Genomic DNA, 72,089 nt, shown 5'->3' on the forward strand with positions numbered 1-72,089 from the left:
TGAAAGAGGTCACAAAGCATTATTAAATAAGTGAAAAAATAACTAAACTGGGGTTAGATAAACCACTTAATTTAAAAAATCAGGATGAATATTAACTCATAAAGATTATGAATTGTTGTCATTATGTTAAAACTCAGAGCAGAGGTGGTATTCAGCAGGTTCTTACCAGTTCTGGAGAACCAGTAGTGGACATTTTGAGTAGTAGAAGAACCATTAAATACCACCTCTGACTGACCCAGCCTCCATATATTCTCTGCCTCTCGAGTCCCATCTGATCGGGAGCAAATGGGGATTTTGCAGTAACCTTCCCCTGGAGTGGGAAGGAAATGGAGATTTTACAGTATTCTTGCCCTGAGGTGGGGAAGAAATGGAGATTTTACAGTAACCTTCCCCTGGTGTGGGGTGGGAATGGAGATTTTACAGTATCCTTCCCCTGCCACGCCCAACAAGCCATGCCATCCACACCAAGCCATGCCCACAGAACTGGTAGTAAAAAAATTTGAATCCCACCACTGACTCAGAAGAAGGAAAATAAGAAAGCTGAGCTTGAATTCATATTATAGGAAAGTAAATACGATGTCATAGATATAACTGAGATCTGGTGGGATTATTCATATGATTGGAATAAGTGAACCTAAGGATATAATATTTTCAAAACAAAACCACAACCAAAAGGACTAAAAAAAATAGGACTGATATTATATGCTTCGAAGTATCCACATAAGCACAGAAATGCAAGAGAAATCATTCAGCCATTATTCTTGAAAGCCTCTGAGGTAAACATGGTTTAAGAAGAAATAAACTTTCACCATCTGCTGCTGACCATTAATAAAGAAGAAAGCAAATTGTTGGTTTTGCAAAAAAAAAATTATAATTAAGTAGTAACAGTGATTATGTTGACATCTTTGTGGGAAAAATCTCTGTCAAAAAATGGAAATCTCAATAAATTCCTGACCTTTTATGCTGACAACTTCATCTTTCCATGTGCCAGAAAGATGGGCTACTGACAGGACAGTGGTACATTTTTAAAATATCTCTTTTTCAGAATTTAACAACTGGATAATTTCATAAAGAGAAGCAGTTCTGCTTGCACTAGGTGGCAGCTAAATTCCCACAGTATTAATAATACAGAAAACTACTCTTTAACTATGAAGAAGTTATCTGCAAATGTCAGGTGAAATCCAGCCCTGTGTTGTAAGTGAAAATATAGCATATAGAAATGGACGTAGCTATTTTTTTCCTCACTTCACTTTTGATGCTGTCTCCTCCAAACACAGATTTCCTATTGGTATTATGAAGGACACTCCGCAGAGCATTGTCATGTGAGCTAATTTTTGCATGCCGATAGTCGTGAGCAATTAAGGCATAGGGGCTCAGGCAAACAGTGAAAAGTAAGCTTGTGACAAAAGCCAAGGGAAAAAAGGAGAACTTGGGTGAAACAGTTGACTCTCCCTCAATTCCTGATGCTAGTCTAGGTATTATAGTATCAATAACAAGAGAAGATGTGTTTGAAATGCATGAGCAAAGTGCATTGAGAAACAAAGCCATAATGGGAATTTTATTATTAGCAATATCTAGCCAGCCTTTCTGTGAACATGTCAGAAATCCGCTTCCAGAATGTTAGTATGTACACAGGGACACCCTACCATGTGTCCTCTACTAAAGTTAGCTGTTTTGTTCAATATGATGTGGTAATGCTACTGAATGTGTTCTATGTTTTGCCTATAGCCCCTCAGGCTACCAGTCTTGCCATCTTAGTTTCAAACCATGTTATCCTAGATCAGGGTTGTCAAACTCGTGGCATCACGCCATCACATGATGTATCGTGATGTTCCCCTTCTGGTGGTTGGGGTGGCCAGCGCATGACACATCTTGCCAAAGGGCCGTGAGTTTGACACTCCTGTCCTAGATAGTCCACCATAATAGTCCCTTCCTGAATGATGCAGTGAAGATCTATCAACTTCGTTACCACATAATCACTTTCTCCTGTTGTGACGAGATGTGTGGTGAATAGTTTTATGCAGAGTTTACTATGCATTAGCTACAGGAATCAACTATCCCAGAGGTTTTGTAAAAGACAAAGGAAACTTGCTAACATAAATCAGAGATAGCAACCATACCAGATGAGGACTAATATAAGCAGAACTGTATTTGTAAGAAATATCTCTCTTTTATTCATATAATCTTTGCTTTTCTTATATAAGACATAGTTATTATGTACAGCTAGCTTATGTTAACCATTTTCTTCATCTGATGTTCATTTTTTGTATTTATTCTAGTTTGTTTTTTATAACTGAATAATGAAAAAAACCCTGTGGGAATAGGAGTCAATAGTTAGGCTCAGTTGTTTCATCTTCTCAAATTGGCCTTTATTGATTCTCACTTAGAAAGTCAGAAAAGATCACAGGTAGGTGTTTAGTGAGCTTTTCATCATCAAATCCATTAGCACTAAACTTTGACTACTAGTAATGAATCACTAGCATGGCATAACCAGTCAGAAGAAGCTATACTTCAAAGTCATGGGGAAGATTTCCAACTCAAGTTGCACTGAAAAAGAGAAATCCCAGCCAGTTGTGTGGAACTTCACCAGGAGCTGTTCAAGGAGATTGTGCTCCAGCACTTACGGCATGACCAATATGTACCAAGTGAATTAAATTCTTTCCCCTTCCTTTTATAAAAGGCCTTTGAACTCATTTTAAATACGTGAAAAGCCTACATTTCCCACTAAATGTCATACCTTGAATAGTAGCAATTTTAGTTTAAGCACATTCTAAAGATTTTGCTCTGCTTGAATAATGAAAAAAGGTGATATAAAAATGGTATGAAACTAGTATGCCCCAAGACAGGTTGTGTTGAATGTAATTACATGTGCTTCAGCAGCTGAAGTAATGTGCTATGAGAAAAACTTTTAAGGTGACATAAGTTAATTACACCAGTTCTAGAGAGAAGAAAACAGAATGGGTTGGAGAAGGAAGGAAGGAAGGAAGGAAGGAAGGAAGGAAGGAAGGAAGGAAGGAAGGAAGTAAGTTAATTCTTGATTTTTCAAGCTGCGGAAAGTACAAATCCTGTAGAAGTGATAAATAGGAAACACATTTTAAAATCAAGAAGGAATTGAGACCATTATATTTCCCTAGACATCAAGCAACTTCATTGCCATGAGACAAAACACCTTATGCACGGCAGTCTTATGATGTATCAGCATATAAAATAGGGCAACCATCTGTAAAACAGATCATGGTATTTCTTTAGTGATATTGATCAACATGGTATTGCTCAGAGGGAGGGAGAAGGGAAAAGTGATCTTCAGGCTCTAGCAGTAATGACAGCATCATAGATTTATAATCTGTGGGCTCCAGAAGGAATCTCAGATTCTGTTATCTTTTCCCTGTGGAATATGCAAAACTGTGGAAAAAGACTTTTGCACTGACATTTCTTTAATGAATACAATGCTTTCTGCCTCAAGCAATGTGAGCACTATAAGAAGAGAAGACAGCTTGTCTAGAGCTACTCTCCCTATAGCTGAGTGTTTAGGAGGTATATTCTTATAACAAAAACTTGGAAAAGAATAATTAAACTCTCAAAAACTGTCTCCACAACACATGCACATACAAGCACATTTTTAGAAAAAGGGAACATGACACGGACATATTGGTTTTAAGAAAGACAAATAACAGTATATTTCTTTTTAAACAACTTAAATTTAGTTTATCTGAAGAGAAATCTTCCTTATTTGTAAGCAGATTAATTTTCTAAAAGACAACACTAGTGCACCTGCAAATGTTATACTTTTTTGAATGTATGTGGCTTGCTGAAAAAAATGTTTTAAAAAACATTAATGATGTTCATATGCAATATCTAATTGTATATAGCACCAACATAATTAATATGACATATGTGTGAAGACATTGTCAAATATATATATATATATATTGATGTCTAGGATAAGATATGTTTGTGGCTGCCCTGGTAATTCTGTAGAAGAGCTTCAGAAAACACAGCATGGAAGTATATGTATATAGGGATGCACCAGATAAAACATAGTCCCAAATCAGGAAGCATAACAGATGCTTACTACTTTGTCTTAAACTTTGAAGATTTAATAAATAAGATAATGAAATTATAAACATAATGACTTGAACCAGCATGAAATCTAGAGAAAGTATCTCCTGAAATCTATCTTCGATATATTTCATGAAAAGCAGAAATATTTCCTTCTTTCCTGAGGGTCATCTCTGGGAAGCCATCACTGAAGTCTTGGTTACTATCAACCACATTTTCCTTTTTTAGGAGGAGGAAGCTTCATTCAGTGATTCAAAGTGAACTCCCATACGTAACAAAATATGTGCTTTTTTTAACCTTTTTCCCAACTTTGGGAAGGAAGAGAATTGTAGTTTCCTGTGTTTTCCTAACTTAAAAAAATATTCTACAATGTTGATCTCTTTCCCACGGCATTGCCAATGTTTGTGTTGGCCTAACAGGTTAATAGGTTAACAGAATGTGTATATCCAAGAATCTACAAGATCCTGAATTTCATCCAGCTGTCCTTTTCTCATGATCAGGACTTTATTTCCATATACATTGTCCTTCTTTGTAGACATTGATTTTACTGATTTTTATTAGGGCTGTTTAGTCAAACACACAGTAAGTATGCATGGGCATGCATACACAAAGAAAGGGAGTTTTGACAGAAATCACTTTCATCCATCTTTCATTGGGTCAAAAGCTCTGTTGAGCATGAAAAACTACCTTCTAAATGTAATCTGTTGTCAACTTTTTATGAATATGTTACTCACACCATATTATTAATTCTTTCCAGAAAATTAATAATAATGTAGCAGAAAATTTCCTTGCAGGCATTCAGGATGAGGGGAATACAAAATGATTCTGAAAATTCATTTCAGAATTCTCCTTTTATTGCTTATCAAGGGACAGTTTAGAAGCTTGCTACCTCAATAGAAAAGAACAATATTTTATAACAAGAAAATGGAAATATTGCTTTGTTGGTTCATTCAGAAAAATCTACTGACTGCATTCATATATTTACATATCTTTTTGTGGGAAATTCTTAATAATCTATCGTTCTCAATAGGATGTACTGGTTACTTCTTCTCTAACACTGATTCAGTCTCTGCTCTGATTCTAGCTTTAATTTAATCCTGGTTTCTCATTACAAAATATATTTATAGTAACATGGATAATCTGATTTCTTGATTAGTGTACACAGAAGCTAGTAAACACAGCTGTTCATGAAGGTACAATTCATTTCATTTCATCTTAATTGATTTTCCAAGTCCCCTTTTATTTGCATAGCTCAGCAAAGTCTTTAATTTCAAACGTTTCAGTGTGGCAGATCAGAGGATATTTGTTTCTAGTTTATTGCTCAGTCATTCGATTTTTACAAGTGAAATACTAGAAATGTTAAATAAAATAAAGCATATGGCTTGGAGGATATTATAAAACAATACAGAATAATCATGTAAATAGGTCCTATGCTTTTTGCTTCATGTCATTCACTGTGATTTAGAGACAACTAAGACTATCCTGGAAGATATCTGTAATTCCTTTATCTAATTTCATACTGAAAAAAGTAATGTGTAGCCATTCAGTGCAGCTCTACACATGTGTTCTGGCTTCTAACATGAAGGAAGAGAGGGAGCCAATTAAAAAGATGTTGGCTGTAACAAAGCCCCATCCCTTTTTACATGTGTTGCATAATACATGTAACTAGGGATGGGCTTTACTAATATGATCATGGCCACCATCTTGATTTTTTTTTAATCCCATTCATTCCACAAACCCTTCTAAAACATAACTAGTTAGTTTTGATTATTTTTTTATGTGATCACAAAATATTACTTATACTCATCGCTACTGAAATATCCTGAGCCTGTTTATCTCTAAGGAATACAACACTGATATTAAAATGTGACATAATGACAAACAGGTAGACAAGACTGTAAAAATATTACGATATTTTTACTAAGATGAGAAGCCAAAGTGTTAATAACTAGAGTGAATACAGATCATCAAATAATGACTTGGTTCATCTTTGTCAGTGCTTCTTGTAGGGTATACTTTCATCTATTTCTAAGTAGTGAAGAATTTTATATGGTTATCAAATTGAGTTTTTCCAAGCTCCATGAACCAACTATTTTGTTTAAAAATTGCATCTGCATTCTGCAACCATATATAAACTACAGCCACAAACACAAAAACTGCCAATAATATGTTAAAGAAAATATGATTGTGATTGTTTATCTCAACTGGGTAATATTCTCGTTTCCCAGAATAGGATTTATTCAGTCACATCACAATCCCCTAGCACACAACTTTTGAGGCAAATATTCACCATTGCTGCCTTAGAAGAAGTTCTAGATTGTTTCACAGTGTAAATGTACACAATTTGCTTTAGGTTTAAAACAATTTTTAAAATCATCTCAATTTATTCTACCCTCCAGAGCAAACCCCATCCCTACGTTTGCTGTGGCTAATGAAAACTTGTCTGTCTCATAATTCCTGACCCTTTCTAATGTACTAAAATTTTGCTTGCAATGTTTTTTCCAAATTTAAGACATCTACCAAATGGGGGGGAGGGAGGCAGGGAGGGAGGGGGGGAGAGAGAGAGAGACAGAGATTCTTGCCATATTTAAAGGATGCTGATGTTTTAATCAGTGGTGAAATACAGCCGGTTCTATCCAGTTCAGGCAAACCAGTAGCGGCGGCGGTAGGAGCATCCGCCTACCCACCCGGACATCATCATGTCCTGTTTTTGATGCTCTGTGCGTGTGTGGAATGCATGAGCGAAGCGAGCGACCGCGCACCCTTACATTTGCAAACCAGTAGCCAAGGTAAGTTGATTCCCCTGGTTTTAGTCAAAATAATTATGAAAAGATTGCTGGTAGAATTGTTAACACAGACGTAATGATTTTTTAACAAAGACTCAACTTTTCAGTAAAACTGTCTGCCATGAAAATATTGGCCTTTAACAGAGACAACTGTTTTTAGTAAATGCTTCCATTGCTTTTTTTTAATGCCCCATTTATTACCATTGAACATCTATAAAAACTCCCACAATTTTTAACCAATCTTTGTCCCTAAATATTGGTCAACTTATTTCCTTTTTTTAATTTAGCAAATTGTACTCCACAAAAAAATGTGGCACTGCCACATATGATTCAAAACTTTAATTTATTTCAGATCTCAGCAATTTGGTATCTTTGGTGGGCAATACTCACTGGGAATTCTGGAAGGATTTTATTTTGTTTGGTTTTCACAAAAAAATACCCTTACACCATAGTTATAACTCCAAAAATAGCTGGCTCAGAATTATGTAAAGCTTAATAAACCAATAATAAACCAATAAATTTAAAGTTGATAGAACAGTTTAAATTGTAAAACGGAATTTAAAAAAGAAAAAAAGGTAAATATATTTGATAAATATTTTCAATCTGATCATTTACAAAAAAGTTCTGGGAATTCTGGTACTTGTACTCCTAACACATCTGGAATGGATCAGATAACTTAGGTATAAGTTACTAAAATAAAGTTTAGCAATTATAACAGTATTATTGTTTAGGGCTGCTTAATGAACTTTGGAGGACCTTTGCCAAGAAATAGATTCCTTTGTGACTTATGTCACGCATTTAAAAGGAATGGTTTATATGAGATAACATGATTCTAATGACCCATAATATTTGGAGAAAAAGAAAAAGAATCTCACAGGCTAGACTGAGGCAGGGAAAAATGACATGAGGGTATGTTTATAGATCTAAAAAGAAATCTCAGGAAAATAGCATTTCTCAGTTCTCTTATTACTGACATAATAAATATAGACCAAAGTCACTTTGTTTGTACAAAAATGGCAGCATGTATGTCCTTCTAAATATAGCCTGCTTTGTAACCCATCTAAAGAGTTATCTTAACATGTTACAGGAAAGAGAAAGGGGACAGAGGGTGGATAGTGAAAAAGTAGAGGCAAAGAGCTAAATTCTTCTCATTGACTGTTTAATAGGTTTTGGAAGCAAAGTGAACATGTGAATGTAGAATCGAAGGTTAACTATTAGAAAGAACATTGCCTATCCTTTCTTCTCTTTAACAACCACAATAGAATCAAGACTGGCATAAGAAGATGGAAACAAATATGCCTCATTCAGTTTGCTGAAAGAGAACTCAAGATACATTTTGATGGCCTTATTGAACCGCCTATGAATATTGAAGTGTGCTATCAACCTTTGCCTTTTGTTTCTATCATTGTTCTGTTGTTGTGTGTACTAACAATAACAGTATAATGGGGACCTTGGAGGTTTTCTAGTCCAACCCCTTGTCCAAACAGAAGACCATATATCATTTTGCACCAATTGCTGTCCAATCTTCTCTTAAAACCTCCAGTGATGGAGTTCCCACCTCCAGTGATGGAGTTCCCACAACTTCTGGAGCAAACAGTTACACTGATTAATTGTTCTCACTGTCAGGAAATTTTCTTCTAAATTCTAGGTTACATTTTTCTTTGATAAGTTTCTAACCATTACTTCTTGTTCTGCCCTCAGGTGCTTAGTCCACCCCTTCTTCTCTATGGCATCTGTCTGCCAAAATTAATGTAAATCCTTTCATTACTCAGTAAAGAAATTGATATATAATTATTATAAGAAATTAATTTAGGGGTACTATTCCTCTGTCTCCAAGTATCTATTAAGGCCAGATTATCCAACAAATGAAAAAAAAAGAGTTTGATAATTTCCTTAATTTAATTTTCTTTTCAAGTTCTGCCTACTATCTCATGTAGAGATCTGTGAAAGTATCTTCAGTGTAGATTGCTTTTAATTGTGTTATCTGTGTCAATATTCCATTTATTTTATTTGACACAATTTTGGCATATTTTGTTTGGTTTGTGTTTGTCTTTGCGTGTTTGACTGTTCTTGTTTTTTCTACATATTCCATATTTGAGAAACTGAATGGCTTTGAACATTTATTTATAAAAATCAAGTTGGAATCTTACATTTGCCATAATTGTCATAGAACTACTGCTGTCTTTCCATCATGCCATAAATGGAGGTCTGATTCCGGGTTACAGAGGTCAAAGTAGCAAGAATTAATGGGAAGAAATTAACTTGGTATAATGGTGTTTACTCACACCAGCCACATAGATCAAATGATAAACAATAATGCAAGATACAAAATAGAAGGATACAAATTGAAGGTATCTTCAGCAGCATTATTTATTTTTGCTATAATTATTAGAAATCTGCCAATATCCTTCTAACCAACAAATTACAATTCAGTAATTATGGATATGGCAATCATTCCTAGTTATTATGAAGGCTATTATTGTTGTTGTTATTAAATTGATTTGAAGACCAATCAACTCCTCTGAGATTCTGGGTGGCTTACAATTACAAATTCAATTTGCTTCCATAGTATGGAGCTCTAAATCAACTATTAGAATTAATATGGCTCAAAACTACAATTCTATTGCCTGATTGCAAAACAGTTTTCAACAGTAGTTCCTCTATCCCTGTAGCTATAGTAGAAATGGCACCCACCATCACAATATATTGATTTTCTTCCTTGTCAACACAAACATACACATATTCTTTTGGAATGAAAGACCAAAGGGCATAATGTGGAATGGTGTATTAGATGGCAGGAGTTCAATTTTAAATAGAACTAAAACATGATTTACGGTGGTTTTATGTTTCCCTAAAGTTTATAAATGAAAGATCTGGGAACTAGCTTTACATATTAATGCTTGTGTTATAGCTTTGAGACACTGGGTAACATAGATCCATGCTGGACTTTGTTCTTGTTGCTGTTAATCTCACTCTGCAGTTGCCAAAGGGTAAGTATAGCATATGTATCATAGAAGTAATATTGAAGGCTTCTTGGTACAATTTGTAATTTTTAAAGAAAAGAAGCTTCCAAAGAGGAAAAACAGTGTTCATTCAAAAGCCTTGTGGGTGTGCACCATTCAGATAAGGGAGTCAGTGTAGGAATGAAATATAACGAGGTCTCACTGGTGCAGGAGAGCATAACCAATGTGCACGTTGATTGACAGAGAAAATCTGTTTTTCCTTTCATACAAATTTTAAAAAGATAGATAATCCATTTTGTGCCTGAACTTTAATCTGAGTGTTGTATCTGTGTTTATCCAGTGAAATATAATTGCTTACACTAAATATACAACTTATTGTTCCTGGGCCATACGTGCTCCCACTCTAAAATTTAGGTGTGTAATTGTAATAATGCAATAGAATATTAAATATATGCAGAGCAACAGTACAGATCAGATCATATAATATTATAATTTACGTAACTGTCATTACAATTAATTCATTTATTCTTTATCTTCATAATGCCAACAACTCTATGCTAGTTTACTCCTTTATGAGTGAGCCTTTAGCATGCCGTTGAAATGTCAAGTGAGGCCTTCAGTCCAAAACAGAGTACTCTCCCATTTAACTTTCAGAAAGTTAAAATACAAGGTTGGAAACATTTTAAAATATGCATTAGAAAAAACAAAAACACATACATGCGTATATCATCCATCCATCGTCAATCCCCCATATATACTGCAACAATAATAGTTTCCACCCTTGCAATGCAGACCTACAATACAGAATGGAAACTAACCTTTGTTAAAAAAAATATGTGTTAAGGGGGTACAAGAAATCTCTTAATTGTATTGTGTTAGTAGTATATCTTATATTATTTATTAATTAATTAATTAATTAATGTATACAATACCTGTTTCCCAACAACTGAGGGTGGTTCACAAAGTAAAAACACAGAAAAGGTATCAATAAAACAATATAACAATAAAGATAAAGGAGCAAAAAGATGACAAAACTGGACATTCCATTATTTCAAGCTAAAGCCAATTGATTATCAATTTTGTCTTCCCTGTTTCCAATAAATATACTTTATAAATATCAATGCATACTATATCTTCAGAGCATATTATTTATGAAGTTCTGACAAAGTTAAAAGATAACATTTCAAAATGTGATAAAACCCACATTAGTTTTTCTTCGTTTTCTCAATTTCTATACTTTGATCTCATTCTTTTCTCTTTTAGGGGCAAAGGCTATTGTGTTACCAAATAATTTTATTTCAAGGCATCCCAAACCGTTCACATATTGGTCATTTTTTTTAATTTGGAAAAAAGCCTATATATGTCAGTTGTTTGTTGATGATAAATAAACTAATGATATTTTAGTAATGATTTATTAGAAAATCACTTCCCACTAAGTGCAGCATTTCCATAAAACCCGTGACTTTAAATGATACACGATCAGAGATTACAACAGAGCTAAACCAATAATTTGTCAAAATATTAAAAATTAATCGCAGCCAGTAGACAGTATGCACATATGGGGTTGATTAAAAAGCATGTTCCTGCTTATTTGGACTTAACTGTCTCCATATATTCATGAAATTAAGTTGTTGATGATTAGATTCTTATTTTTGCCTGAATTCAATCGATCCATAAAATTTATTTCACAAATGCAGTGATTTACAATAAAATACAAATAAAATAATCCATACAAAAATTAAGAACTAAGAAGATTGAATTGTTTCTTAAATAAAATAAAAGGCATAATATGATAATAAAATGCTGGTAAAAGTTGAACTTAATTAAACAATTAAAATTAAATTAATAAACTAATAAAACATTAATATATTAAGACAAAAATAATTTTAAAACTTCCAAATTATTTTAAGAACAATAGAACCTTCATAGGATCAAGATTTCTTTGATGAATAAAAAGAAATAAGCTGTAATAAGTCCAAATTGAGAAGGCTGACCTCAGCTTGAGGTCTATCAGTAATTGTAAAATGATTACAAGGAAAGGACTGTCAATGTTTCTACCCATATCCTGTCCCTGTAATTATCTGTGGAGAATTTTAATTGCTACAATGCAAGACCTGGCAACATTATATGTGATAAATGTTTTTTGTCTAAAAGAAGAAAATCAATGAGAAAACCTTTGATTTGACCTCTAAACTGTGTTGGGAAAGAAAAATCAACGTAATAGAAGCAATATAAAAGCACATACAGTAGGTAATTTTTTCTATGCCCCTTATGCCGCAAAGACAAGTTATTTCATACAACAGGACTTAATGGAATAAACGTTCCATTAAGAACTAAAAATAAAGAGACATCAAGACTAATTTTGAAAAAAGTTCTTTGAAAAGCAAACTACAGTAAAGAATAGACTAAAATCATTAAGTACCTGCTTATATCCATCTAAAATAAGCCATGTGAGCTCTTTTGTGCATTTGAATACAGCTAACCTCATTCTGAGGTATGCCGTGGCTCAGTGGCTAAGACGCTGAGCTTGTCAATCAGAAAGGTCGGCAGGTGGTTCAAATCCCTAATGCCGCTTAACGGAGTGAGCTCCCGTTACTTGTCCCAGCTTCTGCCAACCTAGCAGTTCGAAATCATGTAAAAATGCAAATAGAAAAATAGGGACCACCTTTGATGGGAAGGTAACAGCATTCCAAGCGCCTTTGGCATTTAGTCATGCCAGACATATGACCATGGAGACGTCTTATGACAGTGCTGGCTCTTTGGCTTTGAAACGGAGATGAGCACCACTCCCTAGAATCAGGAACAACTAGCACATATGTGCAAGGGGAACCTTTACCTTTACCTAGCCTCATTCTGAACTTCTCCTTCTAGGCCCCTTTCTCTGATTATTCTTTTATCCTGACTAATATTCCAAAGGGATAGGTTGCTGAGTTGGCAAAACAAGTAAGTTTTTTGCAAACTGCTCAATTCCTTGAAATCTAATACTGACACAAAGTTGGATCCCAAATTAACACACCAGTTATAAGTATTTTATTCACTTACAAACAAGAATGTTTTGCAATATTTCAATTTTCTCTTTAATGAGAGCATAAAATATATCTAAGCTTCCCAAACAGTTCCATACTTAAATGTCCCAAATTATGTAATACTTCTAAATTTCCAAAATGTGTTCCCTGACTATATAATTAGAATATTTATATTCCTCTATCAAATTTCCCCTAATATGGAATTGGCCAACCTGCTTCAGCAAGATCTAGCTAACACTTAGATGGAAACATGTAGGAAATGCCAGGTCTGTATCTCAAATTGAAACTGAAAATGAACCCCAAAAAAAGAGGAAAGCAAACTTTGTATTCCTTTGTATTTATTAATTAATTTGTTTATGTAATTTATGTAATTGTTTAATTGCACTAATAAGCTAATTTTCTTAGCTTTTTTTCAGTTTCTCTGGAATTTTGTCATGTTCATAATAACTTTGTGGTGTAGTGGTTAGAATACAGTATTGCAGGCAAACTCTGCCCACAGCCAGGAGTTTGATCCTGACTGGCTCAAGGTCGGGTCAGCCTTCTATCCTTCCAAGGTCAGTAAAATGAGGACCCAGACTGTTGGGGCCAAATATGCTGACTCTATAAACCACATAAAGAGTGCTGTTAAGCACTATAAAGCTGTATATAAGTGCTTAACAAGAATAAGAAGATATTTTATCTGTTTCCAAATTATTAGCTCTCTCTCTCTCTCGTTTTATTTACAACTTGTTTGTAAATTACTACCTGATTCAGTTCTATTGTAGTTTAGTAATAAACTGTTAATTTCCAAATAAAGTATTTTTTGCCTTTTATGCTGATAAATCGTGTTCATCGGATTTATATCCCAACCATTTAGAACTGGGTTCATAGCATCCCAACTTGTTCTTAAGGATATTTCATTTGTATTGTTTTCTTGAAAAAAATTCTCCAACTTAGTCATTGCTTTGCTGCTACATTCTTGCAGAGTATATAATTAAACCACCAATTCTAAGTAAGTGGAAAAATCTCTTCTAATTTAAATGCAATAATCACTGGAGTGTGATGCAATATAAAAATGGCTACAACTTGTTGCAGATTCTAAAATTCTTAGATATCTACATAAAGCAGTGATGTGCGGTGAGGTTTATGGCTGGTGAGGCTGGTGATGTCATCAGCGCGAACTGCAGTCCCCTTCATGTTGACTCAGGAATGCGGGGAATGGGACCACGTGTGCAGGAGAGGGGCTGAGGCTAGAGGAGCCTCCTGCACATGTGGTCCCATTCCCGGACCATGTGTGCAGAAGGCTCCTCAGCGCCTTTTCCCTTTTTTTTATTTTCATGATGAGAGCGGTGAGGCTCTGCCTCCCCTGCCTCCCCTGACTGCACGTCCCTAACATAAAGTCTATCCTAGTATGAGATTTATGTATACACCAGTGGTAGTCAACCTGGTCCCTACCACCCACTAGTGGGTGTTCCAGCTTTCATGGTGGGCGGTAGGGGTTTTGTCCGATACTGAAGCACTTTCCTTTTTTTTTAATTTAATTGACTTTTTAAAAAAATTTCATAGCATTTTTTAAAAACATTTTCATTAGGTTTCCATAAAATCACCATTACTGTGGAACTGGTGGCGGTTAGAAAATTTTACTACTAACAGAGATACAAAAGTGAGCGGTAGGTATAAAAAGGTTGACTACCCCTGGTATACACAGATAAAATGAATATGCTTTTATTGCAGGGTTCATAATAGTCCATGTGTCCAACCTACCCCAGGAACATTGGCCCCTTAGGAAAGAAAGACCCTTGACTCCATTTGCTTTGAAGTGATAGGTTCTTTTAGTAAAGAGTGCTAGTTGCAGTAAGTCAGGCTAGAACTAAATTTCCTGCACGAAAGTATACAAGTTTCTCCCCTCAATCTGTCCCAGCCCCTATGACCACTCCAATTCCAGTCTAAGTGTTTTAGGAACATTCAATATTTGGAGCAATCGAGAAGTGGTATTCAGCTGGTTTTATGATTAGGAGCATATATAGATCCTGGAGTTAATGTTTTATTATCAAGTTACCCTTCTGCAAATATATATAATATTACTACTCCCTCCCCCATCTTTTAAAAAAATTTCAACCTTGAAATTTATGCCAGTTTTAAAAAGAATGGCTATTCCTCTTGACTTATTAAATCCTTGTGCAAAATTTGCATTTCATATCTGTCTTTAAACCTATTGTTATTGTATATGTTTCTTGTAACAGCAACATGGGTTTTAAATGTTTTAACATAGTTAAGAATTGTTTTCCTCTTAATATGATTTCTAACAGTTAGAGAAATAGTTTTACATTGTTCACCTTTATGCATTTTATCTTTATTTTCATTATTCATTATTTTAAAGCATCTCTGCATAATTTTTCTATACAATAACAATAATCACATCTCCAGAAAATGTTTGAAAGCTGAGTACCCATAAAATCTATCAATATGTCATCTGATAGTAACACAAGAATGCAAAACATTAGTACTCTATTCATTATATAGATGCTTTCCTCCCATTCTCTCTTCATCCTTTGCTGATCACTCTCCTTATTACCCCTTCTCCCACCCCCATCCAATCTAAACCTTACTACCATATCCAATGAATGTCCTTGCAATACTTAGACAAGCAGCAAACATTCTGCAGAGGTCCTTTAAAGATTTTCTATATGGTCTGTGGGAAGGGGTCACTTCCTGAGATTCCTTCTTTCCTTGACCATCTAATAAGCACCCTATTTTAATTACAATAATTATTTAGCCCAGTGGTGGGTCTCTATTATTTTTACTACTGTTTCCATCATGGGCGCGTGTGCGCGCTCACTTGCGCAGAAGCATCTGGGTGGGTGGACGGAGTCTCCTGCTACCGCTACTAACAGTTTGCCTGATCCAGGCCCAACCAGCAGCAACCCAGCTCTGCTTTAGCCATAGTTTTACCCACATTATTGTTTCATATACTGTAATTCTTTTCTTTTTCCCTTTCCTCTAAACCTGAAGATTAAAAAAGAGTAAAACAGTCAATATAATTTCTGTTACTCCAGAGTTCAATGCTGCATTCTTATCTAATATTCTACTTGTATTGTGTTTACTTTGCATAGTTTCAAGGGCAAATCATAGATCCCCTTCATTTCTTGTTAAACAGATCTGCCAACAGGCTCTGCATTTCAGTCAAACTGGAAACAATTTTTTATCCTTGTGGCATAGAAACAATTAAAGAACGAAAGGAAATTTGTATCGAATCTCATTCTGCCTAAGTTTTTCTGACAATGGTTTGAATGCCTTTCTTCGCAGCAATGGAACTACACTGATACCATGGAAAAACAATATTTTCTCATGGTCTCATTTAATCTCCTGTAATTCATTTGTTTTTCTTAGAAAAACTGTTATATTTTAGTTCACAAATATAACTAAGATGTCTCTAGATTTCAATCTGTTCCTAGGAGAGTAAACTCAATGAGAATGTTCAATATCTTTATCCATTAAGTTCATATCACAGTGCACTTTGTTAATTTTGGAGATAAGTAGTCAAATTTTTTGCTCCACTTTTCTCTGCCGCTCCTTTAGTCCTTAAATTATTTCTCCTACTACGATCCTGCAAATCTGCCAACTCAATCTTTATTTCAGAAATACTCTTCTGAGCCTTGTTGATCTCAAGAGTCTTATTTATAGCCATTTTGTAAGCATTGCTGTCCATCTGAGCAATATCTGCTATTGCCATGAAATTTCTTAGATTGTTTATTCATTTACTCTGACATACTTGCCAAGTCTTTAGGTAATCCCACAGCAAATTTGTCCCATTCTGTTTTCATTTCTTTTCAAATCTGTTTTGTTAATTGTTCAATTGCTTCCATATCAGATCCCTGTAGCAATGCCTCCATTGCTTCTTCTTTGTTGTGGGGAGGCTCTTCAACCGAGTCTTCCAAATAGGCTTTAATCCCCTTTGCTTTGCACAGTTTCTTCCCTGAACATCCTGCTTTACTTGTCTCACTATTTGATAAAATATTGACTAAAGAGAACCATATTAAAGAAAAAAGCTGGATCAGGAGAAGAGTGGAAACTCAGCATTCCATCCTCATGTCTACACCCCATAATAGTATTGTAATAGTGTAATAACCTGTGTTCTATTTTTATTAGCTTATCTTTGTGAATATCACAACTTGACCAGGGTAAAGCAATAGACACAATTTATATCGACTTCGGTAAAGTCTTTGATTTAGTAGTACACGACAAACTACTTCTAAAATTAAAATCTTATGGCATCTCTGGTTCCTTGCATAAGTGGATAGATGCATTCCTATCAAACAGAAAACAAGTAGTCAAAATAGGAAATGCCCTAACAAACCCTATACCTGTTAACAGTGGTGTTCCCCAAGATAGCGTTTTAGGACCCACACTCTTTATACTTTACATAAATTGACCTTTGGGATCATATTATAAGTAACTATGTTCTCTTCACTGATGATGTAAAACTATTCAGCACCACTGACAATGCTGCTACCCTACAAAAAGACCTTGACTATGTATCAGAATGGTCAAACAATTAGCAACAAGAACACACAAGCTCACAATAGATACCAACTTATGGTAAACCACTCCAAACTTGATTACAGAAAATATGACTTCAGTAATAGGGTTGTCAATGCCTGGAATGCACTACCTGACACTGTGGTTTCTTCCTCGACCCCCCAAAACTTTAACCTTAGACTGTCTACTGTCGATCACACCTCATTCTTAAGAGGTCTTTAAGGGGCGTGCACCAGTGTGCCTACTATTCCTGTCCTAATGTTTCTTTTTATTTGTATCCATTTCATGTATTCATAATCTTATCTTTACTTATATCTGTTATCTAATTAATGCTTGATGAAATAAAATGAATAAATATCCCTTACTTCCAGAAATAAGGGGAAATGGCATTGAAGATCCATTAAAACCTTGTAGAACAATGGCGCTTGGCCCCTCTGCATCGTGATAAACATTGCTGGAAAATTCTAACCAGTAAGAGTTTTCACAAACTATTCATAAAAGCTCAAAGGTCACTGGAAGGTAGAGCTGCTCCCTTTTTCCTGGTGCCTTGGCAAATTTATGATTCTTCAGATCACTTGGCTGCCTAGCTCCAGAAATTAAAATATATTTTACTTTTCTTTCTGTTCCATTAAAAATGCATTGCAATGAATAATATAGGAAGGCTGTGTATAAAAGTAAAGTGTCTGTGCCCCATTTAAATGTTTGTTTTCCAGCACAGATCTTTTGGGAGAAATTTATTGAAGGGAAGAATAGAAAAAGATGACCAGTAATTTAATTTTTTATCATAAGCATCAGTGGCAAATAAATGACAAGAGTGCTTTGCATCACTAAAGAAAAGAGAAATTTATCATGGAAAAGAAATTTATCCATATTGAGTCTTCAACAGTGCATATTAATTTACTTTTCAAAGAACGACAATAAGAGCTAAAAGCTAATGCCGGGATAAGTTGCTTCCACATTTAGGTAAGGTAAAGGTTTCCCTTGCACATATGTACTAGTTGTTCCCAACTCTAGAGGGTGGTGCTCATCTCCATTTCAAAGCCGAAGAGCCAATGCTGTCCGAAGATGTCCCCATGGTCATGTGGCTGGCATGACTAAATGCCAAAGGTGCATGGAACGCTGTTATCTTCCCACCAATGGTGGTTTCTATTTTTTCTACTTGCATTTTTACATGCTTTCAAACTGCTAGGCTGGCAGAAGCTGGGATAAGTAACAGGAGCTCACTCCATTATACAGCACTAAGGATTCAAACCATCGAATTGCTGACCTTTCTGATCGACAAGCTCAGCATCTTAGCCACTGAGCCACCTCGTCCTGCAACCACATTTAGTGTGTATGAAATAAATAAAAAATCTTTTTAAAAACATTTTGTATTAACTTTGTTAATTTTTAGATTAATTAAATAGATAATGTCTTAACAAGGGAAATAAGAGATGACAGTTGCAAGGCCTCTATACATGAAAGTATTGTCATAGGAGAAGGGTCTCATATGTTTTTAGGACTTTAATGGATTGCACATTCTGTTATTTTATATTTATATTTTTAAGCAATTGAAATGTTTAGTTTTATTAATTATGTACAAAACATTTAAAAATAAGCCAGGTAAAATACACAAAATACAGTGGAACCCAAGTAGAGTCCACTGCATTTAAGAAAATCCATTTTGAGCATCGAGAAACAGAAACATTTTTTCTTTAAAAGACTCTGACCCTCTATTTCAATCATATTCCTCAAAGTGATCTCTGACAAATATTTTATAACAATATCAAAATAAAATAAAATAAAATAGAATTAAAGGTCAGCAGAACATGGTCAGGATCTTATATAAAATGCCATAGCTGCAAGCTAGTAATAACAGCAGCAGCAAATTTCAATTAATGGAACCGAAGTCAATATTATGAAACACCTGAGTAATTAAAATAGCTTTTTTTTTTACTGTAAGCTGTCCAATCATAACCTAGGCCAATTGGTAAAGGAAGGGAGTTCCACAAATGAAATGACTGTCAACTATCCATCCAACTGCAGATGCCAGCCATATACAAGATGCACCTGCTGAGTAAAATCATAGGCAGGTTTTTGAGGAGGGATTGCTGTTTTGTCCCGTGATTCCAATGAATATGCAGACTAATTACATAGATAAAGCCACCCCTTGGCTGGGAGCCTAGAAAGTTTTATTCACAAACACAAGATAACACTTATAGAAGGCTTTTGCAACGGCTTGAATATGGACTGTTCTCTCCTGCAAAGATTCCCCTCCCTTCGCTCCACTTATAAACTCTTTGGGAGGGGCCACACTCTTAACCAGCTGTCCCTACTTCCTTCTATGACGTCTTCTCCATAGCTGTTCCTGTCTCCTATCAATTCGACGTCAACGCACATCAGGGACAACCTCCCTCTGTTCCTCCTCACTGTTCCCTGACTCAAATGCCACCTGGTGGCCAACAGGCTTCTCTAGTTCCGGCTCTGACTCCAAACACCCTCCAGAGTGTTCCTCATCCTCCAGAGCAGTCCCATAATGGCCTGAGCTGTCAGAGTCCACCAACAACTCAGCCAGCTGCTGCTCGACCACAACAATTGCATACCACCTGACAGTTATACTAAGCCATAATAAGAGGCATCATTTTTGGAGTGCTCAAAATAAACATTCAAAACAAAAAGAAGATAGGTGATTATTGTCCTATGATTATGTTTTGCTTAATAAAAACCCATACTGTTTTATAAAATATAGTATAATAAACAAAATAATAATAAACACTTGCTTGATCATAATATAAGATAATAAACATCTTCCATGAGCATATTTCTCATGCACATGATGTAATAGACTTCTACCATGCCCTGCAGACTAAGACATGTATCTTTTCCACCCTAAGTACAGCAGAAATAGAAGAGCTATATTGGAACTAAATACAATTTTATTCATAATTTACTTGCTGGCTGCTTTCAAGTAAGTAAAATATATATGTACTCATGTTTATGAAAAAGTCTGTAAAAACCTATTTTCTGAGGGAATTTCCATTTGAAACAGTCCCAGTGATCACAACACATTCTTTACTGGTGTCTTTTAAAGTTTGAAGGAACTTCCTAATGTACACAGATTTACCAAGATTAAAAAGACTGGTAACTTGATCTGAATATTTTCCTACAAATCAAACTGGTGTTTCTACAGCAGCAGCTGTAATACCTCAAATATTATAATATGTTTATGAACTAAAAAATATTAGACTATTTTCAAAACTGTTTTATTTGCCAAGGTGTCTTATTTCAGAAAGCCGTACCTAAACATTTTCTGAGATTTTAACAGTCTCAAAATAAAATTATTGATTGTGCATATTCAGTCTCAGAATTAAACAGTGTATAATAACATTCAAGTTACTTTGGATTTAGAAAATCAGATTTTTTTCCTAATCAGGTTTTGGGGGGAAAAGTGTAAAGTTTGATTGAGCTTAGCATGTTAACGTTTACCATGAACATCGCCAAGAATTAGCAATAGCACTTAGACTTATACAACACTTCACACTTTATAGCCCTCTCTAAATGGTTTACAGAGTCAGCATATTTGCCCCCAACAATTTGAGTCCTCATTTTACTGACCTCGGAAGGATGGAAGTCTGAGTCAACCTTGAGCCTGGTGAGATTTGAACTGCCAAATTGCAGGAAGCTGGCAGTCAGCAAAAGAAGCCTGCAGTACTGCAGTCTAACCACTGCACCACTGTGGCTCATTATATTGTTAATTCCTCCTTTCTGCCAGTGGGAATCAATTCTGATGGGAAATTATTTGGATCTCATAAAGTGAAAAATAAGTAACTTATTGTTTATTTTTGTACTAGTAGCTCTAATAATTGATATACTAATGTAATGCATTCAGGCTAAGTTTAAGCAGTTTGGATATTAAACAGAATAATAATAATCATTTTGGCATTTTTATTCTTTGTTTATCAAATTTATATGTCAAAAAGGTGACTTTGGATGGCATAAAACAATTAAGTAAAACTGATTTCTATAGGCATTCTTAACTGTATTAATAAATTGTATTAATCTTATTTGGTCAAATATTTCCTAGCTGGTTTAGGAGGTTGGCTGGAGTTCAGTATACATTGTTTATGGTGGCTTTTTAATTTAGGCCAATTTCCAAACTGTTTAAAAGTTAATATTGTACTGAAATAATTAGTGGCATGCAAGCCTATCCATCCTTCTCTGCCTCATCCTGAAAAAATGGATTTTTTGAACATTCCTGATTAACATCTGATTACTAAATATGTTTTCAGTTGAAATATTCAGAGAGTGAAATATATCATAAAAGAACTGCCAATACCAAGGCTAGTTCCTGTTCCTGTTGTCATTAGTTTGCTCTTCTTTCTATTTAATCTTAGTCCCATTTTTACTGTGTTCCTTGACTTTTATTACTGCAGCTTGCAGATCATTTGCATTTTTAGCTATCAGAGTTGTGTTATTAACAGAGTTCAAGTTATTGAGATTTATGCCTTCAATTTTAAAACCACACTCATCTTCCAGTCATGTTTACCTGAATGTATATTCAGCATACATGTTAAATGAAGAAAGATATATAGCTTTAAATCGGTGGAGATTCTCAGTCCCCAGGTCATGGTTTTTGAACAGTGTGGGAGTAGGGATGGATTTCCAGAGAGAGAGAGAAAATAATTCCAGACTACAGGAAATAGAGCTCTACTCAGATGAACCTAAGGACACAGATAAACTTCCAAGTGCTTCAAAGACTCTCTAAAAGGATGCAAATTACCAGCTATCTGCAAGGAATATAAATCCTTCCATTCCTCACTATCTTGACATAGCTGAAGAAGCTTCTTGGATGTGAAGTGAAACATCTTCAAAAGGAAAAAAAACAGGAAAGTCCAGTTGCCTCCTGAAAAAGCACCTTTGGAATATATAGCTTTATCTCTTAGGAGGAGCTTCCGGAGGGAATGGAAGGCTGCCTCTGAGCTCCGCTTAATGCGGAGGGCTCTCTGACGGGCAGGGATGCTGCCGACCCTCATTTCCAGCTTGAGGATCGGGATTCTTGGCGCCGAATATGCTGGCCCCTGCCCGGGTCCAGGCTGGCCCGCCGGGTCGGTCGGGCAGCCGGGCAGGAGGAGGATGATGTGCCGGTCGGCGCGGCATGGCGGCTGGCGCTTCTGAGCGGCAGGGCGGCTGGCGGTATGGCGGCTGGTCGTTTTGAGCCGGAGCGGCGGAGCGGCGACGCGGTGGAGGCCTGAGTGGAGGGGGCGGAGGAGGCTGGAGGAGGCTGGAGGAGGCTGGAGGACGGTGGTCTGGTTGAGACATTTCGGAGGCATTTCGGAGGGATGGTGGCGACCCAAGAGAGAAGGAGAGCGAGGCCCGAGGGAGGCCCGAGGTGCCGGAGGGAAGAAGGAAAGGAGAGCGAGGCCTGAGGCGCCGGAGGAGATCGGCAGGAGGGCTGCAGGGAGGCCGTATGGAGGTCGGTGCAGCCCCCCCAGGCCCCCCCGGGCCCAATAATAATCCCAATAATAACACCAATAACAATAACAACGACTGTGGGTGGCCAAATGGACGGAGGACTATCTAAGGCAGAGGCGGGCCACGAAATGGAGGCGTTGAATCACCTGAGGCCCATGTAGAAGGTTTGACTCTGTATTCTGCCGTGCTCACTACAACCCGCCCCCCCCACCCATTTACTACTCATTTACTACTCTCTATCATGGGCTACCCGCCCCTACCGCCCATTATGAACTATCCCTTAGCTGCAGCCCTCTATTCACCAGCTGGCTATCTTATTTCCATCAGCCCATCATTTCCATCCAAGATGTGGACTTTTTTCCATCTGTCTATCCTTTGCCAGGACTATCCCCTTAGTGGGATCTGAGGCTGCCAATGCATATTAATACCGACAGCTCCCACTTGACGAGCTTTGGCCCTGTCTAATCATGTTATATACGAGGCTAGACCTACTACAGCTACGAGATTCCCCCCTCTCGCAGCTATGGCCTCCTGCCCTTTCAAGGGCCCACCTTGAGGACGGGTTCATTAACCCAGAGAGGTGGAGGAAGCGCACGTTAAGGGGTTTTTTAATTAAATGTTTTTTAAAAGTTGTAAGGGGTTATAAGGATGGGGGGGGGAGGGGTTGTAGGGATGGGGGGGGGGGAACCGGTTAGGAGGGATGGAAGAGCCAGGCACCTAGGTGTGGTCGAAAGAGGAGGGAGCGGAGTGGGGGAGGAGAGGGAAGATAGCATTCCTGTGCAGGGCTCCTTAATACCAACAGTCGTGGGGAGGGGCAGGTGCGAGGACAGTTTAAGAGCGCGTAGTCGGTTGGGAGACCGGGGTTTTTGGTCATTCCCGGTCGTCTGCACCAACCCCTGCATACTAGGTGGTCAGGATCTACAGACCCAAGGCCTGAGACTGCTGTTATGCAACGCGAGGTCCGTTGTCAATAAGGCCCCCCTCATCCACGATCTAATTTTGGAGGGGGACCCGGACCTCGCTGGAATAACCGAGACCTGGTTGGGCCACGAGGGAGGTCTACCCCTTGTGGAAATGTGCCCGCCAGGTTATCGAGCATTTCACCAGCCTCGGGCCCAGGGAAGGGGCGGTGGGGTAGCAGTGATTATCCGGGAAGACTTAGAGCCGAGAGAGTTCACCGTGCCGCAGACATCCGGGTGTGAGTCCCTCGTCGTGAGATGGGGCCCAGGGAGGCAGTTGGGCCTGCTGATAGTATACCTGGCTCCTCGCTATACTTCAGCGGCCCTGCCCGAACTCCTTGAGCTGATCTCATCGGTGGCGGTTGAGACCCCCAAACTTTTAGTGATGGGGGATTTTAATCTGCCGTCGATGGGAGAAGCGTCTGAGGGGGTTCGGGAGTTCATGGCTTCCATGACAGCCATGGACCTGACCCAGTTAATTCAGGGCCCTACTCACAAGGGAGGCCACACCCTGGACCTTGTTTTTGTCTCTGGCCAGTGGACGAGTGATCTGGGAATAGGGGATCTAGACACTATTCCCCTGTCATGGTCGGATCACTCACTTCTCCGGCTGGACTTCCCTGGTGCTACCCCCCGCCGCGAGGAGGCGGAACTGGAAGGTATTAGATGGTTCCGCCCCAAGCGCCTGATGGAACCGGATAGGTTCCAGACGGAACTTGGGCCACCTCCTGTGGACCTGACCCGCCCCCGAGTGGAGGACCTGGTAGTCGCATGGAATAGTGCGACTGCCGGGGCCCTAGACCGGGTGGCGCCTTTGCGGCCTCTCCTGCGGCGACGAACCACCCTGGCACCTTGGTTTACCGAGGAGCTAAGGGTGATGAAACGCCACAAGAGACGCCTAGAGAGTCGTTGGAGATCCTCCCGCTCCGAATTTGACCGAGCACAGGCACGAGCCTATTTGAAGACGTACCTTGTGGCATTAAGAGCGGCCAAACGTCAACATTGCGCCGCTCTTATTGCGTCTGCAGATAACCGCCCTGCCGCCCTGTTTCGGGTGACCTGTTCCCTCTTGTTTGAGAGACCACGGGAAGCCCCACTACAGGGCAGAGCAGAGGAGTTTGGGAATTATCTACAGGACAAAGTCGCTCAAATCCGGATGGGATGGACCCCTTTCAGTGGTTCAGTAGAGACGCCCGTTGCGAGTCTTGAGGGACCGCTTTGGGAGGAGTTTGACTCGGTTGCCATCGAGGATTTGGACAGGTTGCGTGGACGTCTGCGACCCACCACATGTTTATTGGACCCGTGTCCCTCCTGGCTTGTACTGGCATCCTGGGAGGTTACGCGCGACTGGCTCCTGGGCCTGGTGAACGCCTCGTTGGGTGAGGGGTCTCTACCGGCCGCCTTGAAAGAGGCGGTGGTGAGGCCCCTGCTCAAGAAGCCTTCCCTGGACCCAACGGACCTAGTCAATTATCGTCCAGTCTCCAACCTTCCTTTTTTAGCGAAGGTTGTAGAGAGTGTGGTAGCACAGCAGTTCCCACGTCACCTGGAGGAAAATGATTATCTAGACCCGCGCCAGTCCGGCTTCCGACCCGGGCACAGCACGGAGACGGCCTTGGTCGCATTGGTCGATGATCTCTGGAGGGCCAGAGATAGGGGTTGTTCCTCTATCCTGGTCCTATTAGATCTCTCGGCGGCGTTCGATACCATCGACCATGGTATCCTGTTGCACCGGCTAGAGGGGCTGGGAGTCAGGGGCACCGTTTTACAGTGGTTTGGCTCCTACCTCTCTGGTCGGACGCAACGTGTGTTGACAGGGGAGCAGAGTTCGACCCGGAGGCCACTCACATGTGGAGTGCCACAGGGATCGGTGCTCTCGCCTCTCCTGTTCAACACATATATGAAACCGCTGGGCGAGATCATCCGTGGTTTTGGAGTGGGATATCATCTGTATGCTGATGATACTCAGCTATACATTTCCACTCCGAACCACCCCAATGAGGCCGTCGAAATGATGTCCCGGTGTCTGGAGGCCGTACGGGTCTGGATGGATGGCAACCGACTAAAACTCAACCCTTCCAAGACGGAGTGGCTGTGGCTTCCGGCCTCCCAGTTCAACCAGGTGCTTCCATCTCTGGCCATCGGGGGCGTCCAACTAGCCCCCATGGAACAGGTGCGCAATTTGGGCGTCCTCCTGGATGCCCGGCTGTCCATGGATAACCATGTAACAGCCGTGGCAAGGGGGGCGTTCCATCAGGTTCGCCTGATGCGCCAATTGCGCCCCTTATTGGACCGGGATGCCCTACGCACAGTCACCCATGCGCTAGTGACGTCTCGCCTGGATTACTGCAATGCTCTCTACATGGGGCTTCCCTTGAGATGCACTCGGAGACTACAGTTGGTCCAGAACGCGGCCGCGCGGGTGATTATGGGGAGGACTAGATACTCCCCTGTAACACCTCTCCTGCGCGAGCTGCACTGGCTGCCTGTGGTCTACCGAGTGCGTTTCAAGGTTTTGATTATGATCTTTAAAGCGCTCCATGGCACAGGGCCTAGTTATATGCAGGATCGCATCCTGCCCCACACATCCCTACGACCAATTCGCGCACACAGAGAGGGACTTCTCCGGGTGCCGTCCGCCAAACAGTGTCGGGGGGCGACACCCAGGAGCAGAGCCTTCTCTGTGATGGGCCCAGCCCTGTGGAATGACCTCCCCCGTGACATCAGGATTACTTCCGATCTCCGCTCCTTCCGTGTACAGCTGAAGACCCACCTCTTTCAATTATCCGGCCTGGCTCAATCGCAATCGTAATTTTCCCATTCCTCCAAACTGTTTTTAAATTGTCCTTAAATATTAATTTTTATTGGGTTTTTACAATTGGGGTATTTTAAAGTTGTTTTTAACTGTCTATTGATGTAACCTGTTTCCTCCTCCGTGTATGTATGTAGGTATGTTGTGTATGTATGTACGTTTGGTGTTGTTATATATTTTTTATGTTTCATGCTCCATTGTACGCCGCCCCGAGTCCTACTTGGAAAGGGAGCGGCTAATAAATCCAAATTTATTATTATTATTATTATTATTATTATCTCATTTCTTTGCCAACCAGTTTGTTTCACTATACCATTGTCCAGACGCAACTTCCCAACCTGACCATACATAAAGACAATGACATATTTTGAGATTCCTGTGTTTCTAAGCAAATTCCATAGATGGACATGATCAACACAATTGGATGGAACACTGATTGATTTTGGTGAGTATGATTTGGGTTTCTCAATTATCTAGCTTGCATCAGCAATAATATATTAAATTTCTCATTCTTTTCTAAAGCCAGCTTGCAATATCTGGCATCTCCCTTTCAATGTAGGGCTCTAATTTATATTGGATAATCCTAAGTATTATTTTATTTGAATGTGAAATTAAGGATAATTTATAATATTTTGCACAGTCTGTTAGATCACCGTTATTGGTTCCGATATATTGACTAACCTCTTTCAATCTATTGCCCACTGTGTCATTTTCCAGATTTGCTGGCATGGCTTGTGCAGAACCTTTACAGATTTTACTTCTGATGCTTGCCATGTTTCAGTGGGTACTCCATCAGTTCCTGAAGCTTTCTAACTTGATAATGATCTAACTCAGGGATGTCAATCTTGCATCATCACAGTGGCATCACATGATGTATCACGACTTTTTCCCTCTTCACTCAACTGGGTGTGAGCGTGGCCAGCGCGTAACACATCTGGCCTGCAGGCTGCAAATTTCACACCCCTGATCTAACTTCATCTTGTAGTACTCTAGTTTCTTGTGAAATAGGGAATATTTAAGATATCGATATGCAATTAGTTGAGTGGAAACATCTCTCTTGAATGTCATGCTTTTAAACACCACTTTTGTCAATCAGAAATTTCAAAATATGACCTTAGGGTAATTGACACTGCAAGACCTATTTGCAGAAATCTGATAGAAAACTTTCTTACCATATTTTATCATATCAACTTGAGAACAGAATATATCCACTATGCACATCCATGATTCTGGATATTTGTGGATACATATCTTTGCAACAAATTATGAAGCATATATCATATTAAATTGTTAATTTTTCTGCTACATCGTCTTCTGGCATATTCAAAATATATGTATCTATAATCCATAATCTGTTGTAGATGCAATTACTCTCTTCTTCTTATCCCACTGACTCATGCTCTTTCATTCGTGCATTGATGTGAAAAGTAAAGGCCTGGATTACAAGGGAAACTGGCAGGGTGTAGAGAAATAGTGGCGATACAAAATACAAGGATTTCCTATTTTGTGAAATTCCTTTAAAGCATTTGGAAAAATAAGAGCAGTCTCAAAGGATTTGTGATGATGCGACTTCACCTTTGGCAACTTGCTTTGGAGCTCTCTGATACTTGTAGAGTCTTCAGATGTCATCATTTCTCTTCCTTGGTCTCTAGAAATGTCCAGCAAAATACATCTGCCAGATGTCCTGCCCTGCAGTTATTTTACCCATTTTCTTCTTTTAACTCTTTAATACAGACTCTAATACATTGCAGCTTTGAATAAGTGGCTTTTTATGTCCCAGTGTCACAGTCACAGTTTTGTTCCATACAGTGTCAACCTTGTGAACTCTCAAGTTTCCTCTTTCCGCTAGGTATTCAAAATGGACAGTGATTAATTTGTGTGTGTGAGCGTGTAGCATGTATATGCATGTTATGTATGTGTATGGATAGATATATACTTTATTTTGAGAGCAGGCAACAGAATTTCATTTTAAATGTGGGCCAGTAAAACATGACGATAAAGGTTTTCTTATCTATCTTATCTTATTCAATTGGTATATTTCTTTCTCCTTAGATCAAATTCTATTTCTTAATACAGAGGTCTTTTCCCATCCACCTGTGGCCTGGGATTTGGTTTTGACTTTCTTGCTTTCTTCAGGTAACTGAATTCTCTAGCCCAGGAGTGTCAAAATAACATAGTCATAACAGCATCATGTGACATATCGGGACTTGTTTCCCCTTCGCTAAACCAGGCATGGGCGTGGCCAGCATGTGATGCATCTGGCCAATGGGCCAGGAGTTTGACAGCCCTGCAGTAGCATCTCTAAAATTTTGGGAGCTGAATTTAAAGGTGCTCAGATTAAGAAATGCTGTTTTAATCATATGTTACTTTGGTGGTAGTTCTACATTCCTAATGCATGCTTTTTCCACCTGCCCCTTTTTATTCACTTCCTTTACATCCCCACACTTCTATTTCATTTTGTCCTATTTTCCCTGCCTTTGGGGAACAAGAGATTTGGCCCTATGTTAGCTAGAAGTAGCAGATATCCATGGCTGGTTCTTTCCCAATACTCAGAAGAGGTGGAGAAGGGAGTCAAGGAAGAATAGATGATTTATTTATCCACTTTCTCTCTTCTGCAAATGCTCTGTGATATCATCTGCCCTATTGTGGGAGGTTAAGAGAGCTAAATCTGTCTTCAGATCAAATTTAGTTAAACATACATGTTTATTAAGTCATTAATGTTTATTAAAGTTCAGACCTATCTAAAATCAGATTGTAGCTCCCACCTGGGTGAAAATCTTCAAGATACAAAAGAGGCTTTTTTATTACATTAGCAGCGTTATTTGTGTATTTTGTATTGCTATGGTATCTGGGGTACCCTCTCTTCCCAGTCTGCAAGAAACACTAGACAATGCTTTGTTGTGTATTCATTGCTTTAATTCTCCATGTCTCCTTGTGGGAGTGCTGGACCATATTAAAATAGCATTTCAGTTGAAGAGCTGGTTCACATATTACTATGGGTTAGTTTTTCACTCATGGGAGCTATTTAGTGACCAACAGCATGATTTTGGAGTTAGTCATCCAGGGCACTTAGCCATAATTTCTGCTATCTCTCAATAAAAACATTTCAGAAAGTGTGCCTGTGTGGGTATAAATAACTCCCATGAATGGAAAAAACAGCCCCTAAGTAGTGTGTGAATTGACCAAAGAGTTATATTTCCTAGGAAAATCTCACATATTCCCCACTTCGCTGTACATCTTCAAATAGGCTAGGCCACTTGGCATTATTACTCCTGGGAGCCATTCATTCCTATCAGTATTCTTAAATTTACATTATAGATCCTTCCCGTGGTTGAGCTGCAATTTCTTCTAGCCTGGTGAAATGATTTGGAGAATGTTTTTTTCAAACAGTTTATTTAATATCACTTAATTCTTGCAGCGCAAACACTGTCTATTGCATTGTTCTGATCATTTTTGCTGGCTGTTTTCTATGATTTGCACATTAAAAAGGGGAGAATAACATGGTTAAAGCTCTCTGTGGGTCACTGTTAAGCAGTAAAGTAACTGAAGTCAAATCCTGGAATAAGTTCCAGATGGTTGCATCTTTTAAGTTCAATAAAGAATGACTGCAGTGATAGCAAATTGATCGTCTGTTTTCTGGAAAAAAAATAAAAGATTTTGCATTATAGTCTGCTAATCAACAGCACCACCTTCAGTTTCACAAAAGCTGAACAGTTTACAAATGACTATTTTTACTTCTTTTTCACATTAGATCATCCAATTATGTCATTACTTCTCAGTGCTTATTTGTGTATCTCACTTGTTTGTGTGATATGTGAATCTGGGCATTATAATCAAAATGGAATTCATACATTAAATAGAATCGTTTGATTTCTCCAATTACATTTTGACTGCTATGCTAATACTCACCAATGTATCTGGAAGACACGCATAATAGAGTGATAAATATCCATATCAAGATCATTTGATAATTATTTTTTTAAAATAATGTATAGTTACATTAATACAATTTCCATTTAAAACTGTGTTTGTTTATTGATAACAGCCAAGCTCTCCTCATACAGCCTTGCATTACTAACATTTCACTTTCTATTATACAATTTATATGATGGGTTTCTTGAAATTTTAACTAATGCCATAGTCAACTTGCCACAGCCAACTTCTTGTGGGCAGTTTGCTGCGGGGCAACTTGCCAACGCCAACTCGCCTCAGGGAAACAGCAGGACAAGAGTTACACTAATATCAAAGAAATAGTAGAATACAATAATTAAAGAAAGGATGTAAAAGGAGACACAGAATGAAATGTAATGGGAAATGGTAAAAATTAAAATAATGTTTTTATTTATTTTAAATAATTAAATACAATCGTTATATTGAACCACAGCAACTTGTCCCATGGTGAGTTGTCAATGGTGAGTTGTCTTGCAGTGAGTTGGCTGTGGTGAGTTGGCACAATGAGTTGGTTGTGGCAAATTGTCCCATTGATTCTGGTCTCTTATCTATTGGGATAAAATGCTGAGATCAAATCATCTCTTTTTTTTTGTCTTTTGCCTATCTGGTGCAGAGACTACTAAATTATTTTTTGGGCAATGTACATGATTGATACCTTGAAAGCAGCTTGGAACCATACACTTCTTTTTGATCCTTTTTATGACCAGATGGAGAGGTTTTTATTAAAAAAATATTACATTTCTGACTTTAGTAAAAGGTGCAAAAACTCAGCTTTGTGCTCTTAATTCCCCAGGTTTAAGATGCTAGAAAGGCTTGTTAGTTCTAAAAGACAATGGATATGTTTAGGAATGAAATTGAGATTTATTTTAAGTGATGAGCCTTTTACCTTTAAATAGGTGCACGAAACATAAAAGTATTACAAGTCATAACTTTAACATTTCCTTTTCTACATTATAAATATCTGCTTCATAAAAGTGGCCATCATCATCTTAAATTTTGCTTTGGCTTTAACATCTGTACCCAACCTAAGACCCATCGTGAGTGCAGGAGGAGGATAAAATAATCATTTCTAATAATACTTTGTTGCAATATTATGATTTTAGCAAACTCTAAATAACTTTGCTATCTTTTTTTTAAAAACTAGATAAAAGTGGTCATCCCATCAGCCTTTTATCTCATCGGCTGCTCATTAACTTCAAATTTGTACCAAATTAGCACTTCTCATTTACTGCACATGTTGTTGCCATGCTGCCAGTACTTTATTTCTTAGTTTCTTTGCTGTCACTACATTAAACAGAACTTGCTATGTTACTTAGAGTCTGTGTTACTCAAAATCTGCCAGCAAGCAGCAAGTAACTTTGCAACATGAGACCCAGTATCAGAAGCATAGTAACTAGGGGATTATTTGTCTCTTTTAAGTTCTTAATTGCTGGTGAGGCCAACTTGCCTTTCTTTGAGAAAAAAGAAGCAACAAGGTATTTTTAGGGATGTCATATCCATGATTCTGGTATTTGTAATGCATGGGAGCTATGACAATGATTGGGAAAGTAAATACCTATTTACTTTTAAACTATTTGCTTATTCAGGTTCATCTCTTTCAAGCAATAGCATTTGGACTTCACAGTGCAGCCCTCTCTAAACGGTTTACAGAGTCAGCATATTTGCCCCCAACAATCTGGGTCCTCATTTTACCCACCTCGGAAAGATGGAAGGCTGAGTCAACCTTGAGCCTGGTGAGATTTGAATTGCCAAATTGCAGGCAGCCAGCAGGCAGCAGAAGTAGCTTGCAGTACTGCATTCTAACCACTGCTCCACCAAAGTTCAAGAAGCCATGTATGTTCTCCCTCTTGATTTTAGCATAGTTAATTTCAAATGACTTAGATCTGTAGAATTCACTCATAATATATCTACAGAATTTTGGAAAATCTGTACAGCCCAATTTTTGATATTGAGAGCAACATTACATCACCAGCATATTAAAAAAAAGAAAGAAATCTCACCATTTCTAGTTCATTGTGGGAAAGCAAGAGTCTATACTCTATCTTTAGCAGGATTTGACTTGAGCTACATTTTGTATCTATAATGCACCTGGAAGAGCATGTTGTCATCAGAAATATCTATTTTTTTCTCAGAATAATAGATCTCATCAGCTTTCTTTACCTTAATCAGTTCCATGAGATAGAGTCCTCAGTGTTGAATGAATAATATTGTTTTTCATATACAAAAAGAGGATAAAACAAATCAGCTAATTATGCTCTAATTCATTTGAGGATTGCAATAACGGTTGCAAAATAAATGCAAAATCTTGGCAGAATTAAATTTTGCATACCGATTGCTGGATTTAGGACAGGTTTCATATACCGGATCAATGTTTTATATTAAAGCATTTGATTTGGAAGTTGTCTGGAAAATCTATCCAGCAGCATTTAGGTGATATTCATTTATTCATGTCCAATGTTTGATTTAATGAGTAAATAAATGAATATGAAATGCTTTGTACAAAATATGTCCCTAATTTCTGATTCTAACATCTTGGCAAGTGCACCTAATAATAGAGGCCAGCTCTGAATGTACATGTAAATTCATTAGTTTGTCTTTCAAAACACTGTCAAGTATACCAGCTGGAGTTCTATAAGAAAAAAAATTAAATATAGCTGGATAAACTTTCTAATAATAATTTAAAGAAGGACATATTTTGAACTTGGTCACATTTTTAGCAAAAGATTAATAGAACCCATTTTGTTACAGAGAAATAATCATGAAAGATCAGAACAATATTAGAATTTTACTAGTAAACATGAAAAGAAAATCTGAAAGGAAAGATTGATTTATTATTGATTATGTGACATCAAGTCATTGTCAACTCCTAGTTACTACATAGATATATCCAGTCGGCAGGAGGAAGAGGGTGAGAGGCGGGTCCTGTGAACGGCGGCAGTAGCGTGTGTGTGTGTGTGTGTGTGTCCGTCCTGAAGTAGGTCACTTAGATTAGCCTGCTCTTCCTCTTCTCTATACAGCAATCGCCTACTCATTACAATGCCTCCCGCGAGTTTGGTCTTATTTTGTCTTGACTAGAGCAAAAGCTGGCGCGCCTCCGCCCCCTTCCCACCCCGCCGGCGGCAATAGTCATTACTATTACAATGCTTGGTGTGAAACAAAATTTTATACCGATTTTTAATCGAAAATTAGGGGGTGCTCGTTATACACGTGTGCGCATTATACTCGAATAAATACGGTAGTTTCTCCATTATGTTCTGTTCCTTACCTGGTCTTTCAGCTCCTTCAATAGTGCAATTGCCACCACTATACCAAAAGCCATCCATCTTTTCCATGTCTTTGCAGAATATGCCTAAAGTAGGATAATTTGAGCCTAGTCATTTGTAGCTCAAGTGAGTACTCTGGGTTGATTGAGGATCCATTTGTTGTTTCCTTGGCTGTTCAGAGTATTTTCAGGAGTATTCTCTCCAACACCGTTCAAGTGCATCAATATTCTTCCTAACCTGCTTTTTGAAAAATTTCAGGTTCCATGGAGTGTCACAGAATCTACTATGGTTTACATGATTCTAACATTTGTAGCTATAGGCACATCACATCCTTAGAATATATTTTTCATGGCTTTCATAGCTGCTGTATCAAGTGTTAATCTGTGGCATATGTCTTCACTGCTTGTTTCTTTACTATTAAAGGTTAATTTTAGTAGACAGAAGCTATCTACCACTTTGGTATCTTTAATGCCAATTCTAAGACTAATTGTTCTACCTGTTGTCATTACTTTGCTCTTTTTCATACTTAATTTTAGTCCCATTTTTTTTTCACTGTGCTCGTTAATGTTTAGTACTGGGACTGGGAGATTCTTTGTATTTTTGTCTATCAGGGTAGTGTCATAAGCATAGTGCAAGTTATTAAAGTTTCTTCCTTCAGTTTTAAAACCACACTCAACTCTTTCTAATCCACACTACAATTATAATTCTAAGAAATTAATGTGCAAGACAAAGAGTAAATAAAAGACTGAGGCTTGTCAATTTCCATTCTATGATTCTGCATCCTCTGACAGGGGTGTCCATTGAATCCAGACTCAGCATCAAGATAAAGTAACATGATAAAAGTTCCACCCCTTATGTACTGGGTTGGCGCAGAGCCATGGTGGTGCAGTGGTTAGAATGCAGTATTGCAGGCTAATTCTGCTGACTGTTGTTTGCCAACAGTTCGGCAGTTTGAATCTCACCCGCTCAAGGTTGACTCAGACTTCTTCCAAGATCAGTAAAATGAGGACCCAGATTGTTGTGGGCAATGTGCTGACCATATACACCACTTAGGAAGGGCTGTAAAGCACTATGAAGTCGTATATAAGTCTAAGTGCTATCACAATTTTTATTTTTTCATAAGTATAGTCTTTATTGTCATTGTATTTAAATACAATGAAATTGGTTCATGCAGCGTCACAATGCAGCATAAGAAGAGCGGAATTTGCATCATAATACTATGACATAGATATTTCCCTACCTTCCCTGCCAGATTCCTAGGTCCTTTGATGTCCCTTTAAGTCTGTTAGGATACTGAAGCACTGTTAAAATTAAAAGTTGGCATAATACAAAGTGGCCACATAAAGAAAATCTTACCACAAGTTCTGCATTGGCTGTTTCACTGGTTCATAAAAGGTAGGAAATACTGCAGATAATTTTGTTCCTGTTCTCCCAACAGAAGCATCTACATTATTATTTGCTAAAATGTCTGCCATGATTGCAGGAAATATTATTTTACTCATAGCTGAAACTGGCACAGTGACTCGTAAGGTTTCTAAAGCTATTTTTGAAATAGTCCCTAAGGTATAGGAATTGGTGGGTGCAGTTGGATTTATATATTCTTAAACCTGTCACTTTCTGCATTCAATTCCCATTATTAAGTTCCTAGAATAACATTTGTAACATTGTCATTTTCCTCATACATTAACCCTTCTTCAAATGGCAGTTGCTGTCATTAGTCCCTGATGGGGCTGTCTTGCCTGGCTGCGGTTATTAACAAGAACATAAAGCATACTTTCATCAAATTACCTCAGTTCCTTCATACTTCATAGTTCCTAAAAGAAAGGGAGAAGGAGCTGATTTCTAAAGGGGAAAAAACAGGCAGTACAAATTCTTCCATTGCCCAGAGATTAAAGCAAAGCTTTAATAAGCAGATGGTGACCTCTGTGAATCGCCCTGCCTATAGTGATTTATTAAAGTGGTTCTTACTCTAAGTTAATACTTGATAAGCTTTGAGGCTTTGGGTCTGTGAGCATTCCTTTGTCAATTATTTGTAGCAAAGGCCACATGCAGCAGATCCAGAAAATAGACTAGGTGTATGAGTTCAGGGTGGATGCAATCTTTATAATATTAAAGTTGTAGGATGTGAAAAAGTCTCTACAGACAAAATTCTGCTCAAGCATTTTAACTCTGTTCAAACAGTCATTATATTGGACTGCTCTTAAAAGTTTGCCCTGCTTTCACCTCCATCCTCTGCTGGACTCATCATTTGGCCACCTATTGGCTCTCTTACTATTGCTTTTCATATAGAGCAGCGATGGTGAACCTTTTTTGGCTCGCGTGCCACAAGTGGGTGCAGCTGTGCTGCACCCATAATGCAATGCGTGACCCCCCCCCAGTGCGCATGGATGCACAACAGGCGTAACCCCCCCATTTTTACATGCTTTTTTCACCCTCCCCAGGCTCCAGAGGCTTTATAGGAGCCTGAGGAGGGCGAAAAGAGCCTCCCCTGCCCCCCCCCCCAGAGGCCCTCCGGAGGCTTCAGGGACCGTCCGGAGGCTCTCCTGATGCCTTTGGAGCATTTAAAATGACCCTGACTTCCGGTTTGCTCGGAGGGTCATTTTAAGCGCTCCGAAGGCTTCAGGGACTGTCCGGAGGTCCCTGAAGCCTTCGGAGCGCTTAAAACGACTAGATGGCAGCAGACTTGTGAGAGCATTATCTCTTTACTGCCATGCAATGGTCATCCAGATATTTTTTACAGATGAAATACGATAGCCTTATGCTAGGGGAGAAAAACGTCATTTTAAAATCCAAGCCAAATGGGGAGAGGATTTTTTAAAAAAAATATGTGAAGGAAAACATAAGGTGTTTGGACGGTGAGGCTAAAGATGAGTGGGGCTTTATTAGTTCCCCTCAGTGGTGGGATTCAAATTTTTTTTACTATCAGTTCTGTGGACGTGACTTGGTGAGCATGGTGTGGTTTAGTGGGTGTGGCTTGTTGGGCGTGGCAGGGGAAGGATACTGTAAAATCTCCATTCCCTCCCCACTCCAGGAGAAGGGTACTGCAAAATCCCCATTCTCTGCCAATCGGCTGGGACTTGGGAGGCAGAGAATAGATGGGGACAGGACCAGTCAGAGGTGGTATTTATCGGTTCTCCAAACTACTCAAAATTTTCGCTACCATTTCTCCACCTTTAGTTCCTCTGAGTCTTAAAGTAAACTTAGATTCAACTGAAAAGCTAAAAGCAAATCAACATAACATTGAATCAAGAAGGAACTTCTAATTCAAGAAGCTGTTGTTTGTGTAAAGGTAAACAAGCTCAGCTAAAATTATCTGTCAGGATTTATGCATTCTTTCATGGGTATCCATCCGATAGTTTAATGCTGTGATGTTCCTGAAGTTTTTAGACCTGATATTATTGTTTCTTATTTTCATGTTCTCTGCACATGGTTAGTGATTTACTTAGCTCTTTGTTTCTCTGCAGTACAGAATCTCATTACATCAGAATATTTCCAAACAAGAGCAGGCTGTTAAACCTTGCATAGTTGCTCAGCCTCTCTTATGTGAATTGCTTCAATCTTACTGGGAGATTATTTTTAAGATTCTGGCTGTGGTTTTAGTGGTACTATAGGATTATTTTCTCCAACAGTGATTGTTTTCACAGGAGCCTAGTTAAAATGGAATGGGAAGTTTCACATCCCTTTTTAATTTTTTTGAATAAAGTTTAATTTACTATTAATGCCTTTTATATTATTTTGACTCCCAAGAGAGGAAGGAAAGAGATATTCTCCTGGCACACAACTCAAAGCTCACATTACAGCAATAGAAGATGGCGCTACAAAATCTATTTCATAATTGTTCTTATTTTTCTTTGATTTGCCACTTTGGACTCTGGAATTCCTTTTTCTCCCATACAGTGGGGTTAGGGGAAAGGGTATCCCTTCAGCAGATGAGTAGGGGTAGCAAAAGTATTACAAAGGAGTTAAGACAGGAAAATAGATCAGGCTATATTAAAACCAGAGTATTCCTCGGAAGGAAAAGTAGGGAGCCATACATTCTTACGCTTCAGGCTCAGCCCTTAAGCATTAAAACTACAACATTGTTCTTTATTATTAGAGGGTTATTTTTAATTACCTTTATCATTAATATCTTACTGTCCTTCATAATACCCTAATTTTTCGGAGTATAAGATGCACCGGATTATAAAGTGCACCAAGATTTTGAAGAGGCAAATTAAAAAAAGTTTTTGCACTATGCAGACCTCCCAAAAACTGCCCATTTTCCCCCCAAAAGGGCATGAATAGCATTTAGGAGGATTGTAGAGTGCTCCTGGGGGGGGGGGCAAAAATGAGCAAGAAATGGCCCGTTTTTCACAAAAACAGGCCCATTTTTTGTAAAAAAAAGGGGGGCATGCATAGTCTTTAGGAGGCTTATAGAGTGCTCCTGGGGGCTGGGGGTACAAAATTGAGCAAAAAAAAGCAGCCTGTTTTTCGCTCATTTCTACCCTCCTCAGCACCCAGGAGCACTCTAACAGCCTCCTAAAGGCTATGCACCGCCATTTTGGTGAAGGGGGCGGGGTTTCGGGACGCAAAAAAATGCTGTATTCAGTGTATAAGACACTCCCAGATTATCAGCCTCTTTTTTAAGGGAAAAGGGTGCATCTTATACTCCAAAAATACGGGTATCTTTGCTTAGGGACTCTACCTTTCTTTCTTTTTTTAGAGAATTATAAAGGCCACCCTAACTGTACAGGGTCTTAAAGTGAATCCCTGTGAGGGAATGAATAAAGAGGTATTTCAAGTCAAACAATGGCCCCTATCAGCTCCAATGTTACCAACTTGAACAGAAAGGTTCCAACCATGCCCTGCTTTTTTCTTCCCTCTCCAGTTCTCATTTACTCGTATGAAAGATTAATTGCCTTTGAATTTTCATTCAAAATAGAATTTTGGTAGCCAGGGTGTGTGCATGAATATTCAGTCTTTAGCACTCCAGCCATCTCACTTGCAGTCTGCAGCTTCCTTGGTCATCCATGTTTGAATACAGTCACAAGGGAAGCTCTCATAAATCCAAAAAGGACTTTGGAGTGATGGGAAAAAATTCAACTGAAAACAATATCAGAAGAAGTGTCCTTGACCACCTCAATAAAAAAAAAAGTCCCCCTCAAAAATTCAGTCAAAAATATCAAGCATCATCAGGGTAAGAGAGAAACATAGAAGCATTTTTGAGAGGAGCAAGGGAAGGAATCTTTTAAGGAATTGCAAGGCATCTTTAAGCATGATACTATCATAAGAGGGTCCTTATATTTGCTTCACCTAAAAGACATTTTCTTCTAATCTTGTCACCCAATATAACAAGAAGCAAACCCAGGAGATGGGGTGATGTGTGTATGTATGTATGTATACAAATGTTTATATATCACCTGTTTCCTAGGGGCTCCTTGCCTTTTAAATGTGTTTAAATTAATTTTCAGCTGAAATCTGATTTTCTAAGTCTCAACTTTTCTTCTCTCACAAAACATACTTGCCCCAAAGTTTTTTCAAGAGGCAACCAAACTTTCTGCGTTTTTTTCTTTTTTCTTCTTTTTCAGCTCCAGTTGTCTCTTGAAAAAACACCTTTGGGACAACCGTGACCTGGATGACTGAGAATCTCCATAGAGAATACATGCTTGTCAGTGAAGGGAGTCAAAAAAATTTACTACCGGTTCCGTGGGTGTGGCTTGGGGAATGTAGCATGGCTTGGGGGCATGGCTTGGGGCGTGGAAGGGGAAGGATGCTGTAAAATCTCCATTCCCTCCCCATTCCAGGGGAAGGTTACTGCAAAATTCCCCTTTCGTCCCAATCAGCTGGGATTTGGGAGGCGGAGAATAGAGGGGGTGGGGCCAGTCAGAGGTGATATTTACCGGTTCTCTGAACTACTCAAAACTTCCGCAACTGGTTCTCCAGAACTGTTCAGAACCTGCTGAATGCCACCTCTGGTGCTTGTGTTTTTCTGCTGCATTCCAAATTCCAAGTATTTCTTTTGAACATTCTTTTAGTGATGCTTTTGAACTTCCTTGTTTGAAAAGGGCAAAAAAATGTTGTTGCTACTAAGGTCTGATTCTATGTCTCTGTGGTTGCCTCTGCTTCCTTTTTTAAAAAAAGCCCTTCATCATAAACCCCAAACTTAGGTTAATGAAATACAATCTTATAATGACGCAATTTGCTTTAACCAAACAAATAAACTATATTGTGGTTTAATATGGACAGCTTCTCATAACATGCTAAACCCACAACATTCTAAACCACAAATAGTAAATCTCATTTTTCCAGACTAGCAGCTGTTTTTTTTTATTTATGTTTAGTTTTAATACAGGGATGGGAAATCAGAATAGCTGAAGTCCACTAGATAGAATGAAATGCAACATAATCACACACAACTTTTACTACAAGTGTTAAATCCATCCCTTAGAATTTCACAAGGATTCTTTCTTCTTTGAACAGCCTCTGCTGCTCAAAACAGAAAATGTATTATCTATCAAATGAAAGTAAATATTTTGTTGATTTTTCTTTTAAAAAAAGAGCCCACCACTACTTTATATATCTAATTCAGACTAAATACTAAACTAGGTATCTGTATATCTATAATAGCATCATTAGATCAGAATTGCTGTTCAACCTACACTATATTTGAGTCTCAAAAGTAACATTTCTCAATGTGTGGAATTCAACTTCCAGAATTCCCTAGCCAATCACTGGAGAATTCTGGGCATTAGAGACCACTCATTTTCAAATTGTCAAGGTGAAGAAACACTACTCTTGAGCTATATAGATTTTTTTTTAACAATTAGAAGCAATTTTAAGAATTTAGCGAAAAATATTCTGAACATTTCCTTGAAATTAGTTTGAATACTATATATTCTTAAGATTGTGATGTGAAAAACACATAAATATTGCAACTTCCCATTCATTTAAGAAAGCAAAAGATGAATAAAAATGAAAAAACATTTCTAACCAATCTGTCCTTATAAAAACATCAGCTTTCTATTTGATTCATCATCCATATTTGTTTTATTTGCTCAGCAATAATTCTCATTAAATTGACTAGAATATATTTCTCATCACGTAAGTATTCTTAGGCTGATGAAGTGAGATTTAACTCTAATAATCCTATGGTCACATATTTGTTACCAAATTGAAACTTATAATATGGCATAAGAGGGAAAATGTTAAGGAAATTGAGAGTAATCAACAATATAAATTGCTTTTAATGTTAATTCAATTGAATTAAATTTATTTACTTACTTACCTACCTACTTACTTACTTCACTCAAGCTTTTGAGAAGGGTCCCAACACACTACTCAGAGATCAAATCACTCTGTGGTTATAAAAAAAAACATCTTTGGTAGCTGGCAAGAATATAATATAGAGTATAGTGTGAATTAATTGCTCTTTGGTCTCTATTGCTAAATGAACTTTTATTAAAAGGATAGTGTTTGAATGTAGTTGGCTTTTACTTTCATTCTCAAGTGAGCTTTTCACAGTGGAAAGTGCACAGTTGTGTAAACAGTATGAAGTCTGTTTATGATGTCAGCCTTATGAAGCTGTTTCCATACCTATCAAAGCTTTTAAAGACATCTCTATAAAATAGAAATTAGGACTCAGAAGAGAAACATGTATCTGCAAAATAGCAAGGTTATAGAATAGTGAATTTTAATCTACATATTTAATTATTACTAAGAAATTTCAAAGAAATCAACAAATCTGAATTTTAAACTTGTAATAGAGTTTTTGATCATATTTTTTATCCCACCTTTATTATTTTTACAAAATAACTCAAGGTGGCTAACATATCTCATATTCCCTCCTCCTATCCCACAACAACTACCCTGTGAGGTGAATTGGATTGAGAGAGAGTGACTGGCCCAAGTTACCCAGCCCACAATATCTGAGAATGAAGATTCCAAATTATATTGAAGTTAGCATGTAGACTTAAATAATGTCTTATAAAGATGTAATGTTATCAAGCAGTGGTATCAATGAATTTGTCAACTCTGAAGTGAACCTGGCTGAGGCCATCTTGGAGGGTTGCTTCAGGGTTGACATACAAAAGAGGGAGGGGGAAAATAGTTAGATGGGGCTTTGTAGCTGTGGTGGGATTCAAACATTTTTACTATCAGTTCTGTGGGTGTGGTGTGGTGGGCATGGTGTGGCTTGGTGGGTGTGGCAGGGGAAGAATACTGTAAAATCTCCAATCCCACCCTACTCCAGGGGAAGGTTACTGCAAAATCCCCATTCTCTCCCAATCAGCTAGGACTCGGGAGGCAGGGAATAGATGGGGGTAGGGCCCGTTAGAGGTGGCATTTACCAGTTCTCTGAACTACTAAAAATTCTGCTACCGGTTCTCCAGAACTGGTCAGAACCTGTCCTGAAGGACATTCACACAGGGGAGGAGTCAGCAACGAAGCAACCAGACAGCAACTGGATTGGACAGTGTGACCAGTGATTTGGGGTAAAGGGGAATGTTAGATATTAGCATATATCGAGATAAGTCTCCCCTCTGGTCCGCTACTACAGCGGGAAACAGGTATCCCTCTGATTGGTCGAGGGGCATACCCGATCCCTATAAAAGGGGAACCCTCCGACCTCAGAGCAAGCTGGATCACTACTACTACTAATAAAGAGCTGTTAAGTTACTTCGTGTCCGCAGTCTGTCTCTCGTTGCCCAGATCTAACATTGGCGACGAAGGTGGGATGAGAGACAGATAGGACGAAGAACGCTACCTCCAGAATCTCCGGATTTGATCCAGCCCAGGAATTCGGCAGTAATTCCGGCAGCCATCTCAGATCACCGCAGCGCGGCAAATTCAAACTGAGAAGATGGCGATGCATGCTCCCCCCGCTCCTTTCGACCCAGCAAACGACGAATGGGAAGCTTTCATGATTCGTTTCGAGTGTTTCCTCGAAGCGAACGAATACACGGGGATCACCGATGCGAGGAAGAAAAACATCTTCCTCGGCTACTGCGGAAAGGAAGTCTTCAATACGGCCAGAGACCTCACCGCGCCTACTCCAATACAGGCAGTATCGTGGACGACGTTGCAACAGACTCTGCAAACTCATTACGCGCCAAAACCTTCCCGCCATGTCTGCCGCAAGGAATTCAACATGAGAACCCAGAAGGCGGGAGAATCCATCAATCAATATGTTGCAGCCCTACGAAAAGCAGCAACTCACTGCGAATACAGGGATCTGGAAGAGCACATCTTAGAGCAGCTCATCTGTGGGTTAAGAGACATTTCTTTGCAAAAGAAGCTGTTGGCAAACCCGAATTTAACCCTACAGACAGCGTTAAACGAAGCAAGAGCGTCAGAGTCAGCGGAGAAATCATCAGTGACCATACAACGAGGGGCCAACGTAAACCAGCCAGCACCAAGACAAACCAGAGTTCACTACGAGGACACAAGCCCCGACTTCGAGAATCCCGAGCTCGAGGACAGTCACCTGATGCAGAGCAGTCACTTGAGGCCTGGGGGGAGACCCGGATCCCGTTTGCCGCCCTGCGCAAGCTGCGGAGGGAATCACCCCAGGTCTACTTGTAGGTTCAGGAACGTTGTTTGTTCGCACTGCAACAAACTTGGGCACATCGCACGAGTGTGCCGGAGCGGAGTCCCTGCCTCAAGGCAGCCACCCATGTACCACCAACAGAAGCCCAACCCAGGGGCTTGGCGAAATCAAAAAGGGCGCCCAGAGAGAAATCCACAAGTGTTTACCCAGAGAGAATATTTCCAAAGAGCTGAACGAGCGTATCCCCAGAGAGATTACTCACAAGGAGTTGAGCGAGCATATCCCCAGAGAGAATACACACAAAGAGCTGAAAGAGCGTTCTATCAAGACGCTCAACGAGAGTATTTTCAGGATGTTGACGATGAGATAGAGTTGACCCAGAGAGAAGAGTTGCGAACGTATCTCACCACAATACATCAGGTCCGCCCTAAGCGGCCAAAAAGGCTGAGAGTCACAGTCCTCTTGGAGGGCTCACCCTGCGAGCTAGAAGTTGACACAGGATCGACCCTGACGATCATTTCATGGGCATCCATGAAACAGGCTATCCCTAGCCTCAGAAAGAGCCAACTATGCGCTCCAGACGTCCTACTACGAGACTACCAGGGGAACCAAGTCCCCATCGTGGGCCAAGGCACATTCCACATCCGTTTCAAGGACATCGAAGCCCAGCTGCCCGTGACCATCGCCAGCGCGCCATTGCAGAACCTTCTGGGGCTTGATTGGTTTGAAGCCCTGGGGTTAGAAGTCACCGGAATCAACGCCGTGAGAAACAGCAGCGCTGAACAGATTTTTAAGGAGTTCGAGGATGTGTTCAGCCCCGGTCTTGGTAAGTATGTGGGTAAACCAATATCATTCAATTTAGACCCCAAAGTGGCGCCAATCCGACTTAAACCGAGACGAGTGCCTTTTGCACTCCGCCCAAAAATAGATAAGGAAATAGATAAGTTAGTGGAGCAAGGAATCCTTGAGCCGGTAGATCACGCGCGCTGGGAAACGCCCATCGTGACCCCAGTCAAACCAGACGGATCAGTCCGCATCTGCGCGGACTATAAATGCACAATTAATGTCGCGCTACAACAGAGCGCATATCCTGTGCCTGTAGTACAGCACTTATTGCACTTGTTGGGGCCAGGAAAGGTATTTGCAAAATTAGACATGGCACAAGCTTACCAGCAACTGCCAGTTGATAGCGCCACAGCGGAGGCCCAAACTATAGTGACGCATAGAGGAGCATTCAAATGCAACCGGCTACAATTCGGCGTAAGCATTGCCCCAGGATTGTTCCAGAGCGTCATGGAACGACTTTTGCAAGGGATACCAGGAGTCGTCCCCTATTTTGACGACATCTTGGTGTCCGCTGCAAACGAGGAGCAATTAAACAAAAGAGTCAGATCCGTTTTGGCCAGAATCAGAGAAAAGGGTCTCCGCCTTAAAAAAGAAAAATGCCAAATTAACGTGCCTAGCGTAGAATTCCTGGGTTATAGAATCGATGGTCAGGGAATACACCCCACTTCAAAGAAAATTAAGGCGATCCAGGACGCCCCCACACCACGAAATCAGACCGAGTTGCAGGCCTTCCTCGGATTACTTAACTTCTACAGCGTTTTTCTGAGGCAGAAAGCGACCGTTGCTGAGCCACTACACCGTCTACTCCAGAGGAACGCACCATGGAAATGGGGACGATCCGAAGCTGCAGCTTTCGCCGGGGTAAAGCGCCTGCTCACCACTGACTCACTGCTTGTTCAATACAGCCAGACCCTACCGCTGGTATTGACCTGCGACGCATCACCTTTCGGAGTTGGAGCAGTCCTCAGCCACAGGATGCCCGACGGAAAAGAAGCACCTATCGCTTTCTACTCCAGAACTCTTTCATCGGCCGAGAGGAATTACAGCCAAATGGACAGGGAAGCTCTGGCTGCCGTAGCGGGAGTAAAGCGTTTCCACGAATACCTCTACGGCCGCGATTTTGAACTGATCACAGATCACAAACCGCTGTTGGGACTTCTGGCGGGAAACCGCCCCACTCCGGTCTCCCTTTCTCCTCGCATGACCAGGTGGACTGTTTTCCTGGCTGCATATTCATACAAATTGATTCATCGACCGGGCTCCACTCTTGGACACGCAGACGCACTCAGCCGTTGCCCATTACCTGACATTCTGCCAGACCCCACTCCAGAAGTACCGGTATTACTCATTGACTGTTTGGATTCGGGACCGGTTTCTTCCTACGATGTTGCAAGGTTCTCCTCTAAAGACAATTTAATAAAACAAGTTCAAACTTGGGTTTGGAGGGGGTGGCCGAAGGGAAATGTGGGCCCGGAATTCAAAATGTTTTGGTCAAAACGGGACGAGCTCTCAGTGATACAGGGATGTTTGTTGCGGGGGGATCGAGTTGTTATTCCGTATGCGTTACGTAAAAATGTATTAGATGCTTTACATATGGGTCATCCGGGGATTGTTAGAATGAAGGCGTTAGCAAGAAGTTACGTGTGGTGGCCAAACATGGACAAAGAAATAGAGGAGTGGGTGGCCACTTGCGACCCATGCCAGGAATCGAGACCAGCACCCCCGGAAGCACCCGCCACAGAATGGGAGAAACCCAAAGCACCCTGGTCGCGAATACACATCGACTTCGCAGGGCCATTCCAAGGTCAGACTTTCCTTATAGTTGTGGATGCATACTCAAAATGGCTAGATGTAGTCCTAATGACTTCAACCACGGCAGAGGCAGTCATAAAGGTTCTACGGCGACTTTTCGCCACCCATGGCCTGCCAGATCTCCTAGTATCCGATAACGGGCCCCAATTCACGGCCATGCAGTTTGAAACATTTTTAGCAGGTTTGGGAATTCGGCATGCCCTCGTCGCGCCATTCCATCCAGCATCAAACGGACAGGCGGAGAGAATGGTGCGATTCGCAAAAGAGGCCCTCGCTAGGATGGGTCCAGGTGATTGGCAAACACGCATTGACCATTACCTCCTAATTCAGCACATTACCCCAAGCGCAACAACGGGTAGGAGCCCCGCTGAACTACTCATGGGTCGCCGCCTACGGTCTCACCTGGACCGGCTTCACCCGAATTACTCTGCCACGGCTCCCCCAGACTCTACAAGCAAAATCCGGTCTTTCAGAGTAGGGGATTCAGTATACGCCCACAACTACGCAGGGGGAACATTATGGATGCCGGCAAAAGTCATTGGCATCACGGGTCCACGATCGTATCTGCTGGAACTAGAAGATGGGCGGAACTGGAAAAGGCACATCGATCAACTTCGGGGTCGCTTAGCACACTCCGACCTTCGAAACGAAGATGAGAGTTTCCTGTCTACAGAAAGTCAGCCACGCGAAAGCCCCATCATAGGAAACGACGACACCGGCGAGCCAAGCGTGGGACAAGACAACACGCACGAAGCAGAGCAACCCCCAGACAACGCAGCCGAACAGACTCCTGAATGCCCGAGCAACGAAGGCACAAGACCTCCAGAACGGGAAACAGGAAAAGCACCCGATCCTGCAACTACTTCGAACCAACCCGCACCCGGTCCTGCAACCACTTCAAACCAACCCGAACTACGACGTTCCTCCCGAGCAAGACAAACACCCACATACCTAAGAGACTATGTTACCTACCGCAACGTTCCATCTAGGAGGGGAGGGGTGTTAGATATTAGCATATATCGAGATAAGTCTCCCCTCTGGTCCGCTACTACAGCGGGAAACAGGTATCCCTCTGATTGGTCGAGGGGCGTACCCGATCCCTATAAAAGGGGAACCCTCCGACCTCAGAGCAAGCTGGATCACTACTACTACTAATAAAGAGCTGTTAAGTTACTTCGTGTCCGCAGTCTGTCTCTCGTTGCCCAGATCTAACAGGGAAACTTTTACTTTTTAATTAGGTGAAAGCTGCGAGAACCTTAGAGTCGGCTTTCACTAGTTGTGCCACTATGATGTTTCCAATAAACTGTTCTTTGAGGAACTTGCCCGCCTCAGAGTTCTCCTTTCTATGGGTCCATTACGTGGAACCCTGACAATTCCTCTTTCACAGATAGAAAGTACTAGAAAGCACCAATATTACTACTTCAATGATGCAACGAGAGCCATGTTACCAAGGGATTTCTGTTCCTTGAAAATTAGAAACAACAGAAATCCACATTACTAAAATGTATTCTCTACCTGAACCCCAAGCCTGCACTGGAGATTAAGGCATCAACTCTTTGCATGTTTTTTCCACAAAGTACATTCAAATCTTGTTTTTTAATCAACTAAATTGTATAACTGACATCTTGAACAAAATGATAGGCTAATCTGCCTATGATATTCAAGAAGGCCACTTTCAAACAAAATAACTTCGAAATATCCAAGGTATAGTATAGTGTTTCTTGCCTAAGCAGGGGATTGGACTAAAAGACCTCCAAGATCCCTTCCAACTCTGTTATTCTATTCTACTCTACTCTACTCTATTCTAAAAAGGTTTCAAAAGGTAGCTTTTTGGAGCATTTGTGATTGATCTCAAATTATTTCTATGCCCAGACAGGAATTAACCAACTCTTCATTCTGCCACATTCATCAGCTCTGCATTTTGCAAAGCCATCTTAAGTCCACTACTTTTTCCCCAGAAGCCTTCAAATTAATTAATTTTGTTTCATTTTATACAATTAAATCTATTTTTAGAAGTAAACTCTTTGGCTATCTCATTGACAACTCATTAGTATTCTTCCATGAAAAGAATATATGCAGAGAACATTGTTCCCAGTCTATGAACATACTTGTCCTATGGAATTCCTTTTCTTGAGAGTTAAACTTCATCCCATCCTTTAGTAAAAAAAAAACTGAAGAGTTTCTCTTCAACCAAATTCTTTAAGTTAAATTAAAATTTTCCTTTTTGATCATGATGATGATAATAATAATAATAATTCTGGAAGAATTTGTGGGAAAACAACAAGAAGCACAACAGAAATGCAACATGGATCAAGCAGGTTGAGGATTCTATTAAAGTGCATAAAATGGAAGCTGTGAAAATAACAAAATAAATGGTGCAAAGGTAGTCAAGAAAAGTGAAGAATTGGAGTACACCTGGACCAGATGAGCTACATGGTTTCTGGCTAAAGGCACTTACAAGTAAGCACGAAAGATTGGCAGCCCAAATGAACCCGATCTTAAAAACACCTGACAATGATGAATGGATGACAACTGGAAGGACATTTTTGATCCAAAAACATAAAGAAAAAGGAAAGGACCCTGGAAACTATAGGCCAATAACCTGTTTGCCAACAACATACAAGCTCCTTACTGGTATCATTGCAAACCAGATTTACGGATACTTGGAAAGAAATGACTTGCTTCCTGTAGAACAGAAAGGATGCTGCAAAAATTCAAGAGGAACAAAGGACCAACTGCTGATTGACAGGTTAATCCTAAAGAATTCAAAGAAACGATGAACCAAGCTGTTCATGGCTTGGATAGACTATAAGAAAGCATTTGATTCAGTTCCTAACAGCTGGATCAAGAAATGCCTGAAAATCTTTGACATTAGCAGCAACATACAAAAATTCATGGAAACTTCAATGAACCTCTGGAAAACGAAGCTTATGGCTAATGGAGAAGAACTGGGTGAAGTTGAAATTAAATGAGGCATTTTCCAGGGTGATTCCCTTTCACCCCTACTTTTTATACTCTCAATGCTACCACTGACAACCATTTTGAAGAAGGTGAACTGTGGATACGAACTTGCAAAGAAAGGACTGCACATTTCATACTTGGTGTACATGGATGATTTGAAGCTGTTTGGTAAAACAAAGCTGAACTGAATTTATTAATTGAAAGCACAAAAGAATTTAGCCAAGACATTGGTATGCAGTTTGGAATTGACAAATGTGCAACAATGGCAACTAAGGCAGGCAAGGTCCTAGAAGATGATGGAATACAACTTGAGAATGAAGAAATGATAAAGGCAGTAAAACCAGAAGAAGGCTACAAGTACTTGGGGATTTTAGAGGCCTCTGACTTAATGCATAATAAAGTCAAGGAATTAACCTCAGCCAAGTACATTCGACAATTCGCAAGATATTAAAGTCCAAACTAAGTGGATGAAACATCATAAAAGCCATTAATACCTGGGCTATACCTGTAATTCGATACTCTGCAGGAATAATTGACTGGACCCAGATGGAGTTGGACAATTTGGACAGAAAAACAAGGGAGCTTATGACAATGAATCATGCTTTGCACCCTAAAAGTGATGTTGACCGATTGTATCTACCAAGAGCAGAGAGTGATTGAGGACTCCTACAAGTAAAGCAGACTGTGGAAGAAGAAAAACACAGCTTGAATGATTACATCCAGAAAAGTGAAGAACCAATTATTAAGGAAATAAATAAAGGAGACCTTTTGAAGACAACTAAGTTAAAAGCTGAATATAAGAAAGAAGTAATTGAGAAGCGAGCTGAAAATTGGAAAAGCAAAGTTATGCATGGTCAATACTTGAAAAGCAGACCCAAAACTAACTTGGAACTGGTTAAGATCAGGAGTACTGAAAAAAGAAACAGAAGGCTTTATTTTGGCAGCTCAAGAATAAGCCTTAGCCACAAACTGCATGAAGGCAAAATTCAACATGTTATCGCCAACAGCAAATGTTGCCTCTGTAATGAGAAAGATGAGACAGTCGACCACTTGATCAGCGGGTGCAGCAAAATTTCCCAAACTGATTACCTACAACGCCATGACCACGTTGCTAAGATTATTCACTGGAAATTGTGCCAAAAGTTTGGATTTGAGTACAGCAAAAACCACTGGGACCATCAGGTTGAGAAGGTTTTAGAGAATGAGAAAGGCAAAATCTTGTGGGACTTCAGAATCCAGACTGACAGGCACTTGGCCTACAATACACCTGACATAATAATTGAAAAGAAAAAAGTATGGTTCATTGACATTGCAATACCTGGTGATGCACGAATTGAAGATAAACAGCAAGAAAAAATCACAAAATACCTGGACTTGCAAATTGAGGTTGAGTGACTGTGGAAAAAGAAATCATGTGTTGTCCCAATTGCAATTGGAGCCCTTGGAGCAATACCTAAAGGGCTACCTCACTATTTGAAAATTCTAAATTTACCTGACTTGAACATTCTGACTCTACAAAAAACCACCTACTTGGAACAGCTTATATCCTCCGACGTTACCTTAACAATTCCCAATTCCTAGGACTTGAGCTGTTAGGCTACCAACCAGCCCCAAAGGCTGTGAATCTCACCAAAGATTAACATAATAATAATAGGCATTCTGCAGTTGGATAACATCAAACATGGAGAAGTAAAGAAGTAAAGTTGAAATCTAAATTAAATGGTGGAAATACAATCAAGGCATAAATACCTGGGCAATACCAGTTATAAGATACACAGCTGGTATAGTTAACTGGACACAAGCTGATTTGGACATTTTGGACTGAAAAACCAGGAAACTAATGGCAATGCACTACAGTTTACATCCACGCAGTGACACTGATAGACTATACCTGCCCTGAAAATCAGGTGGCAGAGGATTATTACAAGTGAAGCAAATAGTTGAAGAAGAAAAACATGCACTGGCTGATTATTTAAAAGAAAGTCAAGAACATCTATTAATCAAAGTAAAGAACAAAAATCTACTGAAGGCCCAACAGAGGAAACAAGAATACAGAAAAGATGTGATAAAATCAAGAATGGAGAGTTGGCAGAAAAAAGCATTGCATGGTCAATTTCTAGAAAAAATAAAAGATAAAGTGGACAGTGAAAAAACTTGGTTATGGTTAACAACAGGTACATTAAAGAAAAAAACAGAGTCACTAATCCTGGCTGCGCAAGAGCAAGCTATCCGAACAAATGCCATTAAGGCCAAAATCGAAAAATCTTCTGATGATGCCAAATGCAGACTCTGAAAGAAGTTGATGAAAGTGTTGACCACATACTCAGCTGCTGTAAAAAAAATCGCGCAGGCTGATTATAAATTGCGGCACAATTCAGTAGCACAAATGATCCACTAGAATTTGTTGAAAAATTATAATATTAAAACAATAACAAACTGGTGGGAACATAGGCCTGAAAAAGTCACCGAAAATCAGATTGTCAAGATCCTTTCAGATTTTCATATATGGTTTTGGCACAAACCAGCAGTGGTAATTCCAGTGGTAATCGGCACACTGGATGCTATTCCAAAAGCACTGGAATTACAGTTAAAACCTGACAAAATCACCATCAGTCAAATGCAAAAAGCTGCACTGTTTGGATCCGCACGTATATTACGAAAATAGGTTACGACGTCCTAGGCCCCTGGGTGGGGCCCGACTAGTAACCAATGCCAAATCCGGCGAAACAACTGGCCGCTGTGATACAATTGTATAATAATATACAATTGGAATTGGAATAATATACAATTGGATCCACTGGAATTTGTGCAAAAAATATAATATTAAAACAGCAACAAACTGGTGGGAACATAAGCCTGAAAAAGTCGTCGAGGGTCAGATGGTCAAGATCTTGTGGGATTTTCGCATACAAACGGATAAAATACTGGCGCATAATACACCAGACATCACACTGGTTGAGAAAAATAAGGTTACAATCATAGACATCGCAATACCAGGTGATAGCAGGGTTGAGGAGAAGGAACATGAAAAAATCGCAAAATACCAAGACTTAAAAATCGAAATCCAATTATTATGGCACAAACCAGCAGTGGTAATTCCAGTGGTAATCGGCATACTGTGTGCTATTCCAAAAGCACTGGAATTACATTTAAAACAGTTAAAAATTGACAAAATCACCATCAGTCAAATGCAAAAGGACGCACTGCTTGGATCCGCACACATATTACGAAAATACGTTATGACGTCCTAGGCCCCTAGGTGGGGCCCGACTAGTAATCAATGCCAAATCCGGCGAAACAACTGCCCGCTGTGATACAATTCTGTTGAAATAATAATAATAATAATAATAATAATAATAATAATAATAATAATAATAATAATAATAATAATAATAATAATAATAATAATAATAATAATAATAATAATAATAATAATAATTAAAAAAATGCGGCACAATTCAGTGGCACAAATGATCCACTGGAATTTGTGCAAAAATTATAACATTAAAACAGCAACAAACTGGTGGGAACATAAGCCTGAAAAAGTCGTCGAGGGTCAGATGGTCAAGATCTTGTGGGATTTTCGCATACAAACGGATAAAATACTGGCGCATAATACACCAGACATCACACTGGTTGAGAAAAATAAGGTTACAATCATAGACATCGCAATACCAGGTGATAGCAGTGTCGCCGACAAGGAATATGAAAAAATCGCAAAATACCAGGACTTAAAAATTGAAATTCAACGATTATGGCACAAACCAGCAGTGGTAATTCCAGTGGTAATTGGCACACTGGGTGCTATTCCAAAAGCACTGGAATTACATTTAAAACAGTTAAAAATTGACAAAATCACCATCAGTCAAATGCAAAAGGCCGCACTGCTTGGATCCGCACACATATTACGAAAATACGTTACGACGTCCTAGGCCCCTGGGTGGGGCCCGACTAGTAATCAATGCCAAATCCGGCGAAACAACTGGCCGCTGTGATACAATTCTGTTGATGCAATAATAATAATAATAATAATAATAATAATAATAATAATAATAATAATAATAATAATAATAATAATAATAATAATAATAATAATAATAATAATAATAAGCTTATTTTTATTAATCTTAATGAATAGGGAAGGTAGTAACTTTTTTAGCAGAGTCTAATCCCAATTTCTAACCAAATTTTAATAATTCCCAATATAATGCAAAAGATAAAAGTGTTTAAATTGCATATATCATGCACATATTAATATATCCCAAATCCATAGTACATTTGACTCTGTGGGGAAACCATTTAAACAGTAACTTATTTTATCTAGCATTTGGGGTTGGATTTTTTAGATTTTCCCTCCTATCTTTTTTTTTTAATTCTGATCTTAACTGCTATAGACTTTGGCTTTAAGGTTTCTTGCACTCTGCATATTTTTAGTAAAGGAAAGCAAGACTTCATAATCCCAAAGTGTGAGGCAAGCATTATCTCTTTGTATGCTACTATGCCTCATTTCACACTTGATGAAATATGTTCCACTGCAACCACATCACATAACAGCTTTAATTATTTCCAAGCTAAAGTGGATTAATGTATTTATTTGCTAGAAGAACCAGCAACTGATAAGTTATGATCCAGCACAGATGTAGCAGCCAAATTCTTATTATATAGCAGTTTCCCTTAGAAATAAGAACACCACATGGCTCTATGTCTCTTGAAAATCAGGCTATGAGGGGCCTCAGCACCGCTATCTATAAGCCAAAAGAATGTATGTATATTGGAAAAACAATAATGTTTTTCATGGACAGCCATATATATTCATGGACAGCCATACATGGACCGCCCCGAGTCCCTTCTGGGAGAGGGGGCGGTCTAGAAGCACCAAATATAAATATATTAAATCTTCTGTAAAAAGCTTCTGCAACCTTGCAAAAAGAAAAAGTCTGGTTTGCAACAGAGAATGGAAGGAAGGAAGGGATGGATGGATGGATGGATGGATGGATGGATGGATGGATGGATGGAGGAAAAAAGGAAAGAAGGTATCATTGTTCAACTTTTCCACAGAGATCCTATCCTGAAATTCCCACTAGGGTGAAATCACACCAGAAAAGTATGACGTTTATCCTTCAGGCTGAAATTGCTGTTAGAAGGAGAATTTCCCGTTTATTTCAGGTTTTGTATTCCTTTAAAATTGGAGTGGCAGAAAAGGGAAACCTTTCTGCTACTATATGCTGGCTGGAATCAATTTATCAATATCATTCAATATCACTCAATATCCCAAAACAGAGGACTTCCAGGGAAGAAGTGGCAAACTCCATTTTCAACAGAGTCACTGACTGTGGCAGAATGAAAAACAGGCAGAATGAAAACTGCCTCTTCATTATTCCTTTCTGGACAAGGAAAGGACTTAAGAAAAGTCCAGAGATTTACTTGTTGCAAGGAGACTACAAAAACAGGCAAGGAACAACCATTTTTGCTCAAACCACAGTTGATGCTTCTCAATGGACACTGAGTTCACATACTTCCTTTTTGGGTCAGTTTTGAAAACTGTTAACTGCAAAAAAAAAAAAGTTTTAAATACAAGGTTAAGTATATGAAAACATATTTTTGAATATACAGCGAAAGTAGAGGAGGTATTCAGCTGGTTCTCTCTGGTTCAGGCAAACTGGTAGGGGCGGCTACGAGAGGGTCCACCCACCCACCCTGACGTAATGCACGACCTTCGCATGCGCAGAAGGTGGCTTGTGCACTTACATTTGTGAACCGGTAGGGAAGTTAAGTGGATCCCACCGCTGAGCAAAAGGGGATTTAGAACTTTGATTTGGAAAATTACAAATAGACTAAGAATCTAGATAGATTCAATTAAGATTTTGAATTTAACTAAAATGAATTCTTTCTGTGGGAAAATGTTTCTGTTTGAATTCTCGAAAAAATGATAGGATGAAATTTTGAAGATTGAGTAATAGAGAGAACCAGGAGGAACTAAAAATTACAATTAAAGGAGAAGAACACTTAAATTCTACTTACTAATACAAAATGTAGCAAAATATTTAACATGGACAAATTGAAGGATATTTTTCAACAAGGGACTCAGATATTTGTTTAAGTGTCTGCTTCTGTACACTCTGTTTAAATGATATGGAATAGGAGCAAATTTTACCAGACAAGATTAAGACTGATCTAAAAGTAGATTTAAAAATGACAGGCTACAAAGATGATATGGAAAAAGATGCCACACTGGACATACAAATGAAACTTAATAATAATTAAAAGGATAAACAAACCAAATGGCTGGCATAAATATTTGATTTACAAAATAGACCTGGTAAAACTATGAATAATTTTGTGAAAAAGGACAAAAAATGAAAATAAATCAAATTCTACGACATTATTTAAAGGAATTAAAGATCAAGATTGTTAAAAGTTAAATGAAGGAATATAAAGTTGGTTTATTTTATCAAGGTTAAAACAGATATGTTGCTGTTCTGACCCCCCTTCTTCCCTCACCAACACAAAACACATTCCGGACCAAAACTACTTCAACAGGATTTATTGCACAGACAGACAGACAGCAATCCACCACGACAAGACTCTCAGAACCCTCCGGCACAGAGACACGATAGCAGCTGTCCAGCATGCTAAGCTTCCAAGACAGAACTTTCCGAATAGTTTCTTTGTTGACTTCTGCAAAGGGCGTATGCTCAATCAATCCTTTTATAGACTGAAGGGGAGTCTACTTATCAGCAGCTGAGAGCAATTACCGCCGGTAACTGTGCCCTTGCTCCTTGCGCCTGTGGGCGCAGCGATAACAGGCATCTAAGAACTCCCTGCTGATGTCTAATTCACTGTCCCGTGACTCCTCCACACTGCTCCAAGGCATGGCATCAGGAGCCCCCCTCCTTTGGCTCTCACCACTGCTCCATGCCTCAGACGCCTCCTGGTGGCCAACCAGACTCTCCGATCCCTGCTCAGAGTCAGAACCCTGTCCAAGGTCCTCCTCCAGAGCCGATTCATATGGACCCTCGCTCTCGGAGTCTGGTGGCAGCTCCAACGGCTCCTGCTGGGCCACAACATGTTGCTATCTCTGGTAACTCTTAATAGACTTTTGCTGATAAGAACTGAAAAACAATGCTTTGAGAATTTGGTTATGGATAAGAGATAGGATATGTACAGAAGAAATAATTTGTTATATTTTAAATGAGACCATACATTACTAAAATTGTTTATACTTGTGATGAAGTGGGAGGTCATTTCTTCATATATTTCTTTTCTTTTTCCTTACTATGTTCTTAATTTTTCTTTCTATTTTTTTCTCCCTGTTCTATTTTTTTTCTGCAATTTCTATTTTTTCTATTTTATATTCATTTTAAAATTGTAATTTAATACTACAACACTGTAATTTAATAATACTTTTTATTACTATAAAAAAATCCCTAGAACAGAATACAATACACCCAAATTGGTGTTCCATGTTGCAAAAATATGTTAATTGCAATTTTTTTCAAATCTGACATCTTCACAGACCATACAATTAAGCATTTGTCATTTACTGAAATATTGAATTATCCATGCATAAGCCAAAAGCTATAGATTTCTATTTGCACATCAAATCTATGCAAGACAGAAGGAGAAGGAGAGAAAAAGAGAGAGAATTTCACCATGTTTTCTGTTTTTCTGATCAATTCAGATCACTCTGATGCACTCTGATAAATTAATGTTAATAAATATTCTTTGCTCCTTTTTTATATGGGGACAGGAGAGACTAGGAGAAGACTGCCATCCAGGCCTTTATATTGTACTTATAAATTTGTTGAGCTAAAGTCCAAATTTAACAGTGAAAACAAGCATGGCCTCTAGTGTTAACTCAATGAATATAAAGGTAAATATAAAGGTTCCTCTTGCATATATGTGCTAGTCATTTCTGACTCTAGGGGGCAGTGCTCATCTCCGTTTCAAAGCCGAAAAGCTAGCCCTGTCCAAAGACGTCTCGGTGGTCATTGGGCCGGCATGACTAAACACCAATGGCACATGGAAGGCTGTTACCTTTCCACCAAAGGTGGTTCTTATTTTTCTACTTGCATTTTTACATGCTTTCAAACTGCTAGGTTGGGAGAAGCTGGGACAAGTAATGGGAGCTCACTCCATTATGCAGCACTAGGGATTCAAACTGCCGACCTTTCTGTTCGATAAGCTCAGGGTCTTAGCCACCACATCCCTCAATGGATATACATGTAGCTCATTAACTTGGTCAAGGTAAACACTATTAGTGATAAAAGTAGCATTACACTGAGTGTAGCATTTCATTAATAAAAGAAAGGAACATCTTCACTCTTACATGAGAATCATAAGTACTTCAGGCCAAACGAATTGGTGAATCGTGCAATCTGATATAAGCATTCAGAAATGGAATATATTCTGTTGAACACAATTTACAGTCAGGTAAGTGCATGCTACATTCAACATTCAAAAAGAATAATTGCAGGTCATTTCAGGTAAAGAACTTTTTGCTCTATTTTCCGTTCATTACTGAACTTCAATTTCCAGAAGCCTAAATGTTGGAAACATCAGGACTTAGAGATCTACTTTAAGTAATGCTCCATTTTCTAATGAATATAACTCTCTGTTTGCTTGTCTCAGCTTCAAGATCTCCTTATGAAGCAATACAGTACAACAATTCATTTAGTTACCATTCAAAGTTACAATGACACTGAAAAAAATGCTTATGACACTTAGGTCTGCAGCATCCTCCTGGTCATGTGATTTACGTGCAAATGTTTGACAACTGGTTCATATTTATGACAGTTTAGTGTCCCAGGCTCATGTGATCACCTTTTGTGACTTTCTGACAAACAAAGTCAATGGGAAAGCCAGATTCACTTAACAGCCATGTTACTAATTTAACAATTGCAGTGATTAACTTAATGTGCCTAGGAAAGTCTTAAAATGGGCCAAAACTCACTTAACAAATTTTTCACTTAGCAACATAAATGCTGGACTCAATTGTGGTCTTAAGTCAAGGACTATCTATATATGTGCCCAGTCTCCAAATAATCCTGATTCTCTTTATAATCGCTGTGACTTTGCTTTGTGCTTGATTCATTAGCTCAACTGAAAGTCCTTTGCTAAGCCTTAGTTCCTCTTTTGTTCAATGTTATTTCCATGTTTCTTAATTCCTAGCATCCTGGGTAGGGAATTCTGGGAGTTGAAGTTCATGCATCTTGAAATTGCTAAGACTGAAAACACTGGTGTTGGAGGTTATAACTTTTTTTTTCTTTGTGAGTTGCTTGTTACTGCGTATTCCATTTGTGCTTTTTAGAATTGAAATAGTTTTGCTTTCCTTGTGGCTGGCAGACTACAGAACTAATGATTAAGGTAGGGAGGATTGGTGATCAATGTTCACAGGTTCTTGTAGTAAAGGAACATATCCTGAGCATATCCTGATTATGTTGGGGAGCCACACCATTCTTCCCACATCCTTCCAGCTCTACGTATATGCTATACTTGTGCTTCCAGCTCTATATTCTGTCCAGCAAAAGTAAGATTTCATTCCACATCTCTGTACATTCTTTCTTAATCCTTTTTATATTGATTGCCTTTATACCTGTGTTTCTATGTTTATTCTTTCCTCTAACCCTCTAGAAATTACCTGGGTGGGAAATTAAACCTTCTGGCAAGGTCTTTGAATCATTATGTTCTTTCGTCAGAAGAAGAATCACTTATGCTGGAAATGTTTATGGCTAATCCCATCAATTAATTTTTTTAATTGCTCATAAGTGGTACTATATCATGATCAGGTATAACAAAGAGATGGAAGGCTAAAAGTCATATTTTTATATTTAGCTATCAAATTCTAGACAACCGCAATTTGTAAGATTTTTGGTGGTTCACAACATAATCAATAAATTTTTAAAATATCCACAGTATACAATAAAGCACCCAGAATAAATATCAATAATTAATTCAAAATTACACTTAATTTCCTTAAAAATAATCAAAGCCAGCATACAGAAATAATCAATAAAACCACAGAAAGAGATCTATGTCAGTTCAGGATGTTGTATAACACAGGGGACATAATGGAGAAACACTGCCTCCTTATTCTTCTCATCTCATGGAAGTTGATGTTCGTCCATTGAGTTCGAAGAGGACCTTGACATCTAATGGGTTGTAGGCTGTCCAAAGTGTGTCCGCAGGTGGCTGGTAAAGCCTATACGAGCACGGAATGTTCTGCCACATGTCGGATAGACAAGTGTGGGCACCATAGTTGCAGCATTTGCAGCTCTGGCTTTGCGGAGTCCTCACTTCTCTTATGCTATGGTTGTTCTTATGTCTTCAAACATCTGGCAGCCTTGATAGATCAATCTATCTTGTGCCAGGGTTTCCCAGGAAGTGGTGTTGATATCCAGGGACGAAAGAGGCTTGGATGGCTTGAAAGATATATCATGGAAGATATGTCAGTATTAGTACATGTTCTGTGGACCTGCACTGTGGAGGATGCATTTGGGGTCAGTTCTTGGAGGCCATTGTTGGACATATAAGACATTAAAGCAATCAGGTTTAAATCTCCACTCATGCTGAGTTGAGAAAAAATCCATATTTTGCAATGTCTATGTGCCTTTTGTCAGTTAACTCTTTATAAGAAAGGAACATGGGTTTTAGCTTGAAGAGAGCCTAAGACTTAGCATAATTTTTTCCTCAAGTATTAATCAGTGTAGTTTTAATAAAATAACCTGTGTCTGTTTCCTGGGTTTCCTGCCTAAGCAGGGGGTTGGACTAGAAGATCTTCAAGGTCCCTTCCAACTCTGTTATTCTATTCTATTTTATTCTATTCTATGTGTATTGCTAAATGTATGAACTTCTGCCAAATATACAGTATTTTTTGCTCCATAAGACGCACTTTTTTTTTGTCTCCCAAAAGTGGGTGGAAATGTCTGTGCGTCTTATGTAGTGAAAAATACGGTATACATCAATCACACCTATTTCGCCTGCTGAGCTGTTGATAGCATACATTGCTTAAACTAATTCCTACACCAACCAGCAAATCAATAATAAAAGATGCTGAGAGTTACATTCAATTGTAAGTTGCCACACACTCCTCTTAAACAAATGGCTCTTTATGTATAATCATTTGGGGGGGGGGCTAAGATCCTAAAAGCATGTGGTTTAGGAATAGAACTCTGTATTAAGATATCTGAATGCATAATACCTAAGAAATCAGTATGTTTAAATTCTGTAATCAAATTATAGTATACAATAACTCTGCATCCAATATCTATTGATCACTGAAATCTTGAGATTTCCTGAACACAAAAAGCATAAATTAATTTGTCATGTAATTAATTCAAAATGACTGCCGTGGGAAATTAATATTATGGAATATTTGTAAATGGTAATTTTAATAATTATGGTAAACGATGTGTCAAACAGATCTCATAATTGTACTACCAGTTAAGTTGCCTTGAGGAAGGAAACAATTGTCCCTTGTTATTCATAGACAGATCGATCACCCATCAGGACTTCCTGTAAGCTTTTTTTGTTTTGGGGTGATTCTTGTACTGCCTTGAACAACACCGATAGCACTACGCTCTATTTATGTCATAACTTCGAGAGTACATTCTAGAAAATGCATGGAAATATGTTTACATTATCCTAAGGCACATTAGGATGTGTCATCTATTTAAATCCTCACCTTTCTTCAGTTGCACCCCTTTGGGATCACTGGTGCTGTCCGGTCCTCCTCTCCAGTATGTGGGAGCTATTAGTCTGTCCCAGATGGAATCCCTGTTTTCTTCTGAGCATCTCATGGGTAGTTCAACGGAGGCCTTTTTCATAGCTTATAATGGTTGGGTGGTGGAAGCCTTGGATCAGATTGGTCCTATGAAGTTTCTCACTGTGCATCAGTCCCAAAGTGCTCCTTGACTTTCTAAGGAATATAAAGCACCAGAAGAGATGCCTAACTGCAACAGTTATTATCCAACATGACCCAAGTGCTCTTCATCTTTGTCTAAAAACCAAGTTTTTATTTTTCATTCTCTCCCTTTCCTCTAGAGTTTTTGTAGCAGAAATAAGGGGCCACAGTGGCTCCTGTGCGTAGGACGCTGAGTCAAAAGATCATTGAGAGGTCGAGAACTCAGCAGTTCAAAACCCAAGAGTGAGACATGTGATGGAATGAGCTCCCATCAATTTGCCCTAACTTAGCAGTTCGAAAGGAGCATTGCTCATTAGCAGTTCGAAAGGATGCAAATGCAGGTAGATAAATAGGTACCACTTCAGTGGGAAAATAGCAGGGACATGAAAGGAGCCTCTTTGGGTGTCTCCTGGGCAATGGTGAAGTCACCAGCTAAACTTTTCAACCCAAAAGTGCCTTGGTAGATTCTTCTGACAGGAATGTAGTAGTAATAGTAGTAACAGAAATGCTTTCTTCTACTAACTTCTTAAAATATATTAAATGATTAACATATAATTTAAGAGATATCTATAGACTGACTCTAAGAAATGCTTCTCAAAATCTGAGATGAGACAATATAGTGTGTCTGTATATATATGAATTCTCCATTAAAGGATTCCTATGCTCAATTTATGAGAGAAAGGAAATCCACAAGCCATTAATTCCTTGTAAATTAAATTTAATCATGGCATTATTGGGTCCCTCCAAAAATGACCATAAGAAGCAACGGGTGGAGTTATAGCTAATGCCTTATAATTCTGCTTATAATATTAATATTATCCAAAACCTTTTTATTGTCAGATAGACTATTCCTGCTGCTTGTTGATAGTCAGGCTAGCTAAGAATTCTGGGAACCGCCCATAGAAGAGAGAAAGCTATTATAGAGAAAGCATTCTCAGTGGAGACCATCATCAGAAGACATCATTCAGCAGGAAAAAATTAATTTTGAACAAAATGCCCTAATAGATCAGCAAGTTGAAGTCAAGTTTGTTCTGCAAAGAACTTTACATAGTTCTGCATGCAGCTAATTAACTACACAATAGGCCTTTGATATTCTAATATGTCCACAGAGTCTCCTAATTACTCTGTCTGTACATACTAAATTATTATAATGTGAGGTCTATTCATCAAGGTTTATTTTCCTGGGGAGGACAAGAAGTGATTAATGAATTTTATTCAGTGGAGGAGAAGGAGGGGAAGACCATGTCCATTTTCTTGTCAACTTCTAGTCAGATTATCTTTTTAGCTGGTGATTTCCTTAGTTGTGGGGCACAAAAATACTTGGCTTATTCCCACCACACGTACATGCATCTTTTTAATCACCCCATAGATGATTCAGTATCAAACTCTTAATTAACATGTCCTTTTCCTTGTTCATGGAATTCAGAAAAAACATTTGTCATCTGTCATGATTCTGAGGGAATTCAATCTGCCAGGAGTTCATGACCACCATGGAGTTCATGGGCCTAACTTGAGTCCAACTCAAGTTAGTAGTAACACACCAGATATGATCTTGTCCAAGCAATAGCAATGTGATCTGGTGGGGAATCTAACATTATCCCCCCTCCCTGCCATGGTCAGATTATTCCTGGTGTCCTTGAGATTCTTATATGCCCCTCCATAGGGAGGTTGCATCCATTCTAGCAGTCTGCCTCCAGCAATTGATGGACCCGAATGCATTCTAGAAGTAACTGGAGATACCCTGGGAGTCAATGATGAAATTCAATTTTTTTTATGGTTCTGTGGGTGTAGCTTGGTGGACATCACGGGGAAGGATACTACAAAATCTTCAATCCATCCCCACTCCTGGGGGAAGAATATTGCAAAATCTCCAATCTCACCACTCTGGGGTCAGTCAGAGGTGGTATTTGCTGGTTCTCCAAACTACTCAAAATTTCAGCTACTGGTTCTCCAGAACCCATCAGAACCTGCTGAATTTAACCCCTGCTGGGGGGGGATCCTGCTGAATTGCCCTACTGAAATTTTAGTAACAACTGGAATCAAATGCTTTGAATAGGGCAAGGTTCTGAATAGGATCATGCCTGTGCAGTCTCTCTTGGCCCATCACACCCAGTGTTCCTTGTGGTTCACAGAGAATCTGTGTGTTCTGAAAAGTGTTAAGAGATGCCAACAATTCTGCTGGAGAAAAATGAAGGATGATTCAATTGTACACGTTATAGAGAGACTATTAAGCCTATATTGTGGCTAAGAGCAGCAAAAAAAAAAGCCACCCAGAGTTACCTTGAGACAAGATGCGTGGCCCTAAGCTTTTTAAACAAATAAATAATTTATCTGCCTTTATTGCATCTGCAGTGTGTCACCAGCCACCCTGTTCTGAATCACCTGGTCCCTCCTGGGTCAGGAGGACCCAGGTGGTCAAATTCCAGGCCATGCAGAGGAATTGGTTTAATACCAGATGGATAAGGTCATTCAGATTTATCTGCAGTTTGAATGCACGCATGGTGCAGGTCCATGTGAGATGCTGAGGAAATGTCTTGCCCATTTAACCTGGGATCAGTGCAGTTCCTTTAGACCTGAGGAAGTGGATGGAGTCCTTGATGAGGTCAGTGCAATCATCTGTCAATTAGATCCTTGTCCCTCATGGTTGGTGAAAGCATCCAGGACAGTGACTGGGGGAGGGTTCAGGCAGTGATAAATTCCTCATTGCAGGATATGATGTTGCTGGGGCCTTTTAAGGAGAACCTATTCACCCCTCCTTTAAAAAAGAACTTTGCTTGATCCCATCTGCCTAGACAAATTTTCATCCAATGTGCCATTTTCTCTTTTTATGGAAGGTAGTAGAAAAGGTATTGCTTGGCAACTTCAGAGGGTCCTGGATGAAATGAATTATCTGGACCTCTTCCAGTTAGGAATCAGGCGTAGATATGGGACAGAAGCAGCATTGGTTGCTCTTGTGGATGATCTTGGTGAGAGTGAGCTAAAGGTAGTAAAACCATTCATACCCTCCTTGACCTCTCAGTAGCCTTTGATACCATCAATCATGGTATCCTTATTGTCTGGCTACAGTTTTGTGCTGGTTTAGCTCCTTTCTCCAAGGTTGGTCCCAACTGGTGTTATGGCTGCTCTTTTATGGCATGCTGCAGGGCTCAGTACTCTCTCCACTTCTTTTTAACATCTACATGAAAATGTCACCATAAGTTGAGATGTCATCAGTATGCCGATGATACTCAACTCTATATATTCACTGTAGGTGATCAAAGTGATGCTGTTATTACCCTTTCATGGTGCCTGGAGACTCTGGGGCCTGGATGAGGGGATACCAGCCTTTGGATGAAACCTGGGGAGACCAAATGGCTTTGGGTGCATGAAGCTTCAAAATCCAGGCTTTTGATATCTTTAGTTTTGGATGGGATGGCACTATCCCATACAGACCCAGTTTAAAATTTGGGGATTCTCCTGATTCACAACTCCTGCTCAAAGAGTAGGTGGTAGTCATATCTAGAAGACTTTTTGCACAACTTTGGATTATGCACCATTTGCAGTCTTTACTAGATCAGCAGTCTTTGCACTCAGTTATTCAAGCCCTGGTCATCTCACCATTGACTTCTGCAATGCACTCTACATGAGGCTAACCTTGAAGAGCATTTGGAAGCTTCAACTGTTGCAGAGTGCCATCCTTTGGAGTTAATGTTACACCGCTGTTCTGTGAGATGAACCGGCTGCAAGTGAGCTTCCAGGTACAACTCACGGTTATTACCCATAAAGCCCTGTATGGCATGGATCTAGATTATTTGAGGAACCATCTCATCCCTATGGGACAAGCCTGGCCTAACTTTGCTGGCAGAGAAAGCATGCTATGAATAGCATAGCAATAGCATTTTAAACTTATATGCCACCCCATAGTGCTTAATTGCACTCCCTGGGTGGATTACAATGTCAGCATTATTTGCCTATTTCCCCCAATAATCTGGGTCCTCATTTTACTGATCTCAGAAGGATGGATCTGTCAGGATCGAACTCCAGGATATCAGCAGAGTTTGACTTTGACTTTGACTTCATTTAGATTTATAAACCGCTCCCTCTCCCCAAAGGGACTCGGGGCGGTGTACAGTCAGGATAAAAACATCAGATATATACATATATATAGAGGCGGCAATATACAAACTGTACAGTAATAATAAATTAAAAACAACATTAAAATCTACCCCAAAATCTACCCCAAAATTAAAAGTAATTGCCAGGAGGATAAGGAATAGGACTATAAATGGGCCAGGCCAGCTAATTGGAACAGGTGGGTCTTGAGTTTCTTGCGGAAGGAGCGGAGGTCAATAGTGGTTCTAATATCGGGGGGGAGGTCATTCCAGAGGGTTGGGCCCATCACAGAGAAGGCCCTACTCCTGGGCGCCGCCCATTGGCATTGCTTGGTGGATGGCACCCAGAGGAGTCCCTCCCTGTGAGTATTGCCTGCAATACTGCACTTAGCCACTGCGCCATCAAGGAATTTCTGCTGGCAGTGCCCAGAGGAGCCTTCTTTGCCATGGCCTGACCCTTTGAAACATTTTACCCCCTGAGGTGAAATTGGCCTGGGACGGTGGGACCCCAAAGGAGAATTATGATGCTTATCTGGACAGACAGAAGCTTAGTTATGGATTATTTATTTCAAAATACAAAACGTATAAAATTTGCCCAGCTGAAGCAAATTTGGAAATGCACATCAACAATGGGAAGAATTAATGCTCCCCAGGAAAATGCATTCTTAGGTGGAGGTAATTGTCATTTTTCTTTCATACCATTAAATCCATCATTTATAAATGTAAAGATTAAATCTTGCTGTTCTAAATTATTCGTTACAATTTAGGGCACTGTTACATGGTAGATTTGGGCTAAGATACTTGATTTGGCAACTCTATAAATGTCACTAGTTCACTGCAACTCATTAATCATTCGGTTCCTAGCCCCCAAATACCATTTAGCAAAGTAGAAAACATTGTGCGTGGAGTAAAGTTATGTCAGTTCTTTTCCCCAAAGTAATCTTTCTGTATTTTCAGTGGAAATCAGACAATATAATCAAGTAATAAGATTCCGGGCCTGCAAAGCAATATTGCTGAATGTTTTGGTTTCTCCATTAGATTGAATTGGTTAGTACTGATCAGTACTTTTATTTTAACACATGAATGAAGAAATTTAAATGGAACCCTAGAATAAAAGATTGCTGCAAATACACTTTTTAATAGAGCTTCCTTGAGGAAAAATAGTGCAATTTATTCTTTTTTGATTATGTGTGCTTAATCAAACCCTTGGCAAATTTTGAGGTAATTGACTTTTTGTTCCTGTTTAAATACCAGAGGGTATAACATAACCTGAATTATGAAACAAAACATTACATTTTATTTTTGCATCAGGATATTTTAATGAGAGGAAGAAAAGGCTTATTTAGAATGGCAATAAATATGCAGAGTTCCACAGCTAAGACAAACATTTCAATAAATAACTTAATTGAACTGTGCATATTTGGTGATTGAAATCCGATTACTTTGTAACTTAATTTGTGTACTGCTTGACTGTTCTGCTGTTTCAAGCAATTTAACATTGTTGGCAGTACATGAAGATAGAATGTTAAACAGAGACTAGTGCATGGTGATTTTTTTTTATTCATAGTAAGAATTCTAATAGCAGTAGTAGTAGTTTACAGCATGCTGCATTACATGAGATACTGCCATTATTTGAAAACAATAAATAAGCGTAAGTTTAGACTTGGAGATCCAACCTGGGATAGCAGGCACATGTGTAGCTTTGAGTATGCGTGTGGAGCATTTGCATAAAACTATTTGGGGAATTTATTAATACATCCCTTTTTAAGAGTGATACATTGCCATTTTAGCAGAAGCAGTACTATTGGCATTAAAGAGAGCATTAAACTTGGAATGGTGGAGCATTTAAGCTGTAAAGTCTTTAGAAAGAGGAGAAGCTGAATTAAACACTTAGGACAACTACCAAGGTGAATGTGGACAATTGCAACGTATCTATGTATCAGAAAGCAACCCAAGAATCAGGCAATAGCCACCCACTATTTTATTTCCTAAGAGTGCCCATGACGTCTATGAGAATCTTTGTATCCTTTTTAGAAATATAGGTTAGGCTTCAGATTGCTGCTTTGAAGCAAGCAGCTTCCCTTTCCATTTGTTATAAGCAAAAGAGAAAAAAACTAAAATGAGTAGGACAAGAAGTTTGGCACACATCAAGGCATAAACCAGTGGTAGGATTTCAATTTTTTTACTACCAGTTCTGTGGCTGTGGCTTTGTGGGCGTGGCAAGGGAAGGATACTGCAAAATCCCCATTCCCTCGCCACCCCACTAACCTGCTTCCCAGCTCCATTCTCCTGTTCATGGTAACAAAAGAAGATCAGCTGGGAGGCCGCAGGGGTGGGGCCAGCCTATTCGCCGGTTCTCCGAACTACTCAAAATTTCCCCTACCGGTTCTCCAGACTCTGTCAGAACTGGCTGGATACCACCTCTGGCATAAACCATACGTTACATCATTACCATATGTCATGAGCAAATTGAATGTTAGGGCAAAGTGAAGACACACTGGCTTTGCAGAAGGTGTCGATCAATCTACAATTTCCTGGATTCTTCATCAGGCTGGTTGGAACTATTAAGAAGATCAAAAGTCCTCTACCTTTATAAAGAGTTCCCATTTTATGTTCTGTAATCCATGCCTTGCAAAGCTAATATCAGGACCAATTAGTACCCAGTGCTTAGGTGGATGCTGAGAGAATATGAAGGCCCAGCTTCAAATCATTCAGTGCTGAACAAAAAAATCTGCAAAAGACTTTTGCATTGACATGGCTTGTCTGAGCCTGAAAATGAGCTGAAATGTTTCTTTTATGTATTAATAAGAGTTACAGTATATAGCCGCCCATTTAGCACATGACTCAGGTCAGAATAAATAATCCAAAAATGACAATTATGAGCATATAAAAATGATGCAATGTACCAGTGGTAAAAAAAAAAAAATACAAGGACATAAAATGCTAGGAAAGTTTCAGCCAAGAGGATCATATCATTGTCTATCCTCAACTATGGAAAGAGCTCAGTGGTGTGATTCAACCAGTCTAACAACCGGTTCGCTGAGCCAGAGGTGGGTTCCTACCGGTTCGGACTGGTTCAGCTGAGTAGGTAGTAACTCAGCCTGCCACGCCCTCGAACCGGTTCTATGGCGGCACCATCTTGATTTTCATTCTGCATATGTGCAGAATAATCTTCATTGCAAAAATGCGATTTTTTTTCCTTTTCTAACAATGTATGCATGCGCAGACCTTTTTAGGTGCAAATGCGTACACGCATGGAGTGCATATTTGGCATGTGCATGAGTGAAGCAAGCGTGTGAGCGCAAAATTTTTTGCATGCCAAACCGGCAATAATGCTGGCAGCAACCCACCCCTGCACTGAGCGTGTGCACAGTGGGTTAAAACAAAGCTAAAAAAAATTTACCTTCTACTACAGCTGAGGCGCGCCAAAGCAGCTGAGGTGTGGCAATCAGTTCTGCCACAGCTACCAACTGGGCTAAAAAACAACGAAATAGAGGTGAGTATAGCCCAGGGGCAGGTGGGCCCACCTGAAGGTTGGAGTGAACTGGTTCGCTCTCAGCTGATCTTCGGAACTACTGGTACACCCAAACTGGGCCGAACCGGTAGAATCCCACCCCTGAAAGAGCTACATCTTTAATACATTTTTAAAAGCAAGCAAGGTCAAGCCCAAACCAAATTCCAGAGATGACAACAGCAAAGACATGACTCTTGGGCCTCCCCAGATTTCGCTGCCTAAACAACGGGATCTAAACTGCAGTGAATCCTATCAGAACTTACAGGATAAGCAGAAGTGATAGGAGATGGATGATTCCACAAATAATCTGGGCATAAAGCAATAAATAGATGAGGGAGAAAATTATTTATCATGACACGTAGTTTTAAATTTCATTGAAATCCAAGATATTCAGGATCATCTGATTGTGAACAAACACTGCAAGGCATATCCTTAGAGTTACTTATACACTTGTTTTCAACTGAACAGGTGCTCTTCATGAATAACAATAAGATGGATATCTCAGCTACTTGAACTTACATTTCATTCGTATTATTACTTTTTGGGGGTTTTAGACACCTGGCTGTCCCAGCTGTGTGTGGTCTGGAGGGAGGGGAACCAGGCAAGTTGAAATTGCTCCCAGGGAAGTTAAGCTTTAAAACATTAATCAGCTCAACGAGTCTTCTGGGAAGAGAGAGAATGCTGGAAAGGGTGATTATTGTATCTGTCTGTATTGCCCTTTTTTGAATGAGGAAAGAGGATATGATGGGTTTGGATTGGAGCAGAGCCGGGCTGCCTAGTCAGGATAGTAGTTGAAGTAGAATGAACAAAGTTGGGGAAGAGACTATTTCCTTAGGGTAGCAGAGGTGGTATTCAGCAGGTTCTCACCAGTTCTGGAGAGCCTATAGCGGAAATTTTGAGTAGTTTGGAGAACCGGTAAATACTCACTGGCCCCACCCCCGTCTATGCTCTGCCTCCCAAGTCCCAGCTGATCAGGAGGGAATGGGGATTTTGCAGTAACCTTCCCTGGAGTGGGGAGGGAATGGAGATTTTACAGGATCCTTCCCCTGCCACGCCCACCCTGCCACGCCCACAGAACCGGGAGTAAAAAAAATTGAATCCCACCACTGGTTATAGCTTTTGGGTGTTTATTTTTGTATCCTATGTTTTATTTATTGGTTTGTCCAGGAGATGCCCAACATGACTGCTGTGAGTTGAGCAGCATATGGATTATTTAAATTAAGTAAATATTTAAATAAATGGCTTCTAAACACTGGCTGAATCTATTGGGATTATCTCAGTGCCTGTCTTGTGAAATAACATATCTCCAGAGACTTGGATGGCCCTTCCGCTGTCAGGCTTTCATAAAGTACTAAATGATATTGTATTTTTAGTCATCCAAGGTAGAATGTGCCTTTTTAAAATATTTGATTTGTTATTTTAAACTGATTGTTAGCCACTCAGAGTTCTGTTTTGAATGGGCAGCCGTATCAATTTAAATAAATAAAAACCTAAAATGTTGTAGGTGTTCTTTTATTCTATAGTCATATCTTAATCAGGGTGCACATTCCTTGCCTATCTCTACGTCGAATCCCAAAGTAAAACATCATGAAGGAATTAGTTCATTGTTTCTTAATTTTTAGATTAAGAAGCAATGATGAAAACCAAAAATAAATAATAGATTCCCTTTGTCACCTTATAAAAATAGTGTTTCAATGGGAGGAAAAGTAGGAAGGTGTGCTAAAGGTAAATCCCAGCTGAAATCGATAGAGAAATTTAGGAAAATAAGTACTGCCAATTTCACTGCTGAAAATTAGCATGCAAATTTTTCAGAATGTGTCCGTCCCCTAGTTAAATAGTAATTCTTCCACGATTAAAAAAAAATGGAGATGGAAAATCATTTGGTTGGGGAGGGGGGAGAATTTGGAGTTGGTATTGCAGCAGATTAACCAGTCTTTGCTGAAAAAGAAAAATCGAAAAGTGGGGAGTTGTTTTCAACAAAAGAAGAAAACTATTGCTAGATACTTTCTTTAAATAATACATTATAAAGTTATAATTTTAACTCAGGAAGCGATTCTTAATGTGACCCATCCATTGCTCTTGCCACTAGTCTTTCAAAAGAGAAAAGATGCCCTAAAGTGCAGCACTTTGAAAGTTCAGGAGCATCACTGGCGGGTATACCTGTACATGTGCATACTCATTAACTATATATTTACTAAGGTAGGCTCAAAGATACACATAGATGCTCTATTAGCTAAGGCAACTAATTCCTGAAAGGAGGATCACATAATATATGACATTTTGTCACAGATTCCACTGGGAATATGTGACATTTCAGTCTTGGTGAATCCATGATGAATGATCCATGAACACTACAAGAATAACCAAGCCAGCATTTGAAGTTGCTATGGGACTGATGAATGGGAGTGGATTTATTTCATTCACTTGCAAAGTAACCATGACAACATGCACGCTATCCACAAAAACACTGTCTCTCCAGCAGTGCTTTCTAGAGTGACCATGTAAACCTGTACTATCATATTGTTGCATGGGGTGAAGAAACGCTGCAGGAGTAACACTATATCTGTGATGAGTCCCTACTTACACAATTTTAACACAATAAAGGGGGGGGGGAACTAGAAGTTGAATATATTTCAGCTATTTTGTTCAGGAAATATATTAAGCAGGCTAATTTTCTGGGAAGATTTAATTTAAAATCTGTAGAGAAATCTGTCTCCAAAAGCATACTGAAGAACAGGGGTCCTCCAACTTTTTAAACTGGGGGCCAATTCATGGTCCCTCAAACTGTTGGGGGACCGGACCAGCTGGATGGGCATGGCTAGGATGTCATGCGACTAAGTGGGCATAGCCAAATTAGCAGTTCATTAGAATGTGGCTGCTGGGCTGTTTTCCTTAATCCACACATTTTTGCTAATGATTAATAATGGCTAATTATTTAATTATATCTGGAGCACAGATGTTTGGGTGGAAATAGTCCTGTTTTAAGTCTAAAAGTAAATCAATTATTGGCAAGGCAGCATTCAGCAGCCTTGACAAAGGGCAATATGCTTGGGAACATGGAAGGAATTGCTTTATGATGTCTTGATAATCTTTAGCCTGAAAGTTTCTGGAAAGGCCTGCTGTCTTTTAAGCAGCCTGCTGGAGGACGGGGATGGGTGGGCTTGTCAGCAAAAAGAAAACACTGGGAAGTAATGAAGGAATTCAGGAACAGCTCACCAGATAATCTGTGGGGAATACCAAGTGTAAGAACACAATATGTTCTTTCTATCCCAAGTGATTTTCTTGCTACGCTGTCCACCCTGGGGAAACACTTTCTATTTTGACATCCCAGGAGACTATCCATAGCAAGGTTAAAGGACTGGTGATGCAATGTACCTAAATCCATAGCTGAGAGAATTATCTTCCTGTGTTTTTCAGCATGAATAAACTTTTCCCTCTACTGCTAGGGTGTCAAACTCAAAGCCAGAGGACCGGATCCAGCCTGCGAGAATGCTTAAATCCAGCCCATGGAGCCAGTCTGGAAATATGAAGGGTCCAGCTCGTGGTGCCTCTGACAGCAAAAAAAGACTGGGTGCAGGGGCCCAGATCCTCGTTTTCACTTTCCATGGCCTCTTGCAGCAGTCTGCTGGCTGAAACTGAGCTGAAAAATTGGCCA

The sequence above is a fragment of the Natrix helvetica genome (assembly GCF_964273705.1).
Source record: "Natrix helvetica genome assembly, chromosome: 4".
Taxonomy (NCBI): Eukaryota; Metazoa; Chordata; class Lepidosauria; order Squamata; family Natricidae; genus Natrix; species Natrix helvetica.